Source organism: Magallana gigas, chromosome 4 (assembly GCF_963853765.1).
Source record: "Magallana gigas chromosome 4, xbMagGiga1.1, whole genome shotgun sequence".
In the NCBI taxonomy this organism is placed as follows: domain Eukaryota; kingdom Metazoa; phylum Mollusca; class Bivalvia; order Ostreida; family Ostreidae; genus Magallana; species Magallana gigas.
Genome location: NC_088856.1, coordinates 48,486,869 through 48,558,957, shown reverse-complemented (window position 1 = coordinate 48,558,957; position 72,089 = coordinate 48,486,869). Strand labels below are relative to the sequence as shown.

Below are 72,089 nucleotides of genomic sequence, written 5' to 3'. Positions count from 1 at the left end.
GTTAACGATCGCAACGCTTAATCACATTTTCACCTCGAGGCGCTAAATGGAAGTGGCATGGGGAGAAGCCCAAATTTCAAGGTGCTAATGAGAGATATTAAATAGCAATTAAAACTGAATTAATTAATCTATGTTTAGGCACTAATACCCGATAACCAAAAACCGTTTACCTGTGTAATTGTTTAAACAAACAGAACCGACAGCATCTGATATTAAATATTAAAATGAACTCTTCTATATACCCTTAAAAATGGACTGACGTTATTGTTTTGCAACTTGAAGAAATTTAATACATATGGAAAATTGTTGGCGCACTATTAATTTTAGCGCTCAGAGGCAATTGCGCAAAAGGCGCTCAAATTTGTAGTGCGCCATATTTTCTCGTTTTACAGTATATTCCTACATAAATAAGGAAAGCTGACAACGCAAAAATTGAAATTATCACATTTATCATTAAGTTTTGTTCTTAAGTTATCATTCAAGACTCCTTGAAGTAAAATATTTAAATAATAAAACTGGTAATCCAGACTCAATTATATCCTTAATTTCAATTACCCTTGGATACTTAAAGTGATATACAAATGGAAACACAGTTATAACTGTGGAATAATTAAAATTTGTGAGAGCAAATTTGTATGGATTATGTGATTTTTCCATATTGGTGCCAATGTAATTTCAATGATGTGTTATTTTTACTTTCATTGAGAAAACTAAACTCAATGACTTTCATAATTACTTTTCGTTGATGATATAAATTCATGGGTAACAAACACCCACAAATACCCAGAAATTGAGCAACGCAAATTTTAATATTCCACAGCAATTGATGTCATCAATATACCTAAATGTGAAATTCAAAGCCACAACAAGTCATTCTTTTTTGCAAAAAAGCCTTTCCATAAATCCTGCTTCATAAGGGTTATGCAATACTTTTAACAATTTTAATTTCAATTTCATATTAAATATCTTATCTATTGTTTCATTGTAGATTACAATTGAAGCAAAAGTAATGAACAAAATGGATCCAACTCTACAAGCTATTAAATCTGGTGAAGTAATCAGAAAGTCGTATATTACAGTAGCTGATGCAACTGACACAATTCAAGTCTGTGCTTGTAGCAAACACATTAGCCAGCTGGAAATTGTGAAATCTTACAAGAGGACATCTGTATCGCTTCGTAGTTTTGATGGCATCAAGTCAATCACAACTTGCCTAGACAGCATCATTGATAGAATGAAGGACATTGAATCTGTAAACACTGCAGAAACTGATGCGATCAGTGTTATTGATACATTAATAATCGATGCAGTATCATGTATCTCCTTCACACTATGCAGTGCTTGTAACAAAGCATTCGGAGTATTCAATACAGTAAAATGACCAACTTGTCAAATGAGACAAAAAACAAAAAATCATTTAAAATCCAGATCAATTGTAGATTTGAATCAAATGATCAGCCAAAGAAAATGACAATATCACATAATGTACTAACTAACTTCCGTGAAACAAGAGAGTTAAATTCTGACAACGAAATCGAAGATTACTTTCTGTCAAAGTCAAACTTCAAAGTTGAAGTTACTTCTTCACAATCTCAAATCTTGAGAATTTTGGAAGCAAATTGAAGATTTTGATGCAGCACTGATGTAAACTTTGTTAACAGTGAATTTTTTCAAATGTTAAAGCTACTGTACAGGTTTCATTTTCGAACAGATACGATGTGTATTTCTGTTAACTCAAGTTCCTTTTGCTACATTTTTTGAAAAATAACGCAGTTATTGTCCATTGGGTCAATAATAATTTTCTGTTTTCTTTTTTTTTAATTTACTAGTAGTTAGTATTATTTTTTTTTTACAATACTTTACTTTCGTGTCTGTGCCATGCTAGTGACAGAAATACTGATTTATTACAAGTCAATTAAAAGTTTTCCTCTCAACCACTTTAAATACGTTTATGGACGATAACTATTGTATCGTTATATTTTTTCTATTTAATTATGTATAAATTTACTGTTTTACTGTACACAATTTATCTTTTTAACTTTAAACATACTTTTTTTTCATTCAAATGGTCAAGATAATTGCAATATCGGATTTTCTTCTTTGTAACTTCTCTCAAACAAAAGAGTTAAATTCTCAAAACATTATAAAAAAGATTATTTTTTGACAAAGTCAAACTTCAAAGTTATATTTACTTCTTTACAATCTCAGATCTTGAGAATTTTGGAAGCAATTGAAGATTCTGATGCACCACTGATGTAAAGTTTGTTAACAGTAAAATTGTTTTCAAATGTTTAAACTACTGTACAGGTTTAATTTCTGAACAGATACAATGTTTATATCTGTTAACTTGAGTTCCTTTTGCTACATTTTGTGAAAAGTAACACAGTTATTGTCCATTGGGTCAATAATAATTTTTTTTCTTATGTAGGTAGTACTATTTATTTTTTTAGCTCACTTACCTTAGGCTTTTGTGCCGTGCTAGTGACAGAAGTACAGCAAGTAAATTGAAAGTTTTCCTTGACCAACTGCCATAAAATGTTTATGGACAATAGATATATTATTCTTATATTTTTTCTATTTAAATAATGTATAACTTGGCTGTTTTCCTATCAAAATTTACCTTTGTAACTTTAAACATACTTCTTTTTTATTCAAATGCTCAGCCCAAGAAAATCGCAATATCACATTTTGTTCCTGATAACTTCCGTCAAACGACAGAGTTCAAATCTGAAAACGATATCACACATTATTTTCTGTCAAATTGAACATCAAAGTTGAAGTAACTACTTATTCACAATCTCAAATCTTGAGAATTTTGGAAGTAAATTGAAGATTTTGATGCACCACTGATGTAAACTTTGTTAACAGTAAAATTGTTTTCAAATGGTTAAGCTACTGTCAAGTTTAATTGTTGAACAGATACAATGTTTATTATGTTAGCTTGAGTTCCTTTTGCTACATTTTGTGTAAAGTAATACAGTTATTGTCCATTTAGTCAATAATAATTTTCTCATTTTTTAATGTAGTTTGTAATGTTTTACGGTGCTACCGTTCTGGCGAGCGCAGCAAGAATTACACATACCTTGCATTATTGCCAACTTATAGTTTTATTTGGGTATCAACGAAATTCAAAGAATTTTTGAAAGAGTATCGCTCTACAATAAGTATGCCAAAGGTACTAAATTAATCATTGGCGTCGGAACCCCCGTCCCCCACTTTTTTGCAAAATTAGACCTAGCCCCCCCCCCCCACTTTTTCTCGCAGGAAATATAATTATTCCTAAAAAGGTTGAAATATGGAGAAGTTGGAGTCATAGGCATACTACCCCCCTCCCCCCTTGGATTAGGATTTTCGTGATTTTGGGAATTAGATTTTTTTTTTAATATTTCTGAGGATTAGTCAAGCCCCCCCCCCCCCACTTTCAATTTGCTTCCAACGCCAGTGAATTTTAATGGTTATGATAGATAGAGCGCAACCCAGGGGCGTAGCTTGAGATAATATTCTAGTGAGGCAAATTCATTGCGGCAGGGGTCTGAGGGCCGCCTGGGGCCCCCAGCGCCCCCCCCCCCCCGGCTCTCCTCTGGTGGGAGGTTCAGAGGGCGAAGCCCCCCTACGAAAAATGAATTTAGGAGTTTTAAAATGTGAAAAAAAACCATTGTCCGCAAGGAAGTTTTGTTATTTTACATTTTAGACCAGCATCTATTCACAGTATTGCCGTATACAAATTTTTGAATTATAAGAAATTAAAAAATTGAGAACACGATGTTCGTATACTCAATGTTTGAATTCTTTATAATTCAAAAATGTGTATACGACAGTATATAATAAAATAAAACTTTTAACATATTTTAGATGAATGAACAATTTTATTTGAAAAAAAAAAAATTAATCGTTGTTTTACTTCAAAATTTAATGGGCCGATTCGGTGGGGGTTTTTTTGGGGGGGGAGTTTGCAAATTTTGTGAGAATATTATCAACTGAGACCATTTGGTGCCTGTGAACAAAAAGTAAGGCAAGGCTAACCAGACGGTCCTCGGTTGACCTTCCCTAATGTTTCAAGCGTCTCATTGCGGAGAAAGATCTCTCTCAAGGGACTGAACCAACTGGATGGTGAGTAAAATGCGGAATATGACATGAAAATTGGGATTTGTTTAATTCTTAAATTTACAAAAGAAAGAATTTCTACTACGTGGGAGGGAAAATCCCATTGATGGTCAAAAAAATTCTAGTGAGGCAGTTGACTCATTGCCACAATGGAAGCTACGCCACTGCAACCCCTTACCCCAAGAGAGAGAGAGAGAGAGAGAGAGAGAGAGAGAGAGAGAGAGAGAGAGACCGGTACCTGTTTGTAGGTGTGTAGTTTCCCACTTTTAAATTTAATGGTCTGACTATATGCAATATCTACATAATTTTTTACCTGTTTATTTTTTCATTTTATTCCTTTTTATTTAGTTCAAAATGTCCAATTGTTCATTTCCTCTCTACTCCCTACGTATCTGCCTACCGTACATGCATGCACAATTAGCTTAAAAATGGATCGATGTGACAGTAAAGTATGGCTCTTGCTAGTATATAAAATATATATATATATATATATATATATATATATATATATATATATATATATATATATATATATAATCTCTATATGAAAAAAAGATTTAAAAAAATTATATGTCATTGAGGCAGGTATCGCAGTCTATACTGAAAAAGCCAGTACACTCATTACAGATGTTTGATCCACCTCTAAATTTATCGCGGGAAATATAGCACGCGTGCACTGTGACGTCATCCATGACTTTGTTCGTCTTTGTTTACGTTTCTCGACTCAATACGAAGGTATGGAAGCATGTAACAAATCTTTTGAGTCTCGCCAAAGCATATGCGGTACTCAAAACGTGTCTTCAAACTTTAAGTCACCGTAAATTACGAGTTGAAAGTCGGCCATTTTTGGCATAGCACCACGGGTGAAAACATTAGAGAGCATTATGGGACGTAGACAAAAAATTTTGTTTGATGAACTCTATAGGTTTAGCTCGTTCTTTTTCCTTCGCACACGGGTTCTTAGAGCTCGCTTCGCTCGCGCTGCGCGCCAGCGAGCTGCGCTCGCTATTACTTTTTTTTTTCTTTTTTTTTTTACAATACTTTCCTTTAGTTTCTATGTCGTGCTACATTGTAGTGACAGAAATTCTGTTCTATTACAAGTAAATTAAAAGTTTTCCTTCCAACACTTTAAATACGATTATGGACGATAACTATTGTTTCGTTACATTTTTTTCTATTTAAATAATCTATAATTTTACTGTTTTACTCTTCTTCTTTTTTTAATTCTAAAAATTCCAAAAACCTCTTCATCAAAATTTACTCTAATTTTCACATTGCTAGTGATCCTTGAATTACCATTACATATGCAAAATGTTTCTGCTGTGTTACCATTTATGCTATGTTTTAGAGTCTGACAATTACTAAACGTTTTTTGTGCACCTTTCTTAATCGCTTTTCTTGTCTTGGTTAATACATTAATTGTGTAATATCTTGTTTCGCCTTTTTCCAAAATTTATAAATATGTGTCCAACAAGTCAAGCATATTTGTATTTTTTTTTTCTCTCAAATATACTTCAATCAAAACAATATCTTGGTTTTGATGTGTGTTTGTAATAACATCATTTTGAACAGATTGAAAAATATCAAAAAAATTGTAAATCAATTTATCCTTGTTGCATGGTAACACTTTAATGACCACAAATTTCCATTTAATTAATTATTTATTTCCTTAGAATGTCTAACAGACAAACCATTTAACTGAAAATTAATTAGACCATTAAATAGTCATTAAAATCAACTTTACAAGTGCAAGGCATGGAAAAAAGAAAGTAAAATTTTCATTCTGTCACTTTTATTCCACATACAAAAAAGTGATTATATCTCGGAACGCTATTGGCTGTTTATCTAAATACAGTGTTACCTTTTAAATCCCTGAAAACATTTATTATTCAATCTTTAAACAAAGACCATGCAACAAAATGGTTGTTACACGGTTGCAGTTTGGAGATAAAAAAAATTAATATCTAAAAAATTCAATTCAGTAAGTTACAACAATTTATAAGGAACCGTTGTTCAGGTGAGCGATGTGGCCCATGGGCCGTTTGTCATATAATTACCACAAACATCTTGGTTAAAATATGTAAACACTTAGTTTGACATTTCCTTCTGCCCCTGTAGTACTTACATGTATACCAGCATTATACTATATCGAGAATGAATCCAGTTATGTTGATGGTTCCTTAGTATATGTGCGACAAGTCAAAAGTAGTTCTTTAACTGAATAAGTATGTTATAGTTGTGATCGAGATGCTTTAATACATTCTCTAAAGTCGGAATACCATGTCGAAATAACAACGGCAGACAATTTCTATGATACTTGACATCTGTTGATAATTTCAACAACTACGCGGATATTCTCTGACACAAACCTCCGTTTTTAGATTTCAACGAACATGTTCCTCTGAAGTTGGTTTGTAATTAAGTGGAAAGTTGAAGGTGAAAGAATGGTCTTAAATTGATTTTCCAAAACTTGTCAATTAGAGCGATATCACAACTTGCTAATCAAATACTGATGCTATGTTAATAAAACGATCCGGTATAGAAAGTGTGACGTCATAGATTAAGTTCAATGACAGCTACCATAGCGGCGGGAACTTTGAATTAATTGGTCGATTTTTCTGATTTATTCATTGTTCCGGGGTTTTAAGTGAAAAAAAAAATACAATTTATAATCTTGCATAGTAGAAAAAAATAAATTGATTTATTGTACATCATTTTTTTTAGCTTCCTTTCATTTAGTGTTTTACGCTACATGCAATAAACTATACAATAGCACGGGTTTGTTGATTTTCGAATAAGCAAGGCATGAATAAGCTTTACTTTTAGTAAGTTAATTATACTTCCGATAAATATTATTAAGCATATGTTATGAAAGGCGTGATTTGAATTATAATATTATTAACTGTATAAATGTTTAATTTTATGGAAAACAGATATTACATTTGTAAGAGTTACGTTTTAAGTTATCTACGTGTAATTAAATGATTAAATGAGTTGTCATCGCAAAGTGAGTCAAGAAGTGCAAGGCACAATGCGTGCACAACTAATAAAATTTGCCAGTTGCCTCCTATGGACAACACTGTGAACGGCCGATCACCACAAAACCAAACGTTATTTATTTGGGGACTTTTGTTTTCATTAGTTTGTGTTAATGGCTGAAAAAGCATGGTTGACGAGACCGTTTTCAATTATGTTTAATGAATATGGCATACAAGAGGAAGTGGTATATATATATATATATATATATATATATATATATATATATATATATATATATATATATATATATATATATATATATATATCCCTGCTTATTAGTTATGTTTGATGATTTCAGAAAAAATGCAGTTATTACACCTTATAAATGAATTGCATTCTTGAAGTACAAGCAATAGAAAGCTTAAGACTGATCAACAATTTTTATATTTTGGTTTTTATATTTCATTTTTATGTTATGGCGATATGAATGGTGTGAACACGAAGAAGTACAAACTAAAAATTATACAGTCATTGAAAGAACTTCAAATGTTAGTGGGGAAATCTAAGATTTTTTCATTGACACTTCAACCATCAACTTATGTACACGTACCCGGATAATTTAACATTATAGAAAGGAAATTCCTTAAGAAGATTTATAATGGGAAATGTTTACATATTTTCTCCATTTGAAAAACCTCGAACAATTTATCAGCGTTATAACTTGGGTGTTTCATGTCCGTTAAAAAGCAGACTTTCTATTTATTGGTCTTGTATTGAAACCTGAGGCGGTAGAGGGGCGTTTCAAAACAGATAATCTGGACTTCTCTCATTATAATTAAAAACGTAGTTTTAGCACAAAGATCATCGCAATATTAAGCAAGATGTGTTGAAGGCAGACACTTGGGACAGATTAGAATATCTTATAACAACATTATACACAATTTACCATATATCATTTCTCTATATAAAAAAAAAACAACAACAGATAAACATCTCGTTCTGAATATAAATGGACATACCCTTCAAGTTAATTTGTTAAAGTTTTAGTGCAAAATCATTGATCGATCAGCCATTTATTCTAAAATATATTTTTAAATCGAATTGATTGTTTTCGACATAGACCGTTAACTGGTTTTTTTTCGTTGAACTTTTACTGCTCACGTTTCCTCTGTATAGCCTTACGTCATTTCATCGGTATACGTCACATCCGTCGTGTTACAGTTTTCCCCCTTCCACCGATGCCATACCTTTCGTCCATTGATCTACATTATACAGCACATGTAGTTCCTGTATTGACTTATGACTTCGATGTCCAAGCATGTAAGACATTTATAACAACTGCTGCGATTTCATGTTTTTATCTTATTCGTCCCTGTCACCAGTGTTATTTTATTGATATGCTAAACAATATTTTCTCTAGCGTGATTGGATATCGTATAACCGAAAATGACAATATACGTATAATGCAAAAAAAACCACAACAACCTATATTCGGAGACCTTATCAACAGTTAGAGAATGTGTTACTGCGGAATTGGGATTCAACTGCAAAACTAATCGCTAAAATAAAGTAGTTCATTTTCCCTTAAAAGGGGCTTAGTATTTTTTTGAAATAAAAACCACTTAATTATATTTTATTTTTCTTGTTTCTACAGCAAATTATATTCAGAAGTTCAGTTTTAACTTTTTGACTGAGGCTTGCGTAAATCAATAAATCGATCGGTTTGCCTATTGCAAACGTTTGAAACATAAAAATTGATACTAAAGAATTCGCGTTTTTTAATCCGGCTAAGCTTTGGACAAAACTACCATAAACAATTGAAACTAAAATTGGACTCTCCTGAAGGAAAAAGGAAATACCCAAATAAATGTGTATTTTTATTAAAATTAAATATTTAACATTTCTTAAAGCTTTTAAGTTACTGATAGGGACTAAATAAGACATCTTTTTAATTTCCTTTCTTACTAGAAATATAAGGAAAACTGTACAAATAAAATGAATGCAAATTGGCAGAAAACTGAGGTATACAGTTTGAGCAAAGAAAGTAAAATTTTGTTCAAATATGTAAAACGATGCATCAGGAGTGACCATTCTTTGATCCAAGACGCATGCATCGATTTTTTTAAGTTTCATTCCAGATGTGTATTCTTGTATTGTAGGGAGACTTCGTATAGGGACTGTATATACCAAGGCACAATAAGAAACTACTACAATTATATGTAAAGAAAAAAAAGGAATAAAAAATAATTTGAAATTTACTAGTCTGAATTTAAAGGGAAATAGAAACATGGAAACCCGATGTAGAAGCAGAAGAGATTTGATCCAAAGCGAGGTAGCGTGAACAGCTGTTTGAAATCGAATGAACACCAACATGAACCTACAGAGTTTAAATTCGACAAAACCATAGTTCCAATTCATAAAATTAAAAACTGCATCCTTTAGACCTATAACCGTAGCGAAAAATACATCAATTGCCATTATTAAGATTAAACATTTCTGCATCTGCCCAAAAAGCTGTTGTTTTTTTAAAGTAACCACAAGTAAAATTGCTGCAATGAGAGGAATAGTCCATAGATATGGGTTAATATAGCGAACGCATGCCATTCCCCACTCTCCATAAAAGTCACGATATTTGAAGATTGCGTCCACCTCATATTTTGTCGACGCAAGGTTTTCCAAGAACTTTTTATACTTTTCAAAAACAGCACCTGGACCGGTTTGATTTTGCGACATACTGGTTGTTTCTCTTGTCCCTTTCTTCTGCTAATGATGCCTTGGTTTGGTTTTAAATACCAGAAGTTGTATTCTTGTTTCCTTCAATGGTATATTATCCAAATTGATATTTCGCCATGAAACATAATGAGTAATTTTTCTCCTAAAAAAAAATGTTAATTGTATGCTTCATTAAAGTAGAAAGAACAATAGAACAACTTATATCATTTTTAAACAACGTTTAGAATAATAAATGAACAAACGGATCATCAAATATGAATTAAGTGAGCTTCGTTGCTTTCTAAATGCAAGAAGTAAAAGAGACGATGCATAGCATTTTTCTGTAATTCATATGAACTTGTAAGTATGTATCCAATTATAATTAATAAATATGCTTATTATTAAATACACCCAAATACGATGAAAAAATATTGTATAAAAACGAGTAATTTTGCAGTTGAATAATGAAAAAAGCGAAATTATTTTAAAACAATACGTGTCATAATTTGTATCTTTACCCGATTAAAAAAAACAAATTATACTTATTTTAACGTTTACGATGATAATTGCACATGTATAATCAAGTTTTATCTAGTAAGCAAAACAGTCTTAGAAGTGCAATCAATCATTTGTAATCATTTGTAAGTGTAAAAGTTGAAAAAAAACCCGAATTTATATCTTACTCTTACCTGATTAGACTGCAATAGAAGACCACATGGTGCTGTAAAAAGACTTTAAATACGGTACATTTTCTCACGCAAAACTTGACACCCATTGCCTTTCCAATTTATATCTTCAAAAACTATTTTGCACGATTGCTTAAATAAATCTGATTATCTAAAAAAATATGTGACACTATTTCTGTGTGTGAAAAAAAAATCCATATAATTTTTCAGTAAAGCATAAAGGATTATTCGCGGTATGGTCAAATATCTGCCACCAATTTTTAAATAGTATTGAATACAAATCAAATCTTCATTAATCTTTATACAGTGGACGCCAATCACTCTAATCTTAACTTTATTCATCATTGCTTATTTGTTGTTTAGCATCAATTTTTCAAAATCAGGCAATCTTCATGACGTCATTTCTACATCATGACGTCACTGTTGTGATAACCTTTTACACTCTTATTTTCAATATGATTTTAACTATCTTCAACCTAATTCTTACAGCTCTTTATAAAACTTTAATTTTTGGGGGAAAATGATTAATACCGCAAATAGTCATTTGTTCTATATACAAGTACGAACAAAAGAAAGCAAGAATAAAAGCGTGTGAGCATGTACATGTATATGCATTAACCCTTTCGCTGCCACGTCAAAAAAGACGTTATTACGCTTCAGTGCCAAGCATGACGTTATCAAATTCATGTTTTACCGTAACAATCTAACACAACGCGCCGTACTATTTTTTTAGCGTTGCGGGATGCAGTTTTGTGTTTAATTGATAATTTCAAGTGTTATTATCGAAAACAATGGCTTTTTATCCTTTTCTTTGTCATTTTAAATAAAACGTTACGCCATTCTCTTTCTTCTTCCTTTTTTAACCGTCGCCAAACGAAAAAGAAATGTAAAGAAAACCACGTCTTTCAGAAAATTTGAATTACTTCATTAATGATGCATGTTCCCAAGCTACAAATACGTGCAGTTTTTTAAATAATCACTTTCTTATCCTGTCAATCCTTTATAATAATCCACGCATGCATGTGCATTTTTTATCATTGAAATTGTAATTAGTTCAATAAGGTCTAACGCATATATCTAATATTTCTTTGTTTGCATATATATGAGATATAAATTTCACGATAAAAAATCTATCTTATCCTGAGAGAGAGAGAAAGAGAGAGAGAAAGAGAGAGAGAGAGAGAGAGAGAGTTTGAGTAGGTTGACTTTAAAAAATTCATAAATTGTCGGAGTTTTTCCCCCGAATGATGTGGACATTTATTTTTAAAACATATTCATTCACTCTCGCACCGTATGGGATTAACTGACCATGTTCAAACCATATTACATCAACAGTAAACTATATCTGTAATTAAGCACAACATTAAATGTTTTAAGGCGATTTTATATAACCAACGTACATTGTTTTAGCTAATTCCTAGCTAAGAATTCGATTCTATATCTCGATTCGAGCTAAGGAGATTTTTTTTACCAACTTTGGGTCTTGTAGGTTTTTTTTTAGTGATTAAATCCGCTTCACCAACTGAGTTGTCTAAAATATAATAATGATAAAATTTTGTGATTAAATCATTGATATATTTTATATACTAAAAATTATACATAAACTGAAGGAATAAAAAGTATTTTCATAAAGTAAACAGGTAATAACCGTGCGTGAGAACAACCATCCATGTGAAAATGTCTTCGATGTGCAGTGTCCAATTTTAGAGACACGGTTGAAATTTAGTTTCAAGAAAGAATGTCTCTGTTGGAAATGCTCTGAAGAAGGAGGCAGAAGATACGAAAAAGGTATCAATATGACTTGAAACGCGCGGGGGGTGCACTGAGGTCTTGATCTCGAACACGGTCAGAAGCATCACCATTATCTCCAAATAAGTTATTACATGCAGTTCTTGTTTTTCTGTCCAAAGATTCAGTTTTGTTCTTTCACATGTATGAAAACTACCGTAAAATGTCACCAGATGGATTTTTTTAATGTTGATCATCTGACTAAAAAAATTTTCTGGGATCACATCAAAGTTATTTTTTCAGTGCCCTATCCCTCCTTATTTGGCATATCGCAGTTTATATTGCAGTTCATTAATTAATTCTGAATGAAAAAAAATATATATAAAGTACATGCTTCTTTTGGCGTTCTGTCAATATTTCAATTCTGAGTAAAAAAAAAAAGACACACGGTCTCAATCAAGCGACTCATATTCTCTCGATTTCGTGCATATTATACAATACCAGAGACCAATGCTGTCTGTAGTAGCTTTTTATAAGGAATAAGGAATCATTCTTTGAGTATTATGAGGTGATAATTTCGGTCGGGGCGTGGTCAAATCAAATAAAGCCCGAAGGGCTTTATGATAGATTTGACCACGCTCTGACCGAAATTATCACCTCATAATATTCAAAGAATGATTCCTTATTACTTATATTTATATTATTTCTAATGTGCAGGATTAAAGATCTAATAATTATAACATTTTTACCGTTGTTTTAATTCGTATAATTATGCAAACCCCACTGGCGCCCCAGGAATACGTCATTTGACACTTGCATCACACGTGTGTTGTATATGAAAACTCACAGACATGTATTGAAGAGTCAAATTTTCAAATTTATTAAGTCGATACAACAAAATATCAAATCAAATATCATTTGATTTTTTTAAAAAAAGGGTGTAGTTGCAAAATAGTAAATAACTAGAGTGTTTATTTCGTGATAGCGGAAGGTACTTTCCTCCTGCGCGGTAAGGCGGTCGATCTACACCTCAGTCGAGATTGTACTTGATGGTAATGGAACAGTTCTCAAAGCGGGAGTTATTCAAAACTCCAGATTTAATGCTCGAGTCGGACATGGTGGAACAATTAAGTTCATTTTTGACAGGTAAGTTGGAATTTTCAGAATTATAGGGAACGATTTGAAGATTCTGTGATTGTTGGCCGGAAATTACACATGAATCTTCAGATGGATCATTTATTTTGACACTTGCGGTGGTTATTGTAGATAAAGTTGCACTCGCACTTTTTTTTTGGGTAGAAGACAGTTCACGATTATAGCTACGTATGGAAGCTTCGTTGCGATGCCCGGAGAAGTACATGATGTGTCTTGCTTCAAATCCAGCGTCGTTCATGGCCTGAATTGCTGTCGCTCTTAGACAGTGAGCTGTGTAACGTTTGCACCCGGCGGCCTTGCAAATATCCGGAAGGAAATTAACATATGATCGCTTTTTCATGGGATCGGCTGTGTACCATATGTTGCAATCTTTCGGGTAAGAAATGGTATCTTTAACGCATTTATTGAAAAGATGAGACGCATTTGGGTCCGTTTTAGACAAGAAGAACTTCAACATCTTCACAGGACAAGTTTCGTTTCCAGTTTCATACATTCTTTTGTCGTTCAGTGCTTCAAGTTTGTGAATGCCAACTTGATAGTTTTTTTGTTTTGTTTCATGCTTCAAACAAGCATATTTGGAGCCTTCTTTGTCAACTTTGAAATCGAAGGAATCTACTCGAAGCTGATGATGGAATTCAAGACCACGAGACACAAAATGTATCGCGATGATGTACCACATTGCAAGTCGCAGATTGACTGGAGAAGAATATGCACTCTCCAGGTAAGCAGAAATATTCTGTAAATCTGATTTGTGAATGATCTCCTTATGAGTTGTAGGGCGAGAAGTTCCAGTGACCATTCTATGCTTCATGAGACCGGTCAAACTTTTATTTGCAGTTTTGAATGCTTTATCGTTTACAATGTCTATATTTCGACCGATGTCGGATAAATGCCTGTTTATGGCGGCTCTGATTGCTTTCATGGTATTTTTATGATATTCGGAGGTATGCTCCTTTTTCGGGTTTTGGGGTTTTGCTTCACAGTAAAAGCGACTGAGTTTTTTCGCCAGATCCTCCTCGCAAATCTCAGCCAGATCTAGAGGGACTCCAAACGTTTCAATATGCCAATCTGTAATAGAAAACGCACAATGATATCCATGTTTTGACAGTTATTTGAGAAAAAACTGTAACTGCATAATATGGGCTGTTTTTGTTTGCGTTTAATTGCTGCTTACTAATATTCACTTTTACAAAAAAAAGAAGCGTACCTGTAAGAATCTTTAAACCCCATTTGGTGCTTTGTTTTGTAGCCTTTGATTGTGTGAGTTCCTGAAATCCTTAAATTTCGTCGTCGGAAAGCTTGGCAAAACGAGTACTTGTTGGCGTTTCTGGGGCTGGCAACCCGGGATCATCGGATTTTTTCAAATCGGCAAATGCCTGTTGGGTTAATGTTATATCGAAGTCCGAAACGACCATTTCGGATAGAAAATTGTCAAAATCAGAATCAAAACCTTCTAGTTTTAATTCTGGCAGGAGGGCTTCATAATTATCCCCACTAAATACTTCAAAATCGCCATATTTTACCGCATCTGATATATCGTCGTTCATGGTGGCTGCATTCGATCGAAATTAAAAATGAAGTGATCAGCAGACGATCATTATAAGAAATCTATTCATCAGCAGACGAGCCGTTTATATAAAATATTTAAATTGCATATTAAGATATTTTTCTATAAATTTTATTTTAAATGGTAACCTTTACATGCTCATTTTAATTTTCATTCATTTTGTGTGCGAAAAGAAAACATTTCAAAACCACTACTTTTTTTTTAGCACATGCAATGTATTACTACGCGCGCCGTGCAGCCAATACCGTTTTTCGGTTTTGCTATAAGACACCCCCATTTTGTGTCACTCATATTTTTTGATGTTATTCGGTTTTAGGGTTCAAAATTGATTTGTAATGTTATCACAGACAAAGACAGTTGAAAATGTAAATATACCCGATTAATGTTTTAATTTTTTTTTTTTAAAAACGCATGGATATTACCGATGTGTTTTGTTTGATTTTTTCAACCTACACTAACGGCAGCATGAAAATCAAATGTCGCGCACATTCGAATTATACTTGGCCTTCGATGGTGGACCAAAGTATTAGCTCTCGCCATGCATGTTAAAAATGGACTTTAGACCCGTATTTTGACAGTTTTTAAGATTATCCTTAAGATATGACAATTTTTTGAGCTATGATGAGATCTTATGACAAATTTTGGTCTTAAGATAGATTTTAGTCAAAATCAGTTCTGTTAAACGAGCCCCAGGTTTACTCTATGACAGAGTAGGAAAAAGTAAGATTGGTCTTGCTCTTGTGGGGGAGGGGCATTTCATTTGGTCCAGGTTGTACATTAGGACAGACATTATTTTCGGTTCTGACTGAAAAGTCCTGGGGATCTATTCACAAAAACCATACGCCAGCCATGGTAAAACGTAGACAATGAGTTGCCGCTGTGTGATGTAGTGACGTTATTATTATGATGTCATTTTTTACGTTGTGACGTTATCCGCAGTACTCACTAAACACATAGAACTCTTAAACATTAATTTCTGTCAAATTAAACATCAAAGTTGAAGTTGCTACTTATTCACAATCTCAAATCTTGAGAATTTTGGAAGCAAATTGAAGATTTTGATGCACCACTGATGTAAACTTTGTTAACAGTAAAATTGTTTTCAAATGTTTAAGCTACTGTACAGGTTTAATTGTTGAACAGATACAATGTTTATTATTTTAACTTAAGTTCCTTTTGCTATATTTTGTGAAAAGTATCACAGTTGTTGTCCATTTAGTCAATAATAATTTTCTGTTTTCTTTTTTCTAATGTAGTTAGTACTATTTATTTTTTTAGCTCACTTACCTTAGGTTTTTGTGCCGTGCTAGTGACAGAAGTACAGCAAGTTAATTGAAAGTTTTCCTTGACCAACTGCCATAAATGTTTATGGACAATAGATATATTATTCTTATATTTTTTCTATTTAAATAATGTATAACTTGGCTGTTTTCCTATCAAAATTTATCTTTGTAACTTTTAACATGCTTCCTTTTTATTCAAATGCTCAGCCCAAGAAAATCGCAATATCACATTTTGTTCCTGATAACTTCCGTCAAACGACAGAGTTCAAATCTGAAAACGATATCAAACATTATTTTCTGTCAAATTGAACATCAAAGTTGAAGTTACTATTTATTCACAATCTCAAATCTTGAGAATTTTGGAAGCAAATTGAAGATTTTGATGCACCACTGAAGTAAACTTTGTTAACAGTAAAATTGTTTTCAAATGTTTAAGCTACTGTACTGGTACTGTACCAGTTATCGGCTAAACTGAGAGTTCGGGTTTATAGCACGCGACAATCCAAGATTTTTTAATTCAGTCGTCTTTTTCGAATAAAGAAAAGTAAGTTTGCTTGAAAACTTTCTTGAATTTGTTTTTTACATGAGCTTAAACGATCATTGTTTACCGCTGATTTTACATCTTTGCACTTTCAGCAGTGGGGGAAGTGACGTAATAAGTTAAAAATAGAATATTACCTCTTTGTGATACGTTATTTGATTTGACATACAAAATCAATACATTTAACATGTATAAACAAAAGGAACTCACGAATTTTCGAGAAATTCGTAGCGCAATTGAACGCCTGATTGCACAATTATGTATTGAATAGTATACGATTTGGTGTATTACCGTAGGATAATAAACGAATTATTTTATGAGTTTTGTTTATAATGTATCATGACCCCGAATACTTCAGTCTGACCTAGCAAAGGGGCATAATTCAAACTACATTTAGCAGAGTATAAAATCAACATGAACACGGATTTTTACTATGTTATTATCACGAAGCCGATAACTGGTACAGTAAATCGTAAAATCTCAGCAAATTCGGGGCGTGCTTAAAAGCACAAAACAAGTTGTTTTGGGTTCTAAATAATGATATAATCTAACAGATAGATAAATAAGGAGTTTACAACTCAAAGTATGAAAAGTTTTATACCAATATATCAAGAAATAAGGAAACACGAAAAGAACACGTTAAATTTTAGCCGATAACTGGTACAGTGCCAGTACAGGTTTAATTTCTGAACAGATACAATATTTATTATGTTAACTTGAGTTCCTTTTGTTACATTTTGTGAAAAGTAACACAGTAATTGTCCATTGGATCAATACTAGTTTTCTGTTTTCTCTTTTTTTTAATGTAGTTTGTATTTTTTTTTTACAGTACTTTCCTTTAGTTTCTATGTCGTGCTAGTGACAGAAATACTGTTTTATTACAAGTCAATTAAAAGTTTTCCTTGACCAACCACTTTAAATACGTTTATGGACGATAACTATTGTTATACATGTATTTTATTTTTTCTATTTAAGTAATCTATAATTTTACTGTTTTACTCTTCTTCTTTTTTTAATTCTAAAAATTCCAAAAACCTATTCAACAAAATTTACTCTAATTTTCACATTGCTAGTGATCCTTGAATAACCATTACATATGCAAAATTTTTCTGCTGTGTTACCATTTATGCTATGTTTTAGAGTCTGACAATTACTCTAGGTTTTTTTGTGCACCTTTCTTAATCGCTTTTCTTTTCTTGATTAATACATAAATTGTGTAATATCTTGTTTCGCCTTTTTCCAAAATTTATAAAGATGTGTCAAACAAGTCAAGCATATTTTTATTTTTCCTCTCTCAAATATACTTCAATCAAAACAATATCTTGGTTTTGTTGTGTGTTTTTAATAACATCATTTTGAACAAATTGAAAAATATCAAAAAAATTGTAAATCAATTTATCCTTGTCGCATGGTAACACTCTAATGACCACAAATTTCCATTTAATTAATTATTTAATTCCTTAGAATGTTTAACATACAAACCATTTAACTGAAAATTAATTAGACCATTTAATAGTCATTAAAATCAACTTTACAAGTGCAAGGAATGGAAAAAAGAAAGTAAAATTTTCATTCTGTCACTTTTATTCCACATACAAAAAAGTGATTATATCTCGGAACGCTGTTGGCTGTTTATCTAAATACGTGTAACCCTTTAAATCCCTGAAAACTTTTATTATTCAATCTATAAACAAAGACCATGCAACAAAATGGTTGTTACACGGTTGCAGTTTGGAGATAAAAAAATTAATATCTAAAAAATTCAATTTAGTAAGTTACAACAAATTATAAGCAACTGTTGTTCAGGTGAGCGATGTGGCCCATGGGCCTCTTGTTTGTCATAAAATTACCACAAAATGTTTAACACTTAGTTTGACATTTCCTTCCGCCCCTGTAGTACTTATACAAGCATTATTCTATATCAAGAGTGAATCCAGTTACGTTGATGGTTCCTTAGTATATGTGCGACAAGTCAAAAGTTCTTCTTTAACTGAATAAGTATGTTATAGTTGTGATCGAGATGCTTGAAATACATTCTCTAAAGTCGGAATACCATGTCGAAATAACAACGGCAGACAATTTCTATGATACTTGATATCTGTTGATAATTTCAACAACTACGCGGATATATCTCTGACATTAACCTCCGTTTTTAGATTCCAACGAACATGTCCCTTTTGACGTTGGTTTGTAATTAAGTGGAAAGTTGAAGGTAAAAGAATGGTCTCAAATTAATTTTCCAAAACTTGTCAATTAGAGCGATATCACAACTTGCTAAATCAAATACTGATGCTATGTTAATAAAACGATCCGGTATAGATAGTGTGACGTCATATATTAAATTCAATGACAGCTCCCATAGCGGCGGGAAATTTGAATTAATTGGTCGATTGTTCTGATTTATTCATTGTTCCGGGGTTTTAAGTGAAAAAAAAATACAATTTATAATCTTGCATAGTAGAAAATAATTAATTGATTTATTGTACATCATTTTTTTTAGCTTCCTTTCCCTTTAATGTATTACGGAAAATTACGCTACATGCAGTAAACTATATAATAGCACTGGTTGGTTGATTTCCGAATAAGCAAGGCATGAATAAGATTTACTTTTAGTAGGTTAATTATACTTCCGATAAGTGTTATTAAGCATATGTTATGAAAATCGTGATTTGAATTATAATGTTATTAACTGTATAATTTATGGAAAACGGATATGAGTAACGTTTTAAGTTATCTACGTGTAATTAAATGATTGAATGAGATGTCACCACATAGTAAATAAAGTAGTACAAGGCGCAATGCGTGCACTACTAATAAAATTTGCCGGCTGCCTCCTATGGACAAAACTGTGAATAGCCGATCACAAAAAAAAAACAAACGTTATTTATTTGGGGACTTTTGTTTTAGACTTTTTAGATCACCTGAGCCAAAGGCTCAAGTGAGCTTTTCTGATCACAATTTGTCCGTTGTCTGTCGTTGTCGTCGTCTTTGTAAACTTTTCACATTTTCATCTTCTTCAAGAACCACTCGGCCAATTTCAACCAAATTTGCCATAAAGTATCCTTAAGTGAAGGGGATTCAGGTTTGTTCAAATGTAGAGCCATGCCCTCTTTCAAGGGGAGATAAGTAGGAATTAATAAAGAAAGTAGTGGTGTATTTTAAAAATCTTCTTCTCAAGAACCACTTGGCCAGGAAAGATGAAACTCATAGTGAAGTATCCTCAGATGGTGTAGATTCAAGTTTGTTCAAATCATGACCCCTGGGGCAAGGGTGGGGCTATAATGGATGAGTAAATTTTACATGAGAATACATCAGAAATCCTTTAAAATTTAAAAATCTTCTTCTCCAGATCCCATAAGCAACAGAGCTGTGATTAGTTACATTTATATGCAAGCAACTTTATGTAGTGCGCATTCAATTTTGTCTAGTTAGTGGCCGTACGAAATGATATCAACAAATTAAGTTTACCTTTGAAATCCCCTCGCGCAACTTGTTGCGAAGGGGATAAAGCATCGCTACAATGCGTGTGTGTGTTCGTATGTGTGTATATGTGTATGTATGTGTGTATGTATGTATGTGTGTGTGTGCAACCCATTTTAATTTTCTAGTAAATTAATAAAAAACCTTCCAATAGAATTTCCTCAACCTTTGCACAAATATGCCTCATTGTAAAATATTAAAACAAATGCAATGTCATATTAATTGGTCAAATTTTTATGCTAAAACTTAGATAAAATTACACCATTGTAAAGGAGGGGGGGGGGGCATACATTATGACAAAATTCGTTCAAAACTAAAAAATATTTATCATAGATTGCACACTTCTGTAAAATAATGAATAAAAAATGCATGTGCCTTTCCAAAACATTAATACTATTACAAATTATTATTTCATTAAATCAATGTCTTAATCAATTTTGTATAGGCCTACGAGTTATCAATCGCAATTTCTGAGTAAGAGTTATCAATCTTCCGCTTCACTTCTTTGAAACCAAAGTGAAAGTAAGCAGTTCAAATCAACAAATTGATCTAGTACAGGTAAACAAAATGTGGTTTTTGCAGTAATGGAGGGCTAGTAGAATGTGGTCTTCTCATTAACATAACTATATATTGCTAAAAAATGCATCCCTACACACAATAACTCATGTCGCGAGGGGATGCTCCGCTTAGCTGTGCCCTTGTTTATTTTTTTTTTCGATCGGGCGCGGTGTACCAAATAAATGAAAACGAGGCTCAAGCCATTTTTGATGTAGACGATGAAGAAGTAACTGAAGTTTAGTGTTTACACGGATCTGAAACAAAAGTATTCATTGTTGATTGTTGTTTTCATTCGGTAAGGTTTGAAGAGTAAAGGATTTAGCTGAATAATTACAACCTTGCGTATATTTATTCATGCAGCATTAATTTGTTATTATGCAGTGTTTAGGCGCGATCAAACTGCGCAGTTGAAGTCTCTCGGAGAAAAGTCACACTGAGAAAAACACGTCTATTTAGATACTGTTACATTTTACTAGTGTTAAAGAAGATTGAGAAGATGCTCTATTTTTATAATTTATTTAGTAGAGAGAGGCGTAATAGTTTGTCATTGCACAATATAAAGATAAGCGAATTTTACGTTTCTAAGAGTTATCTCCCGTTGTCGGCGTAACGCTTCTTTTCCACTGTCTCTGTCCTTGTAAGTTACTTGTTAATATTTTTAATCTTCAAACGTTATCGGACAATATCGTTCTGTACTTGTATTGCCAGAGTATGGGGTAACATGTGAATTATGAACATATTCATACATATTTTATTACTAAGATACTGACCTATAAAGTTGGTAAGGTTATAGAGGGAAAACACTGCCTTGCGCCAGTTGACCCTGGATAGTCCCCACAAAGGGAAATAACTTTTGTAAATATGAAAGTCGTCTACAGGGACATACAGGTACACCTGTCATCAGAACATGTTTATAAAGCATAACTTATTATTAGTAAAAGTAGCAGTACAAAGTGTTTATTGAAGTTTGCAGAAAGGAAACTCCTACATAAATGGTGATTTGTGTCAATCGCGGAGATGAGGAATATCGGCTACACAGGTTCCTGACAATTGGCTAAAATAAAGCTTAGTAGTGTGTGTAAAATGATTTAAAAAAGACAACAGTAGAATAAAAAGATTATAGATTTACATGCAGTTTATTATAAAAAAAAAAAATTGTGTTATGGGCATTTTTTAATTAAAACAAAATAAATAGGAAGGTGTTATTTTCATGCCATATGATTTTACCATTCTGCATTTTATATTGCACTTGTTCTTTGTTTTATATTGTACTTATTTTTTACATGTAAAATACTTTAGGGTAATTACATAATTAGATAAGGTGCTATTTATAAAAGTAGAATAATAAGTATGTGTTTTATATAATTAGCAGTCTGATTCAAGTTCTAGTGATGGTAAATCAGACAAAAATTAGAATAAATTATATCAGTAATATTCGGCTGGGTATAATTGATTAGTAATAAATTATAATCGAAATTTTTAAACCGTTGTGGCGATCACAGTTTATTTTATTGTTATAATTATTTCAGAACTTTATACCTGACTACCTCTCGAAAATGTGCATATGGCGTTACACTATTGAGCCCGTGTTTAATGCATCTAATAAATTCAACTTTCTGAAAAATGATATTTATGACAAAATAGAAATGTTTTCTTCCTTTGTAGACATCCCTTGCATCAGAATTAAGATACCTAAATTCGGAAATTCCTGAGCCATATGCTGATATTGCCAAGTGGGAATTACGAAGTGCTGATAGACGTGCTGCACAGTCGGTACCAAATTTGTTTTTCAAATTGAAAAAAATTCAACTAAAACAGGTAACAGACAAATGCAATTTAGCCCTTAGGAAGTGCAAAACAAAGGGAAAAACCTTTACTGCAAATGAAATAAGAAATCCTGAACAAATCAGTGACATTGTTAGACACAATGAGAAATTTTGTTTTCAAACAATTGAGAAGTTCTCCTTCTTATCTTGAAACAAGAAAGAAAGATGTTTTTGAAATGATACGACAGCTTGGTCTACCAACTTGGTTTATGTCCTTTTCTGCTGCAGATACACGTTGGAATTATCTGATCAGAGCACTAGGAGTTTTAAACGATGGCAAACAGTACACAGATTCTGAAATTCAGAGCATGACAATGACTGAAAAGTCAAAGTTAGTTCAGAAAAACCCAATTACATGTACACGGTATTTTGATCATCGTTTTCGGACTTTCTTAAACACTGTGCTTAAGAGTGATCATCATCCTATTGGCAAGATAAAGGACTTTTTCTGTAGAGTTGAATTTCAACAATGGGGATCACCACATGTTCACATGATTGTCTGGATTGAAAATGCTCCAAAATACTTAGAAAATGATAACCAGGAAATTGTAGACAACTTGATAGAATGCAAGTTCATAAACACTCACAAACATGCAAAAAAATAGAAAGGCTGTTTGCAGATTTGGATTTCCACTTCCACCACTCCAAGCTACTATGATATTGGAACCTTTGGACAGTGACATTGAGAAATACAAGAAAATGTATAAGACTATGCAAGACAAAGTGAATGACTTTAAAAATGGTTGTGACATCAGCTGCACATTCCAAGACTTTTTGCAGAATATACTACAACTATCTGAAGACGATTATATAAAATGCATCAGAAGTTCTTTGAGAACACCCAAGGTATTTTTAAAACGTAAACCCTGTGACTTTAGAGTGTATGCTTACAACAGTACTCTTCTTCATGCATGGGCAGCAAACATCGATATTCAGTATGTTTTGGGTTCATATGCTTGTGCAATGTACATTGTCTCATACACAAGTACATCCCAAAGGGGCATGAGTGATCTGCTGAGTAGAGCTGCAAAAGAAGCAAGAGAGGGCAATCTTGACATTAAGAGACAAGTTAGACATATTGGAAATCAATTTCTTAACAGTGTTGAAGTTGGAGCACGAGAAGCAGCATACATAGTTTTGCAAATGCCCCTTACAAAAGCAGCGAAAAGTTGAATGCTAATTCCACAATCATAAAATACAGTAACATAGTGAAAAGATCTGCAAAACTACTTGAAAACTGGTGTTTAGCTGACTATGTGTCACAGTTAGATGTAGTTTTCCCAAAGGAAAGTATAATTGACCGGTCTGTCTGAAATGGAAACAAATGATGATGAGAGACACCAGTCAGAAAATGAAGTTAGTGGATCTGATACTGAGGATGAATTTAAAGACGACAGCACATTAGTTGTGTTGAGAAATGGAATTAAATTAAAGCGCAGAAAAACACCAAGAGTTATAGAATATGTGCGCTATAGCTTAAAGACAAACCCAGAAAATTACTATAGAGAAAAACTAATGCTGTTCACTCCATGGCGAAATGAAAGTTCTGACCTTCTGTGTGGACATCAGACTTTGAGCAATCATTTAACTAGAAACAGTTTTTCTTAGCTCAGAAAATCAAACAGTATGAACATAATGCTAATATGCTTGAGCAGGCAGAACAGATGGCGCAGGATGATTTGACAGAAGCATATGATGAATTAGCTCCTGGTGCTCAACAAACTGATGCAGATGATGAATATGAAGGAACTGTTGACTCTGAAACATTTGTTCACTTTAATCCAGAAAGGCCAGTTGAACAGAGAGAGTATGATATAGGAAGTGATGTTGGAATTCCATCAACAAGACAACTGAATGAGCAGAGTTCTTTTAGATTACCTGATGATGAGTATTTAAAGCTTGTATCCAGTTTAAATTTGAAGCAACGGGAATTCTTCAATCATGTTATGCAATGGATCAAGTCTAAACAGGAACCTATACATGCATATCTGTCAGGAGGTGCAGGAGTTGGAAAGGCAGTGTTAATCAGAGCGCGTTATCAAGCTTTACATCGGTATTTATGTGCTAAGGAGGGTGAGAATCCAGATGATATACGAATTCTTCTTTGTGCATACTCTGGTAAAGTTACATTTAACATTGGTGGTCAAACAATTGCTTCTGCATTTCACCAGAAAATTAACCAAAGGCAGCAAAACATGCATTTTGATGAACTCAACACATTTAGAACTAAGCATAGACATTTGTCAGTAGTCATCATAGATGAAATTTCAATGGTTGGCAATGCAAAGTTGGAATTTATAAATGACAGACTTCAGCTTCTTACTGGTTTGAAGAGGCCGTTACGAGACATTATTATTGCTGTTGGAGATTTCTTTCAACTTAAACCAATCATAGATGGCTGGAATTTTCAAGATTTATAACAAAATGCCCAAGCATTTGCATGTAATCTTTGGAAAGAAAACTTTACCTTATTTGAGTTAGATGAAGTAATGCGACAAAAGGATGATTTAGAATTTGCACAGCTTCACCTTATTTGAGGTAGATGAAGTAATGCGACAAAAGGATGATTTAGAATTTGCACAGCTTTTGAACAGTCTTCGTCACAATGAGACGACTTCTTCTGAGGACTTGAATATAATACACAGCACATCATTGCTGTAAATAGTCTAAATTATCCACACAATGCTCACCATCTTTTCACAATGAATACAAAAGTAGATGAATATAACAATAAACTTATAGAGCAACTTCCTGGTGAAAAAGTCATTATTAAAGCTTTTGACAGTGTCCTCCAAGACCACAGTAAGTATGTGAAAGACCGACTACTCAGATCATTGCAATATCAAGATGATGTAAGCAAAATTGTAAATCTCATGACAAGACTAACTCTAGCCATTAAAATGATATATGACATTACGGTTAATATTGATGTCACTGATGGCTTGACAAATGGTTCATCATTAACTGTATTTCTTGTTGGAAACAGATAACCTGGTGTATCAAGGCCAAGTGTTGTGTGGGTTAAGTTTTTAGATTCTGCAGTAGGAATAATTGCTCGACAGAAATACAGACATCTTTTGCATGATGATGTTATGGCTGATTGGACACCAAAATTTGACTGTCAGCGATCTTTTGTTTTCAATTCAACTACATATCAAAGAATACAATTTCCTTTAAGACCAGCTGCTGGTAAGACAATTCATAAGGCTCAGGGCTGCACTGTTGATGAAATTGTAGTAGAATTGTCTCAATCAAGGATAAGGAAAACACCCCACATTCTTTATGTAGCTCTTAGTAGAGTTAGATCTGTTGATAAGTTGCATATTCTGAATTTCAATGAACAAGCATTAACTGTTGATGAAAAAGTTGTAGAAGAAATGGAAAGAATGAGGAAGGAAGCACCTCTAAAACTGTGTTATCTTCCATTGTACAAAACAGAGCAGAACAAACTAAAAATTATGTTTAATAATGCAAGATGTCTTCACAAATATTTCAATGAAATTAAAAATGAACCCAATGTTTTAGCATAAAATGTTATTGGTTTTTCAGAAACAAGATTAACCATCAATGATTAACAGAATTTTATGATGGAAGGTTACTTGACTTTGTTTAATCATGAAAAGAGAAGTGACAGCTATCGTCCTCATCATGGAATAGCATTATACGTTAAAGAAGACCATTTGATGACATGTATCTCAAAATTCAGCAACACCTTGCTTGAATTCATCACAGCTTTAATACATTTCAGAGACCTTGGAGAAGTAAAGATAGTTGTTTTATACAAGTTCCCTGCATGTTCTTTTAAAGAATTTGAACGTGAAGTTATGTTGCATTTAAAACCTTTTGTAGACACAGAGAAGAAATTGATAATTCTTGGAGATTTCAATTTTGATTTGTTTACAGGTCACAAAGAATTTCTGAACTTTTTGAAGTTGAATTTAACATGCCCACAATTGGTAAAAAAGGTAACTCATGAGTCGGGTTCACAACTTGATCTGATTTTCACAAACTTTTCTCATTGTGAAACTGATGTGATTGAGGCATATTGCTCAGACCATAAAATGATTTACTGTGCATATACTTTATAAATCTGATATAAGGGACTCATGAGTATTTATTTGGGAGAGATACATCATCTTGTCCCCTCCCCCACCTACCAATGTGCCAGTGTCACTTAGTGATATTTGGTACATTGATTACGGTATACAGGGTTATATTCGCCCTAGCTGTGTTAATTATTTTCACACTTTCACGTAATTTTGCAACATTTAAAATTCTCCCACGTCGCAGTTTTATTGAAGAAATCATGCCATGTTCTTTTAATTTACCCCGTTTTAAATTTGTCTACCTCGAAGATGGATGATGGGGGAAAATAATATGGGGCGAATATTTACCTGTATACAGTATCTGATAGGCCCCAATTACTTGATGTAAAATCTTGGGTTTTTTTAGGCATATGTATACTTTAAACTATTTTATATGCAGGCATGGAATAGCTTAAAAAATGTGCAAACAACTCATTAATGATCACAAAGCAATTGTACTAAACAGGAATCATTTATTATGACTTTTTATTAATTTTGAACAGACAATTAATAAATGTACAAGGTAATTGAATAGTGTATGTAAAGAAAAATTCATGTTCCATCAATGACAATCATTCATGTCAAAAAAATAATGATCATTGTATTATGTGTTAATTAATATTTATAAATTATGAATATACTGTATTGATGTTTGTGAGTTAGTTTTACCCTTGCTATTTATATTCTTTTCTTTAATGATACATGAATATCATGAACTTGGTATTTTGAATATGCATGAAATTTTTTGAGATTACATGAATTGTTTACAAAGTTTAATTTCAAGAAATTAATGACTTCTGGTAAATAATGATTAGAGTTGTACTAGAAATATACACTTGCATCAAGTAATTGGTATCTTTGATATATGTTCAACACTGTATTCTATGGTTTTATGAAGTAAATTTTATTTACCTCATACCTTTACCGAATATTACCTCTTCGTGAAAAAATTGCTGTATAGAAATATTGTACGTTTATTAATGTTATTGTGTCTTGTGTCATTTAGTCCCTGCAAAACAATACTGGAGTACATGAGAGTACAAACTTTTACAGTGTATATGAATTCATATTTTTTCCAGAGCTAATATAATATCAATTTCAGTGTCAATATTCTTATCATACATGAAATTCAAGTCTTTATGTAATTAATTCGTATTCAACCTAATGCAGTATTGTATATATCACAATTGCTGAGGCTTTAAACAGGCTGTGTGGTCAACAAATTAACCAATAGATGCACCTGAAAATGAAATACATGATGTTAATCTCCTAAAGATTTGAATTTTCTGTAAATTTACTTCCATGAAATTTCTCAGCTTGAGATAACGGCACGTGTCAGACGACAAATAGCCCCAAGCGGTTCTGTCTTTCAATGACCCAATTAACTACACGCTAAGACCCGTGTTTTTACTGCAATTTTTAGATCCCTTTGTGCTCTGACTTATAATTGATAAAACTGATCAACTCATAATTTAAACTACATGTGAACCCATAAATTGACAGTTAACAAAGATCACAAGATGATTTTAGCCAGCGTCGGAACATCTTGACGGCTAACTAATGGCTACCGACCAGTGCACAACCGATAATTACTGTTCTCTGTGAACAGTTCTTACAATTTAAGTCCAAAGTTTGACAAATTCTAGGTAATAAAAATCGCTCAGAACTAAATTTAATAATAATTATTCAAATGATTTTTTTTTCATTCAAAGAATCCGCGTAAATGTTTACCCGCGGATTAAATTGATATTGTGATTCCGCGGAATTATGATCCCGTGGAAAAAAATACGTCTACAGTATATCATTTACATCATTTTATTTTGAAATAATGTTCATTGTATATATGAACTTATATGTTTAAAGTTATTGTATGTTTGTATTTCAAAACATTCAGAAATTCCTTTAAACATTTACCTTTACTTGCTTTGGTTACCTGTGTAGAATAGGAATGCAACCTGCTTAATCAGAGAGAAACCTGCAACTCATTCTAAGTTACTAATATATTGCTGATTTCAGTTAACTCTATATTAATTGATACTTAATTTTCTCCAGCATTGAGATATTAAAGACCAGTTCTCTGTAAAAATCAAACATATTCAAAATAGGGTGGCCACGTCATGTCTCAGAATTTCTTCAAACTTGTCATATGGTATCATTTTAGGTAATAACTAAAATATATGACATATTTTTTTTACTTAGCAACTCCCGTTACCATGGTAACAGGAATGCAAAATTTTTGACCAAATTGGCCGATTTTTGCATAGCTATTTGGTAAAATATGTGCTTTTTACACCATTTGTTTTACACCACTGCATCAAACTAAACCATGATTACTAATATTTTTTGAAACTACTATAACAACACTTTAAAATGACATATTTTATATTTTGCATGAATATTTTGAAACATTGTAATACAAAGTAATAAAATTGCAAAAACATAGTTTTTAAAAGTTTGAAAAAAATGAAAAATTGAATAAAGTTGGTTCAGAATAAAAGGAATATGCAGGATCATCAATGAATATCACTCATATCATCTAAAACTAAAGGCCACATATAATAAAAATCATTTAAAATATTTATGGGCAAATAATTACAAATGATGTTTGCACCCAATTGAAAAATCGTCAAATTGGCAATTTGCCAAATTTAAGTTTTCATGCTTGGATTATGAACATCATACAGAATCTTCGTATAAATGTAATTAAACCAATTCAAGCTTCACAACTGAACAAATATGACAGTGTTTGAAACACACATTGAAAAAATATTATCATAAATGAAGATAAAATAGAATTATTATGGAACAATCCAACTCCCCCCCCCCCATAGATTCGTCAATATGCCAAATACATTTAACAAATTTTTGTACATGTTTCATGTAGCGTGTCATATAGAATATTTCTATAACTAATTCAACAAGGTAAAGCTTCATATCTGAAAAATTATGACAGTGACTAAAACAATAATCATTGATAAAGGTATGATAAAATTATTCTGGAGCACCCCCCCCCCCCCACCTGAATTCACCAAAACGCTAAATAACAGTTTTCATACATGGATCATGTAATGCAGCATACCAAATCTTTTCACATCCAAACAGCTATGACAGTGTTAAAACAGAGACTGAAAAAATATAATCATAAATGCAGGTATAATAAAAATTTTCTAGAACACCCCCCCCCCCCCATCTGGATTCACTAATATGCCAAAAAACAGCTTTCATACATGGATCATGTAGCGCAGCACACAGAACCTTTCTATAACTTCATACCAGTAACTTGATAAACTACGACAGTATTTGATTCACAAATCGAAATAATATAATAATAAATAAGGGCATGGTAAAGTAATTTTGGTACACACCCAAACCTCAGTAGATCAATTTAGAACATATATGTATAATGACTATCGACAGGAATTTGTACTCTGAAATACAAATAACAATGGTACAAAAAAGCATATACTGATGGATTCAATAAAATAAACCATTTCTGCTCTGTAAAATCAGTTTTGTTATAAATCTGAGTCACAATTACAGTTGCATTGATATTTATAAGGAAAATATTTCTTCCTATATTAACAAAACTAGAGCAAGATGTTAATTTTTAGGCAAATTTTTGACTTGTCAAGACTTCATATTTATGATATCACAATAATCATTGTTAAAGCTCATGGTTGTGCCTATAGACTGTTGCATGAAATGGCTTTATTTATAATTTTGCATACTATGATAATTCCTCAAATATAAACATAGCTAATAAATGACAACTTTAAAAGTTCCTTAAGATGTGAATTGATCATACTGTAACAACCAAGTTTATATTCTATGAACTTTTCAATATAGCTGTTCAATTCTTAAAAAAGACATGAATATTATGAAAGGTCTTTCAAGATCTCATTTTTGAACAGAAATAATATTTCCTTTTCTGCTGCTGCTAATACATTGTCTCTGTCCATTTTTTTTCTCCTTAATTGTAATTCTGGAATAGAAACTGGAAATTTGCTGGCTTGTAAGTACTAGAGAAACATATTGGTTAGCTTTTGCATGGTATCTTCTCTGAGTTCTTTCACTTGAGTCCTGCATTCTATTCAACATACATTTCACCGGACTTACTCCACACACAGAAAGTCATTTAGTTTCTCAAATCTTTCTTCTGGTTGAACTGTTGAGTCCTCTGTTTCCTGGCTCCCTGTCAACTGTTGACTTGTCTGACTTGACTGACTTGATGCATAACTCACATTCTACAGAATAAATAATATCAAAGTGCTGAAAGTCTGTGAATGAGTTAATTTGTTAAGTAAACATGATTGACATTCTGAACATATATTTCATTGATATTTAAAATAGACATATGGCTTTTCATTTATTTCAGCTTAATACACAAGTATGAATTTGCATTTTACTACTATTTTAATATATCAGAGAGAGAGAGAGAGAGAGATAGAGAGAGAGAGAATTAGAGAGAGAGAAGAGAGTTTAGTTTTTTGAATTTAAATGTAACTCTGAACCCTTAGTTATTGCTTCTGGTAGCTATGCACTATAAGATCCAATGCTTAATTGGTTTTGTTTTTGGTCACATACAATTCAGCTTTGTTAACCAAGTATTAGATTCATAGTTTTCCGATGAGAATAACTTATCAGGCACTTGGCTAGCAAAGAAAGATACAAGTTATTGACAAAAACAGTATAACCATTAGAAAATTAAGAAAGAAAGCAGCTTTCCATTGAAATTCTTTGTATGTATTTGTTTTTCAGCCTAGTAGATAGATCTAATTAACAACTAGATCTTAACAAATTGATAGACAAATTGAATGACATTTAACCAATGCCCTAAAATAAAGTTATATATACATGTAACAGATATTACCTTGCTATTTATAGCTTACACTCAAGTATGCAATCATTGAGAACCATGTCAAATAGATATGTTTTTATTATACTCACTATCGTCATTAAACTTTTAGGTGGAATGCCATCTAAACTGCTTTCCTTTCTCTTAAGATCAGAGGTTGAGCACTCCAAATCCTGTAATGATTTATTTATGGTTAAAATATGTAGCAATAAACACCATTATATGTAATAGGTGAACAGCCAAAAGTGTTAAATGAGCAAAATTTATGCACCTATAATAACATTTGAAAATTTAATTCCTTATGTGAATTGATGTGATGGTTTCTTTAATGGTCATAAAGTCATATTCCCGGTTGTGATGTCAATCGCAACTTCTCGGACCTATCGTGCAGAGCTCGGAAAAACACCTTGAATGTATCAACCAGAGTTGGGGTCAATTACTTTGAAAAGTAATTAATTACTTTCAAATACATTGACAATTTTATCAATTACTTGCAATTACAATTACATTGATTTTTTAAAATGTAATTAATTACTCTCAATTACTTTGATAAATGTAATTAATTACATTTCAAATACTTTAGTTTTATTTTTATCTTGAGAACATATACATATATTAACAGCATTGATATACAGAACTTTATGTACGGTTATGTTTTTAAAGGTTGTATAGTTCAGTTCAGATCAGATTTCTTGAAAATTTCTCTTTAACATTAAATTCATTAAGTACAATTGAGTTCATTTTTGGTTCTGAATAATATTTTCTCTATAGTGAATTAATTTTTATTCACTTATTAAAACTATGTTTATTCAGAAAGTACAACTTTCGGAAGTGCAGCATATCAGTATATAAATAATAATTGCTATAATTTACAAGAATGAGATATTTTGACTCCCCTAAGTCTAAAATCAATGGGGGTTCTTGGGTATTAGAGGAGTTCACACCTCCACAAAATTAAATCTTTACCTATTACCCTGGGCAGTGTGTTATGATGTATAAACATATGAAACATTATGGGACATTTAATTATTGTAATACAAAAGTCCATGCCAAACATGTATAAGTTCTATTTATTATTATAAGACACCTCTTTTATATTTTAAACTTTGAAAAAAGTAATTGAGATGTAATTGAAAAGTAATTGAAAATACACAATATTTTTGGAATGTATTTAAATACATTCAATTACTTGTAATTGAAGACAGACTCAATTACAAATTACTTTCAAATACTTTGAAAAATGTAATTAATTACACTCAATTACAAATACTTTTTTCAATTACCCCATCCCTGGTATCAACATTAACATATGCAGATGTTAAATTTTCATACAAAATGGAGTCACTCCCAATCAATTAAGTATATTGACTAGTCAGTGGCGTCGGAAGCAAATTGAAAGTGTGGGGGGGGGGGGGGGGGTGCTAGACTGATCATCAGAAATCTTGACAAGCAAAAAAAAGGCTAATTCCCAAAATCATAATCATGAAATTCCTCATCTGTTTGGGGAGAGGGGGGGGGGGACTACTATACATATGTCTTCAATTTTCATTATCACTATTAATTTTTTTCAATGGTAAATTAATTAAATTTAGGAACAATTATGTTTGCTGCGAGAAAAAGTAGGGGGGCTGGCCCCTCCCCGATGCTATGTCTGTGATGCTTAGGTCTAACTTTGCAGGTCTAACTTTAAGCCCCCCGGTTCCGACGCCTATGGCTTTATATTAGCTTCTTCTGGGGTATAACTTAGAGTATACCATTGAATTTAATGAAATCGAGCTCGCATCTCAACAGCATGATCATAAAATGTGTTATATATATTTAGTTTTATAAAGGGGGGTTGTTATGAAGTCCTATATAATACATCTGAGGTGTTTTTTTTAGCTCTGCTGGAAAAGTCAGAAAAACTGCGATTATGATGTCATTGCAATGTGTGTTTATCTAATATACATGCATATATTTGTCCTGACAGAAAACAAAAACCAGATATTTTTTTTATCAAATAAACAATCAACATTATTCAAACTATAAATCAAAGGGAAGTCATTATACTTATAGTATGTATCAGTAAAAGACACATTCCTAGACCTACATATGCATGTACAGACAATGTCTTACTCTTTGGGGGTCATATTTTTTTTGCCTACAATACTTGCTTTTATTTCAATTTTGTCTATTTTGATTAATTTTTGTACCATCCTGTCTTACATTTTATTACATGTATCACAATTCATTATAAAAAATGGATTATCATGTTACACATGGTTACATAAGGGATTGCCTGGGAAACAAAATATTTAAAATAGAGTCTATATGTTTGCAATACTACAGTTAGAACCAGGATAATTGTGAATGTGTTCAAGAACAAGTAATTGTAAATGAAAATTACCTTCTTTCCTCATTGTGACTTCTTTTCATCAAGTAAACACCGCAACAGACGACAGGAGAAATGTCAAAATGTCAAAACACATTGTTTACAACTAAAATTTGCACCTCGAGACACTAAAGAGCTTGTACAGGGGAGTAACTAGGTATCAAGAAATGCGTCAATATTAAATGTTTATGAATATTTAGGTCTGTATATCTTTTACGTCTTTTATTTGCCCATCAATAATTTACATGTTTTATAATATTCACATATTGGTCTTTCATATCTAATTGTCACACTTTATTAAAACGGCTGCGAGTTTTTTGTTTTTTTGTCTTTAAATACTTAACAAAATTTACCCCATATGAGAAAATTTGGAATTAAAAATATGATATCTAATAGATTTGAAATTAAGATAATCAAAGCAATTTAATAATTTCCAATTTAAGTTGTAGAAAATAACTGTTTTGACATTTTTTAAATCTTGTAAATATATTTAAACACTTCATTTTATCCTAAATACACATTTTTCAAAATTGACAATATGGCGGAAGTTTGTTCTCCGTTTCCATAGCAACGAAGGACCAATATCAAAAACCAATTTTACATTTTACAATCATTGACCTATCTTTACAAAATTATGTCATAAAAAATTATATTTTTCTCTATGTGTGGCCAACCTATTTTGAAAGTTACAGAGAACTGGTCTTAATATGTGACCACCATTATATTATTCTCTTAATGAGAATCGACTATATATTAAACACTTATAGCCAGGTAAGTATTAAAAGAGGGGGTCAATGGACAGCCCGTAAAGGGTGGTAAACCTACCTTTTTTTTAACATTACAATTTTTCCTATAAAAGAGAGGAAAAAAAACGGTGGGTCACTATAATCTCTTATGACTGGTCTTTAAAATCAAAATTATTGATTGCAGAAAGATCTTAATCATTCCATTTTGGTATATTACCATCAAGTTTAGGTGATCTGATTCCTGCAGGTACTTCAATTAAATGTTACCTATTAAAAATTCTTTAAAATTACTATTTGATATTCAAAGTCAGAGTCTGTTGACACTCATATAATTATTTACTTTCAGTTGCAATCTTTACAGTTTTCGCTTTCGTTATGTATAGGAAAGATTTACTGTCAAGTGAACTTAAAAATACAGTGTATTTCATATCTTTCAAATCATTACTTTGATGTATTAATCTTTTCTCTAAACAAATGTTTGGATTAGGTATTCAATATATAACCACCATATTTTGTACCTAATAAATGATTGGTCCAATATTTTTAATCATGGTAGCATTTTGAAGATATTATCAAATAAAAATGCTCCACCAAAGGACTTTACAAAATTTTGATTATTGGCCGAATAATTTCAAATTGAATTTTGCATTGAAGTCTATGGGCAGTGCATGCTTTTATAAGAAATTGTAAAAAAATGATTTGAATTTCAAACAAATTTCTTGGTTGAAAATATGCATGAACACCCTCTTCATTAAAATATGAAAATAATGAATTTTATACCGCAGAAATTTTGAGAATTAACATTTTTCTACTTTTCATCAAGGGCGAAAACTCTTCAAAAACTTTTTAATGTGCAGAATGACCATCTCCTTTCATGTTGTGAGTCTTGTAAATTTGGTTAATTTCAATTTTATCGTTATCTAGCAATGTATTTTTAACTAGTTTAAAATTATTTAAAATCGTTCAAAACCCCTTCATTATACACTCAATGCCTTAACTGTTTACAAAGCATCTATGTTTACATGTAATGTTATTGTCAAGAAGTTTTGCATTTCTGTCACAAAATTGTTGCAATATTGCATATTTGATACTGTGTACATATATGTCTGTTTAAGTCATATTAAATTTAGATAGTTCATTGTTAGTTAATAATGCTTCTTAGTTTTTAAGCGCACGCAGTACGCAAAGCACTTATTGGCATTACAATTTGGGGATGACGCTTCTGATTAAACGCCATCTATATTCAGTAAAAATAGACTGATAACTCGATCTCTAATAATAGAACGCAGAGAAGTGGAGTAAACAAACAAGCATCACACAGTGCCACCATGCTTCCCGCTATGCATGCTTATTTTCAAGCTAAAATTCTTTCTCCAATTATTTTACATCTTAACAATAATTAGTTGATATAAAATTATATAAAATGATATAAAATGATGTAAAATTCACTATTTTGGTCAAAAATTATTTTTTCGATTTTAATGTTTACAATGCTTCAGTAAGGCATTTTTAATAAGCAACCAAAATTTGATTGTCATTTATTGAGTTATTAGCGAGTTACAGAGCTTACAATTCTTCGTTATGTAAACAAAGCCTTTGTTTAAATTTTGAATGTTGAAGTGAAAATTCCAGTTTTAGACCTCAGATGAATGTGTTAATTGTTATTTATGCTTAAAATGAATAAAAAGATAGACAAATCAGCTTGAAAGAGATTTTTTTACTGGTATATTGAACCCTTGTAAACAAAAACAGGGCACGAGCCTTGTTTACATGACGAAGAATTGTGAGCCCTGTATCTTGCTTAAAACTCATCGACTGGCACCTAAATTTCATTTGATTATTAGACATGAATTCCTAAAGCATTGTAAAAAAGAAAAACAGAAAAATAAAATTTGACCAAAATCGTGACCATGCCCCTTTAACTTCAGAATCGATCTCAGCAGGGGGCACACGAGATAAACGGTTAGAGGACTTAGCTTGTGCTTGATATATATTAAAACTGAGTTTATTTATCGGTAATAAAGGAATAAACAGATCAAAGTCAGTCTCACTTTTTGTTTTAATATGCATGTGCTTTTTCAACATCGCCGCCATATTATCGAATGTTTTGGATTTTATAAGATCTAAAAATAGCATAATGTTCACTCTTCAAATTAACTTTAACTCGACGCCATTGTGGCCCTTCATGCCTTTGATTTTTTTTATTGTTTGCATTTCTGTCTTCATATTGTTTTAGTTTGTCTCATATTTTTGGTGTATAAATACTGCAGCAACTGTTATTATATTTTTAAAAACGAAAATCCCGGTAATTATTCATTCCATACATTTGCTTTTTACCATATTATTCATCTTGTTAACACACAGAACTTAATACAATGTATGTCTATTAATTTTATATGCATTTCAATTAAAAACTTTATGTCTAACTACATTGTCTAACTTAATTTTCTACTTAAGTTCTAAAAACACATGACCTGCAGCTGTAGGCAGTGAGAATTAATGTAAATCAGAGACACGGGCATACACGGCTACCAATTTTTTTTTAGGAGTTCAAGCTTTGCTCGTCAGTCATTTTTAGTGACCTCGCAGATTTTACATACATGCGCCGCCCGTATTTATATGCACAAAAATAGTCTTTGCACATCAAGTTTATTTATGCAAACATAAGTTAACTTTTGTTTATGTATAATGATATATTTTTACATACAAATATGTAAAAAAATTAATAAATTTTGCATATTAATATAAAACAATTAAATTGAATAGGAATGAAAGCAGGAATACAATTTGCTTTAAGTAAATCCTCATCCATAGTTATCGACTACATTTCTATCTCTAGACCATGCTGGGTTTAAATATACACTGAAACTTGTTGCTTTGTTTATCTAAGTTGACAGAAGCTAACACTAGTATACTAACCAATTTTGATTAACAGTACAGTAATATTATGCAGATATAACAAAATTGATTCTGTCATATTACATCAAAGATTAGTATAATGAACGTGGAATAAAAATTAAAACGTGATATTTAGAAAATGCAAACATAATAACTAGAATTTAAAGAAAATGTCCTAGAAGGTTACTCATGGTTCTAATACACATACAAAGCTGCTACATTAAATTGTTTGTTTCAAACGAAAAGACGTATTTCATATGCATTTTCTTAAATGTTCAAGATAAAACAACAAGTGGACACAGTGTGCACTTATAATAAGCAGTAAGAAAGTAAGTAAGTGAGTAAGTTTAGTACTAATATAAAACAATTGTGAAACCAATTAATTATTATTGAATTCTTTAAAGTTCCAAATGCCTTTGCCTTTTAAAGACAAATAAAAACTTGCAGTCTATCATTTTCCCAACAATTTCATTGCTATCAACATCAAAATTGCAATTTAAATCAAATATTTCTTTAGGTTTACAATTAGAAATTATTTTTTTTTATCCAAGGTTAGCGCATTTCAGTACTCTCAGTACTTTGATTATTATATTATCTACATGTACTAATTGTCTGATAAATTTTCACAAAATCTGTTGAATTTTGTAAAGAAATAAAAGTAAAATCTTATTCACATTTTCTGTTTTTATTATAACTATTTTTACCTAATGTAACCCCCCCCCCCCCCCAAAAAAAAAAAAGGGGAGAAATATTATTGTTCAAAAAAGCATAATTTTACACTTCAGAGTTGACAGAACAAGTGCTATATTCTGCAGAAATACTGAGATTGACCTCTTTATGCCTAAATTGATAATGAGGTAGGCATTGTAAAAGCACTGGTTGGAAAGAAAGCCATTCTTGGCAATAGTATGCTTAGATCAAGCCAAATTAAAGAAAATGAATAAAAAGAGGAAGTTCATACTCTAACATCTACAGGCAAAATTTTTGCAAGTAAACGTCTTCCACTCAGGTGACCGATATGGCCCCTGGGCCTTTTTTTAAAAATGTAACGTACGACGTCATGTGACGTGAAGGTCTAGACACACCAAATCATAAATGTCACGTGCAGTTTGACAGGCCCGATCTTAATTATAACAAAATTATATCTGCGTTCGCCAAACCGGTCGCACTTTCAACATATTAAAGATTTTCAACCGAATATTTCTGCTATATTTTCTTAAACTTGCTAAGACAAAAACGAAAACTCACCGAGTCAACCTCTAATATGTGGCGGCCAACGGGAGGTAACTTTATCTATTATCATAATAAATTCATCACTAAATAGGTACCAACGATAACTTAAATCCACAGGCACCTGACGTTACTTATTTTTCTTTTAAAAAAATATATATACTAGGTATGGGTATACTTTATTATTAATTAAAAGAAAAATAAGTAATGTCGGGTGCCTGTGGTTAAATTATAATAGTGTATTTTCCATACTGTATTCTTTAAGTATATTAATATGAAGTTAAATATATTGTTTCATGAGATATATATTAATTGTACTTGTATTTAAAAGCTAATTTTTAATGTAAATCCTGCTGTATTCTATAATTTCTATTTGCCATTCCCGATTACAGTCTTCGGCCTATGCATTTTCTCTCCTTTGAGATTGGTAGAAATTGCATGATGAATTTTTTTTATTATTATTTCATTGGTTGAAATGCTGTAAAAAAAGGAAACGGAATAAGCCGAGAAATTTACGGAGAAGGCCGAGCGACAACCATGGTAGGACTAATACCTGTAAAAGCTTATTTAGAAATACAAAACCAAGAATAAAACGGTCTGATATTGTGTGATGGGAATAGATAGTTTACAGTGATTTAAAGATTGTTACTAAAGACGTTAAGATTTTTTTTTTAGAAATATCTATTTGTGCCATTTTTATATACTTGAAGCGACATGTAGACTTCAAATAACAAGAAAAAACATTGACGTCATGCAATTGTTTGGCGGGAGTGAAGAATTTTAGCGGGGAAAAATCTCGTACTTCTTTATATACTTTAATAAAAAAAAAAACAAAAAAAAAACTACGAAACAGCATAACGTCATCCTTTATTTTGGTTTTACACGAGTCAAAGATAATTTAAGAAGCTAAGATGACATCTTCAGAGAAAAAAAGGAAGATGGATGAAAATCCACCACCATCAGACAACCCTGTAACCATGGTGACTGGATTCATCCACTGCGTGTCCCCAGTAAAACTTTCGGCAAACGGGAGCAGATATTTTAATATGACAATATAACGAAAGGACGAATACACCGATGCCGTCTCCTTCAGTGCCTCCGCACATCAACAAATGCTAGAAATGTCAAAGAGCAAGTAAGTATTTGCTTTTTTCAATACCGTGAATTGAATGTATAGATTTTTTCATTGTAATTCCAAGTCCCTAGTTTTCTGAATTCTTATGACAACTTTAAATTTCTCCGAGTTATCTTCCTTGTACGCCATCTTGGAGGTAACTAGCTGCAATCTATAATGAAGCCCCCTTTTTGGGGGGAGAGGGTACAACTCCTTAGCATCTACATAATGGTGCAATGCGGCAGCGATTCACTACCGTACAGATTTCGGCTCAAATTGTCAGTAAACGGCTATTTCATAAATATGACAATAATATGTCTTACCTGGACTTCCAAAATGAAGTTATTCCAGACATAAATCGATCTAGAAATATAACAGAGCAATCCATGTGTCCATATTTTTGTGTATGTCAACATCACAACTTAAATTAATGCGCCACGTTTACTGACCTTGACAGATTTTATTTTGGGACAGACAATGATATAAAGGATCTATAGGGAGCAGAATTCTTTGGAATATTATACCTTATTTTAAGCATAAATATCACTGTTTACAAAAAAATAACTCATGGAATGATTTATTTATCGATGTTAGTGCTTCTATTCATCACAATTATTTTTAAACACTGATATTTGCTTTATTGAGTTATTCTAAATTTCAAGCGCAGGTCTCAGTACGTCCCGCGTAGACTGGCTGCTGAGTAAGGCACACAGATTTATTTTACCAGGGTACATGGTTTCAGCGTTTAACAGGCAATGATGTCGACCGTGAATAAAAATTTTGTCTTACTAAAAGTAAGTTGAATGTAAAAACAATTTATTCTGCATGCATTCGCCCATATTTAAATAAAATATTTTTGCACCGTTATGGAGATGCTGTGAAATTGTAGCCCTCTCCAGAAAACATCAGATAAAATCTATATACATCACAAGTCACATAGTGTGGAGGACCCTGAAGGCAGAAATACAAACAATATTTAGAAAAAAACAGAATTCGGTACTTTTCCAATTAATTCCCACATGGTCCAGTAGTAAAATTTGACAACTTCAGGAATGGTCCCCTGAAAAACATTCAATTTTTATGGCCTGTCATGAATATGGCCGGGGCATATAGTGTTTGTCATGTCCGTCCATTTATTCTTCCATCTGAATTTCATCACACTGCGTTTACCTCAGTTCCGTTGTGGCCCATGAGGCTTTTGTGAAATTTAATATGCTGATAAATTAAACTACATATTAAGTACGTACTTATACATAATTTTGTGAGAGTTTATCATCTATATCGAACTTTTTAGATTTAAATTTCAAAGTAACTTATATATAAAAGCAATTCTGATCAAATTTCATACACATAATACAATTTTTTTTTGGCATTACTAATTTACCCTTTGTGGACCATTCATGTCCTATTTACAATTTAGTGTTTTCCCTAAGAGCCGACTTCTAACCAAATTGACGGCTTCAATTGACAAAAATGCTTTGAAATACCATTTAAATTTGTTGTAAGATCCACAGAGTTTCTGTGTATAAACCTCAACCCCTGGCCTGTTACAATTGATCACTATATAACCCTTTACTTTGAGATAAAGGGAAAACACTGACAATTTCTAGGTTTATCTTCCAACAATTTAACAATATAATCATTATACTATAAAAACTAATTCTAATAAGAAAAATTATTAAAATCTCTTACAGTAGAAATATTTAGACTATTAGGTCTTGTTAAATGTGTACATAATTTTAGTTTTTGAACTGTTTGTAAAACTCTTTCTTGGTTACATTTCAGAACACCAGTGACACTTCCCAATGTACAAATGTCACCTAGTCTGAAATCAAGTGGAAAATTCGATGTCAAATATAACCATCGCTCAAATATGACCCCTGCAAGAAACTTGGACTTCGAGTTCCAGTTGCCAGAGCATTCGAAATATAGAACCATAAAAGAAGTAGAGGAAAACCTCAATGCTTTCCAGAAGGTAAAAATCGGATGTAAGCTGAATTTCTGAGAAACAAATGTTAAATATTTGTGGAATAAATGAAACTTAATTAGTTTTACAAATAATGTCTCAAGAGTATACAGTTAATCATACCCCCCTCAAACGAAGTATGGGGAGCATATAGGAATCAGCTTGTATGTAGAACCGGTCTCACTAAAAAGCGGCCGGGAGCGCCCGAGAAGCAAATATAGGCGCCTGGGATCCTAGATTCTTCTCAGATTGGTCTTAAAAACTTTTATATTCACAACTTTTTCATACTGAGAATTCTAAAAGCAGTACAATGTTGAATGCCTTTTCCGCGGCTTGTTCTTGTTGCATGAGTTCCAGAAGAAAAAACCTGAATACCCATAGGTGATTGTGTCATTTATTGACAAGATAAATGACAGAATTATAACTAAAGCACATGAAATGTAGAATTACAATTATCATATTAGCTAATGTAATAACTGGGATAAGGTCTTATGATAAATTAAGGATTTAAGCCTAGAAATGTTAAATTGCAAATTGTGCTTATCCCAGTTATTATTATATAATGAATATAACATGTTTTGCAACAAGAAGGTGGCGTTAATAAAAAAAAGGGCCACAAGGCATGCTAAATGCTTGCATGACGCATGCAGCGCCACCCAAGGAAAAGGTAATTTACCAAAAACATTTGATAAAGGAAAATAAAAGCTATTAGCTTAACAAAAAAATAATAAAAAAATTGACATTATGCGTACCCATATGATAAAATCAATAAATCTTTAGCAACTTGGTGAAGGTATAATACCTTATCATGTTGTTCATGACTAGATAAAACAATATGCTGCAATGAATAAAAAAAAAATAATAACAACTGAATTTCACTCATGGACACATAAAAACATTAGCATATCACACAACCCTTAAAGGTTTAGACCATTATGATATGTTCATGACGTGACTAGAAGAAACTCTGAAAAATTAGAATTAATTCACCCGGCAAGTTCAAAAAAATTGCATAAACCATGCACTAGTATGATGATGCTTTGACTATGTATTCATAAATTAGAGTAGACAAATTTTAAACTCATATCAATGTTCTCAACTGCACACATATAACTCCTTATACAAGTATGATGAGGTCATGACCATGTAATTACATGTAATCTAGACACACATTCTCAACTCATTTTAATGTTCTAATTGCACATAAAAAAAATCCATGTACAAGTATGATGTTGTCATGACTACCTATACAAGAATAACGCAGACAAATTCTACGCTCATTTCAAATGTTCTAAAATACACACATATAATTCCTTGTACCAGAATAATTAGATATGTTAAAGTCAGGACTTAATATAGAATAAGTAGAGCAGACAAATTCTGAACTCTTTTCAATGTTGCAACTGTGCATATCTAACACCTGAATACAAAATTGCTACCTAAAACAGTGGTTGCAGGAGCAGTTGCTTGTTGTCATATCTACTAGGTAGATTAAAAATAAACCATATATATAACTGGGTATGACTTGTTACTGAGGGGGCAGCCATATGCTAAACCCTTACCAATATGAGTCGGTGGCAGAAAAGGTTTAATGATTACTAGTATATGTAATGATAATAGCCTAACTAGGTTTTAAAATTGAAAGGAATTAATTCTAATGTAACGCTTGATCGCACTGGAATACCAACGACCAAGTTGCTGAATGACATTTTCGGCCAAACCACTCTTTGCAGCCTCTGTTGCAGCACGTGCACCAATACGAAAACTATGCACTCCATACTGTGATGTGTCCAAGCCAATGAATGATACAGCATGCTTTAATTGGGCTGTCACATAACTGTGAAGGACTGGACGCTCTGATTTAAATGTAAATAGTGGGCCAGAACTGTGTTTAAATTCAGTAGTGAATGTTTTCAAGGCTTGGACTGGGCAAAAGTTGTGGTTGAGGGCATTTGCAGACAGTGTTAATACTATTGGTTGACTGTTGGCAAAGTTTTTGGCATGCCTCAGGATAATCTGCACTGCATTATCATCCAAAAACTGAACATCTTGTCTCTGTATAACTTTGGCCTAAAAAGATATGTTCCGTGGAACCAATTCGCCTAGCCGCATGAAGGCATGGAAGGCAAGAAGAAAAACAGCTGACAATAAAACTCTTACGTCATGTTCTTGGACTGTATGTTGTAATGCAGAGAGCAACTTGATAAGAATAGATTTTGTAATTGGGAGTCTGGTGTCAACAGGTTTTGAAAGATTGTGGGAACCCTTAAGAATTTTTCTAACTATGAAGGAATGGGTTGGGTCGAAAACATTATACAATTTATGGACATAACTTATAGCCGAAACATGTGAAGTGATCGTGGCTGGGCCTAAGCCTTGTGTAAATAAGTCACCTACGAAGTTACAAATAATGATTACTGAAAAGGGAAAGGAGAAAGGTAGGTTATTAGAAACACAGAATTTGTGCAGTAGAGTCCAACTTCTGAGGTACAGTTGTTTCGCAGATGGGGACAAGGATGCCTGAAGGAGCTGTTGGCTTGACTGACTTAAATGTAGATCAGCTCGTTTGGCACTACTGTTGGCGTCGAGTCCAACCATGGGGCAATCTTCTTGGCTTCCTGAAAATAGCTGTTGAAGGTTGTTGAGTAGATTAGCATTATTCAAATCAATAGAACTATTGCTACTCGATGAAGCCTGCAGTTGTGTATCAGCAATAGGGGGGTTGCTTGAAGACGGCATTGCTTGCTGTTGTTGCCTGAGGATGGCTGCTGCCAACTGGTTATAGTCGATGAGTGGGTTGCTGGCACTGCTTACTGGTTGTGTGGTTGGATTCAAATCTGTATTGATTTGGCTAACAGGTTGTATGGACATACTCGGATCTGCAATGCTCTGACTAATAATTGTAGAAGCATGACGAGTGGATCTCTTTGATGTCTTTGCTGGTGGAGTGGGTTTAGGAGCTGAGGATTTTTCTTTTCTTTGGTGGCATTATGTTCTACAATAAGTGCATAGATGGTGTAGATGGTGTATTGACAAGACAATAAGCAACCCAGAATTTTATTATACATAGTGTGCAAGGTGCAAGAAGCCCAACTCTATATCTCATAATTAATCTGTTCTTGCCAATTTTTAACCAGCCATTGTCAGTAATATAAAACACGAAAATTATAAGTCATACAAGATAGACATGGCAGGCAATATTGGCTCAATAATTATATTTGTCATACTTCCTGACTCCCCAAAACAACCTTGAAGGCTTATTTATGGATAAACCTGTTGCCATCCAAGGTAAGATCATAAATCCAGATCAAGCACATTTGCAAGATCATAAAATTCTTCAGGCAACCATATTAACCCAGTTGGCATCTAATATTGATACAATAATACTTATCTAGGAGAATGCACAATAACCGCATTCCTTATGCTTTTCCAATATTTTTTCATTGGCGAGGGGGGATCCCCGGGCTTCAGGCTTCTCAGCGGAGGGTTGGCGAGGTGCACGCCATCTCTGCTTAAGTGGGACATATCTAACCAAAATCCCCTGTGTCTCCAGTAGAAGATGTTGCTCAATGTCTGTGTTTTTTGTGTTAGGAGATCATTAACTTCCGTCACACTCTCGATGTATCCCGGGGGATTCGCGGAAGGATCCCTTCGCAGAAGCTGACCGATGATCACCACTCTTGTCCTGAGGCCGTATACATGTATCAGGTACTCGGCGAAAGAAACAATGTTGGTTACAATTTGCTTATTTGGTATAAAACCAATGTCATTGCCACCTATTTGTATAAAAAACATATGAGGAGTCTCTGTAACGTCCCTTATCATTCGATGCAGGTCGTATGTTCGTAAACCTCCTCTGGCACAAACCGAGATATTATACCGGTCATCGTCTAGATTTAGGTTTTGCAAATTCGGGTTAACGGTCATAAATTCTGCCAGCCTTCTGATGTATGAGTGTCCGAGGAGACAGACGTGTGTTTTTGTTGATTCGGGATCCACCCCTGCCATGTTAATTGAAAATATCAGTAGACTTACTTTCTTATTTCACTGCATGCGTTAATTTTGCACCTCGTATTGAAAAAAAATTAATTAGAGCGGCAAAGGTTTTAGATTTCGAGAGTTCGATCCCGACCAAAATGAACTTGAAGATAATAGAAACAATACCCAGAAATCGGAAGATTTGAAAAATTAAATAGCTAATTAGCGAAGAAAGTTTGTATATAAAACATTTTATGGAACATAAAATTTTATTTATTGTTAACATGTATGTACATGTATACACTAGAATAAAAATCCGTGGAATTTTAATATTGCAGCAAACAAGAAAGACAACTCCAAATTATATACTTGTCTCTGAAAGTCATTATATTACATAATAAATAATAAGGATATGAAGTCAATTGATATTTATATGATTTTTCCACTTAAAGCATCATATATGTAAGTTTATGTTTAAGTTGTTTATAAAACCAATGTGTGTAAAATCGCGTGTCATAATCCAATTATTCACCTGACAGGTAGCAGTATCACAGCTGGGTCCGTTAGTTTTTTGTGGTGCGGACTAGCAGGGTACAGGATAAAGAAATACATAGAGCTGTCATATAACGTCCCATAGAACTGATGGAACAGCCATTGTTCAAGACAACAACATGTGTGGCTTGTTCAGTGTTGTTCATGCACCCGGCAATGGCTTTTCTTAAGAAATAAAAGAAAATACAATGGATGTAAATATTTACCATTCCTCTTACAATTTGGGGTGAAGAAATACAGGAAATCAAGTTTGGTGACTCCTACTCCATAACAAATGTCTCGGTCCGATCATTTGAGTGCAAAAGTTTGACAACTAGTCCAGACACTGTTGTAGTTAAGATTGACGACATTGGAAATTGTCTCTACACACCAACAGAAGAAGTGTGAAGAAATCAGAAACAACTAATCATTGATTCTGTGATTTGTGCCATCACTCATGTGTGTATTGCATGTCACAAGAGCATCGGATCGTTTAATACAGCAGCAACTTTTCTGAAATGTAGCAAATGTGGGATGAAGCAGAAAACGACAAACATTCAAAACTCAATTAAATGCCAAATTCTTTGTGGTAAGGAGAGATTTACAATCAACGATTCCGTCACTAAGGCAAACAGCATCCTTAAAAGTTTCACTGAAGCAGACAAACTCGAAAATCATCTCTTGTCCAATCCAAACATCACAGTGGAGGTAGCCATAAATGAACCAACAGTTCTCAAAATAATTAACATTGAGTGACTTCCTGCCATTGTCTTTCCTTTACTGTCACTAAACTTATAGTTATCACCATTAAAACTTTGGATCTTTGGCTTTACAGAAGCAATGTGACAGATAACATGGATAATGATGTCGCCTTTTATTGCTAATTCATGAACTGATGTCTTGTTTTAAATAGATGGTCTAGTAGAATAAGTAGATAACTTGTACATGGGCTATGTACTTGTAGGAATTTGGGCATACAATCTTTTCAAGTTTCAAGCTAGTTGCCATTTGTTTTTCACTATGTTGAACGGCTCTGGACACAATTTATTGCCAATTTCAATTTTGACATGATTATTTTAAAGATACATGTACTTCCAGTTTCATAAATTGAACTTTAATGTAAGTGCCTAAATTCAATGACAATAACATTTCTCATAACATCGAATGAAACATCAGTCTTTGTAAACATGGGCCTAGTTGTTTTTGTCTTTAATATAATAATGTTTTACCAGGTGTTCTCTATTTACGCACTCACAATGGTGATGTATTGGTTTTCCTGCCTTTCTTGCATTTTTACTCTATAGTCTAAGAACCCTCTCTACACTGCACACTAAAGAGTTCTGATTCTAAGGTATTTTTCCGCGGTTAGATTGATCTTCCCTTAAATTTGAATTCTAAAAAATAGAAATTTACAATAAAGTTCTCAATTCTTATTAATTCAAGTATTTTTAGCATTTTGAAAGGCCAAGATAAATTAACTGAACGTGTTATTAACATGTATTTTCTCTATTGAACTAATTAACAGTAATTTCTATTCACTTATACTTTGTTGTCTTTGAACATTTTCCTAGGGGTAAAAGCACACACCATATAGTGAAAATTAAATAAATAAACACAATATTAACTACTTTATACAATTTTTTTTAAATCCCCACCCCCCCCCCCCCCCAAAAAAATGCACTTGTTTTATTTCATCAAACTGCTAGGATGTATGTTGATAAAACACATCCCAAAATCCAATATTAATTATTTCCAGACAAAAAAAGTTTATAAACATTGCTTATATTTATATCGATACAAAATGTTCAAGAAAAGTTACTGAATTTTTTTTATTAACCTATTATGTCCAAGCCCCTTTAAAACAACTGATAGTGTATATCTTGGTTCATTTTGTCTTTATTTGATGAATCGGAGACCCTTACCTAATGAATCAAATCCTAAGAAGAAACAAATAAATTTAACAAGCATTCTAAGAATATTGCATATTCTCTAGTAAAATTTGAATCATGATCCCCGGGGATGGAATGGGGCTACTATGGATGATCAACCTTTCACGGTACATAGAAATACATGGATATTGTTAAGTTAAAAGCATCGGTAGGAAGTATAGATTTAAGTTTGTACAAACCCTCCCTTCCCTGCACTCACTTCAGTACTGAACTCATTTTGGCTAATACCTAGCAAGTTGCTCAGGTGAGCGATGTGGCCCCTAGGCCACTTGTTATAATTAGTTTGTGTTAATGGCTGAAAAAAGCATGATTTACGAGACTGTTTTCAATTATGTTTAATGAATATGGCATACAAGAGGAAGTGGTGTGTGTATATATATATATATATATATATATATATATATATATATATATATATATATATATATATATATATATATATAAAAGAAAACACGAAAAACGTTCAATATAGCTTACAGAACGAGTACGCACGCTTTCGCGCAGCGTTTCATTTGTATTGTGACGTCATCTTTCTGCTTGGTTGACGCCATGGCGTGATAGTTTCAACTGCAGATATTCAGCGAAAATTGTTGAAAATATCTCGTTTGATGCGTAAAAATAATGTTATATTGTGGAATAAACATAAATGTCTCGAAGTATAAGCTATATTTGGGCTCGGGTCGAAAACGTGAAGAGGGTTCAGCAAGCCTAGCCCTCTGTCACGTTTTCTTAACCCGCCTAAATGTAGCTTAATTCATATTTTTCAAGACAGTAACCATGTATTTTATAAAAATTTAATTCTGGTTGTAACGTGCTTTCTGATTGGCTATAAAATTATTTTATATCGTATAAAGAATGTTGCCTACGTCATAGTAAGATTAACGTCAAAAACATATCAATACGCCTGACATTACGTTTGAATTTTGTACAATTTTACGTCATTTTAAAGATCAAATGACTGTTTTTATTTACAATGAAGAGTAAAAATATTCGATTATAAACAATGAATTCAATATTTATTACTTTTATAAAGCGTAAACTGCCCCAAACCATTTTATATCGTATAAAACAAATAAATATTGAATTCATTACTTAATTAATGACCCTTAATATGTGATGTTATATATTTTTTTTATTACTTAAATATGTCTGAATGTTTTAATGATACTATATATAGTACTAATGATAAAACAACATAATTATATTTAGATTTATATATTTTTGACCAATGAATACCTTAAAAATAATTAAATTATAATTTGTTAATGCAATATTGTACTCTTAATTCTTTCTATACCCCTCATCTTTTGTCATATATCAACTGAGTAAAACTTTACATTAGTTTAACTTTTTGTCAATACTATTCATCCGTTCATTTCAAAAGAAGCCACTAAAGACACATTTTGTGCTTCTCAAGTCGGTTTTTACTTGATATCCTCTATTTCAGATATTCAGATGTAATTCAGATATTCATCACAGACACAAAAGTAAAATAATTCATGCAAGAAAATCGCTCCACTGAAAGACCCATGCTAAAAAGTTGACGAGGTGATTAAATGTCAAATCTTTTTTATGTTTCCCTGGTTTTAAATACCCGTTCTCTATTAGCAGTCAGTTGTAACCTAAACCTTTTAATTCTCTCATTTTCTTTCTCTTTACACAACACTGCGCAATAAGCAACATTACCTGCATATTGAGTAAATATAACACATAGTCTACAACATTACCTTACACAGCATTAACCCTACACACGTGCACAATACTAAAGCAGTACACAAGGTCACCTAGAGAGAATGTGCATGCTATTTTGTAATACTATTTCTGAGCCAGACCGTTCACAACAATACCTTACACATCATTAATTGTCCTAATTAGTATACTAATCACATAGAGACAACGTGTATATCATTCAATATTACTTTGACTGATTGAAGATGATGTCACTAATTCTTCCATATATGGGTAATATATAACAGCTGTTAGTATGAGATCAGTCCATTCTATCCATGTTGCTAAGTTACGATCAATCACAAAATAATCCAAAGTTTGATAAATACAGACTTACACGGACTGTCCTCAGACTTCCAACTAGTTATAGCAACCATGACAACCTTTATATATATATGGACGAATTGGGTATTCATTCTGTGCAGTGTGCTGATCAACAATAACAATCAATTTAACATGACCAGCAAAGGCGATTGAGAGTTATATATTTTTTCTTCAATGCTCACTGTCTTCCTACCCACATGACACATGAAAGCATTTCCTCTCAGTGGTAGATGGTTTTCCTAACTATGAGATGGTGTACTTTTATATAGCAGCGTAAAGTTAAGAGAACATTCTACCTCTGAGGAAAAAATGTTTGTAATGTCAAGAGCCTATGTTATTGATGTAATCAACCACACTTTATAATAATACAGTTTTCTTATCATTTATTATTTGTAAACACATATAAACAATATACATTGTTTTCAAATTTAACATATATTAAATATAGTAATATTACACATACAGTTTAATGGCACGCAATGTTTGGAGTATCAAATATGTAACATACTTGGTCTGTTGACCATCACACCCAATATATAGATACAGTTAGTTGACATCCAATACATCAAACAATCAGACAGTTGAAATACATTATGTAACCACAGTCAGTTATAGTTTATATGTAGTTTGTTCACATACAAGATGTAAAACAGCCAGTTTGTTGAACTGTAAACATGTTATCAAACAAATTTTATATATTTACATTTCACATTTAGCTGTTGTCAGTTGAGTTCTTTATTTAAATGTTATTTAATATCATGAACCGTTTGATTATTATAAAACATGGTTTGTTTCATTTGTAATATCGATTTCCTTCACCAATGTTACATGTCAATAAATGAACAAATAGTTTGATTAACATAAACACAATTTGTTTACATGTTATATTGTATTTTCTTCACTTTACCTGTTCTGTACTCAGCCACAAAGAGGTTGTCTCTGGTGTCCACACATAAACCCCATGGATCCTGTAAATGGCAGTTGTCAATGTAGCGGAGGAGCTGTCCGTCCTGATCCAGGATGTGGATACGGTGGTTGCAACAGTCTGCTGTCAGGATCCGACCTTGGCTGTCTGTTGTGATTCCATGTGGATCAAATGATCCCTCGGTAGTAGAGGGAGGACCAGTGTAGGTAAACCGGTGTTTCCCGGGCTGATTTACCACCACTACTGCATAGGCTCCCCAGTCTGACGCACAGATATTTAGGTTCCTGTTCTCACTGATGTATCCAACAGATGAATAGAGAGGTTGTCCTTTGTCGTCGTACTGAATACTTTGTTTCTCTGTGGAGCCAGAGTAACGCACAATTTTTGTTTGGTCATCACTGACCATGACAACTAGAAGGTCACCAGAGGAGTTACTACAGACACTGCAAGGTCTCCACCCACGTAGTCTGATCACTGTCTTTATCTTTTTATTTTTCACTATGTTCACAGTTCTATCATCATCAGTATAAACTAGATCCCCACTCCCTGTCACTGCTATGTCCCATGGATCGTTCCTTGACTTGGTTTGGAGCGACTTTACTAGATCCCCCCTCAGGTTGTACAGTCTCATGATTTTGTCATTACCACACGTCCACATCTCCTCATCACTCAGACAGGACACACTGCTTAATACTTCATACTTGGTGTTGATCTTTGTGATGATCTGTGGTACATCAATGAACAGTTTGTCCGGGGGAGAGGACTCAGCACCGGGAGATTCCACGGTGTAGCCATGTTCTTCTGTTTTGATAGATAAAGATGACAAAGAACCAAACTGTTGATAAAGTTGTTCTTTGTTGATCTTCTGAGGGGTGAAACTTGGTAAGGACACTAAGAGTTTAGGAGGCAATCTTCTGAATTCATCATTCCTGGATTTGTAGGCAGAGACCCGGCTGACATCATTGGAGTGCAGTAACGTCTTCAGTTCAGTAATGGTCTCTGTGATTTCAGAAATGGTGTGTTTAATTTCATATTTCTCTTTGTCTAAGACAGCCAGGTGTTTGGTGTCCATTTCCTCCACGTTAGATTTCATGTTTCTTATAATGGTGTTTATTTCTCTGTGCAAGTCTTCTCCATGTTTGTCGATTTCTGTTATTAATTTCACGGAATTCAGATTCAGATCAAATATTTGGACTGGGATAATGGATGCAATCTCTTGGTATTTGGGATAAATGGATTTCTCTAGTTCTTGTAAATCTATTTGAATGATTTCTTTCCTGCTATCAATGTTTTTAGTTATTTCAATAAATTTATGGCTGCGGTGTTTTTTAGAGGAAGCACATGTTGTACAAATAGGAATGTCACATTGTTCACAGTAATGTTCACATATTTTAAAGGAATGTTTTGGACATTTAAGATAAGATACTCTCTTTTCAAATGGCACCACTTTATGTTCTTTGGATAGATCCGAGATATGGTCCTCCTCACAGGCTTTACACAGATATTTGTTACAAATGACACAGAACATAGGGGGGCCCGGGGTCTCACAGAGATGACACCGTAACACATCCTGAAGGCTGTACTCAGGGTCCATGGTCAGACACTTTGATGGGATTTTAAAAAATATTCCGAACAAAAAAATCAATCACAAATACTGCTTTTAAAAAAAAAAAGAGTTTCTGATTAAGAAACAAACCTCTATAGTCTAATATGGCGATTACAGGATTTTTCTTCCTGTTCTTGTTGGCCTTTGTGATCGTCACGTGATTAACTTGTATATAGCAGGGGTGGTTTTATTTAGGTATCATTTTTGTGACATGAAAAATAATGTGTAAGATGTCTGACTTTCCCAGTTCCATATTAATGCGGGGGATGGGGTTGAAAAGGCCTGGGCTTGATTTTCAAGCACGTGTAACTTCGACGTAAACAAAGTCAGTTGTCTTGCAGGATGCACCTGTGTTTTGTTATTAAATTGTAAATGAAGTGTTGTTTAAAAAGATATTAACAAGATTTGTCTTAAACGTTCCTTTTGAATTTATACCCTGTATCTAAAGTTGCGCAATGTTAGTAAGAATTTATAGCGAAATTTGTAGTGACACCAGCCCCAATATACTTCCTCGCGTAATTAATACTAGTAATCAAATAAGACGCATAGTATAGATAGAATAATAACACGTAAATTGATATCAGTGTACTAAAAAGAAAATTAACCTTGGAAAAAAATATTTCTTAGACTTATTAAAATATTTTAAATTTTAACAAGTTAACACGTTTGTCAATAAAGTGAAAGTTAAATTAACAAAAAATTAATGTTGGTGCCGAAACATCCTAGAATTGGTTTCTCAACGTTTAGGGCGTAAAAGTCATATTAAAAAAAATCTATTCATTCCCTCACAACTTTCGAAAGTGAAGTGGTTTATTGCTGCCAGGTCTAGCATTCTCTAATTTTAGTATCAGTTATTCCTATTTCATATGTGTCATAAAAAACTACTATAAAATGTTACTAATATTTTTAAAACAGTTTGAGTATATCCGTGGCTAGGATGCTTCATTTAATTTAACACCCGCATCTCCAATTTAAAAATGAATTATTATGCCCATTTTCTCAGCTCCCCTTTATATTTCATGGTGCGTTACCTACTATACCTTTTAGCATTTTTATGTTTGGTTTCTTTTTTTATATAAAGCAACACTAACTCACGGAACAGTTTCAAGGAGCATCTAGTCACGATTTTGGTCAAATTCTTTTTTTCTGATTATTGTTTACAGTGCGTTAGGAATGCATTTTCATGATCGAATGAAATTTTAGAGTCAGTCATAGAGTTATAAGCAAGATCACAATTCTTTGTATCTAAAACTTGAATTTTCACTTCAATATGCAAAATCTAGACAAAAGCTTTGTTTACATAGAAAAGAATTGTAATTGTAAGCTCTGTAACTCACTTATAACTCAACGAAAGACCCTCAAATTTTTTGTTGCCGATTAAAAATGTCTTACTAAAGCATTGTAAACATTAAAATCGTCAAAGTTTTTTTTTCTCCAAAATCACGCCCCTTTAAACCACACACTTATCATGAATTGCTTAGGTTTTGTCATATCATTTTTTTACACCCCCACCCCCAGAAGATCAAAAACACATGCTTAAACATTGGAATAAATGCGATCTTAACGATACATAAACTGTGTTTCGTTCTTGATATCCATGAAAATCCTGCACTGTATATAAAAAGTTAGCAAAGGATTAATGTCAACACTAAGTTTTACCAGGGGATTGGGGAGGGGGTCTTTTTCCAATCAAGCCTTCTCCCTTTAGTTTTCCTTTTGAATTTTACAATTTGTTTCTTTTTACATTTTATACAGATACCCATGGCCACGCTAGAAGTCCGATGTTGCTACACCAGAATCGTTGCTTTTGTACATTATAAAGAATAAATTATCTATCGTGTCTTTATGTTTTATGTCTTGTTTTCACACAAACCACCCCCAAATTTTTAAAAACGATGTCTCTACAACTTGTAGCAAGTGTTTCAAATATCACGACTTTTAGTTTTATCATGGCATCGACTTACAAGACGGACAAGCCTTAAAAGGACATTTTTTGATGCCGCGCATTTCTTTAGATTCTTACGTACCATGCTACATGGTCAATCTTAATTTATATGTATAGTCGAAAACAAACAAATAAGCCTAACATAACAATCAAACCATAATTTATATACAAATTATATCGATATGCAATATCTACAAACATTTAAATGGTAATTGTTTGCATACAGTAATACATGTATAGTAGCTGAAAAAATTGTTATCAAAATTGTATCATTCAAATATGTTCAATATCAATATTTTATAGTTGTGATTTTACTTTCGGTAATAGCGTTTGAATTTAACTAAAGCCGAATTATATTTACTGTAACATGATTTGGATGCTTCCACATCCATGTTGCATATTCAAAGTTGTTCAAACAAAGTCTCCATCATTCAGCAAGTGCTTCGCAGTATTGATATATATAATGTAGACCAAATATTCATTAATTATTATACCCGTAATATGTTTTTTTTTCATCCACCAAGTATGATACCCTCTATTTCTTACGGAACGTTATAGCTCTGTAGAAACAAACAAGACTGAAATCATCACTATAGGTTTTAGGCATGACTCATGTCATAATATGGCAATTGCTAATAACATCATCCAATCAGAGATTAATTTTTATTATAAATTTACCAGTACAAATGATAAAACAATATCATTACATTTAGATTCACATTATTTTGACAGAATAATTAATCCCTTGTAAAAATTGATTATACATGTAAATAGTTAAATGCATTATTGAACACTGATGGCTTCACATACCCATTACATTTTGTCTAATATCAAGCCAAGTCAAAATTTACACCACGTTGTCTTTTTCAATGCAATTTGGGCGTAAAGAAAAGAAGCTTTAGAAGACGCATTTTTGTACTTTTCAAGTCTTTTTTTAATTGATATCCTCTATATCAGGTAATATAATCATCGCAGACACATTCGTAAAATAATTCAAGCAAGACAATCCGCTCTACTGAAATAAATATGCTAATCATTTGACGAGGTGTTTATATGTAAAAAAATTTTCTATGTTACCTTGGTTTTAAATACCCGTACTCTACCAGCAGTCAGGTGTAACCAAACATTTTAATTCTTTCCTTTTCTACAACACTACGACAGTAAGCAACAATACATATAGTAAAGTTCCACTTGTGTGTTATATGGAGTGTTGTGATACTTAATTTGATCCTCGGGATCTTATTTCCAATATGCCCACACCTGGCAGGTATAGCCAAGGTGTCACTGAAAAGTCTTCACGCATGGGGAGTAGCCACTTTCCAGATGACTACTCTTTTATTAAGATATGACATTTTAATATGAAATTTTAATAATAAATACTAATATTAATTACAATCAATATTATCAACAATAATATTCATTACAATAATCTCTGAAAGTATAATATTAGTTGAAACCCCTGCATCTCTTAACTTTACTTCTGAGAATGCGCAAACGTGTTTCTATTTATCTTATCTGTATAATAAAAAAGGAGGCAGAAAACAGCTTCCAGATAACTACTAAGCAGGGACATTGCGCTACAACATTCTCGTCCTAGTAAGTAAATGCGATCAAGTGCATACTGTCAGACGCACCGTGGTCAGTAGTAGGATTTTATTTATTTTTCTGTCCCGGCGTCGACAGGCTCGTTACTGGACTTATTTACACATTTCTCCATGAGCAAAATAATTACACGATATCAATATATCGCATGTACTTTAACCAATTTCTATACAATATCCGTTATGATAAACCCCCCTCCTAACAAAACGGCTTCTCCTCAAGATTAAAACTTTCAATATACATGTAGTTCAAATTTTATTTGGATCTTTGCTCTGATTCAGGTGGCTCGTACATGTTAATCTACAACGAGAAAAAGGGACCTAAAATTTTGCAAATATATATTCATAAAACTGTAACGCACAAAGGAAATAAATGATAAGGATTACAACACTCAATTAATTTTATCATTAGAAACACTCTATTGAAATATATTTAGATTATATCATGTGATCACATTATATGCATTACACCAATGCTATTCGCTTAACCCAATTACCATTGAGGTTCAAAAAATAAAAGTCCAACGCTTGTATATTGCATCCGCGGAAAATAGCACATTATCAATGTAAATATTTCTTATTTATTTATTGTCACACAATCTAAGATGTCATCAAGTACCCATGCTGACAAAAGTTAATCAATATCATAGATAAATAAGCTCAGTATGTACATGTTTGTCAGCAGCAACAATAGTTATATTAGCATCGCAATTGTAAGCTGAGAAGACAAGAGATTAAAGACAAAAATATGCTTTTAATGTTACAAAAATTGTGTTTGTACTTCTTTGTTATTTGTTTTTATTTATTATATCCGCACTTTGTAAAGAACTTTCAGGTCAATTGTTGTTACCCTGATCAATCGGTCCGTCTGTCTCGTTTACTTTCTCAAATTGCTCTTACATCTCATACATCAACAAATTGAACTCTTGAAGTTTGATTTGGGGGTCATGTTGTTTTGTATAAAGGTTTTAAAAATTCTTTGGTAGTCCTGGGGGTCAAACTATAGGTAATAAATGACGTGCTTCCTCGAACTCCACTTACATTTTCAACAGTAGATAAATGATCTCTTGGAAAATGTGTTGGTGTCCTATAGATGCGCAGGTTTTAGAAATTGTAATTATTTTCTGAGGGTCATTTAATGGCTGAAAAATGACTTCTCTTTTTCTTTTTAACAAAAGTCTGGTTTCAAAAAACGTCAATTATTTTTTTTTTTCAGGTGGGGGGGGGGGGGGGGGTCGGTGGGCAACAAAAAGATGGGGGTTTTCACCAAAAAAAAAATGGTTCCCAGAACTCCTTTTACAATTGATGCAGTAGCTATGTCATCTCTTAGATATGATAGGGATATGTATGGTGGCATACTTCTAACCCCTGTGTGCAAGTTATTTTTCTGTCAAATATGTCGACATGCAAGATTAATATGTTGACATGCAAGATAAATATGTTGACATGCAAGATAGTTTTGTCAAAAGGTAACATTACTATGTTGACGTGCAAGAAAATTGCAATCAAATAAGAATTATAAAAAATCTCAAATATTGCCCACATGTGCCATCCTAGATGCTAGATGTTACTTATTTATGACGACATGCAACTTATTTATGTTAACATTCCATGCCCTTTATGCCATTTTATGCATCATAATACAAGAAACAAGAATATATATGATTTGATGGTCAGATCTCAACAGTTTTTAAGATATTTGGTAATTTCCTGTTTTATGGGGGTCAGAACAATTCCATAGGGTCATGACGTACATAACATGTACCATAATAAATTAGGACCAACACATATTTACAGTCAAGTCCATTATGAAAAATTGTAATATTACTCCAATAAATTATATTACTGAAATATAATTACAAATTTGTGTAATATAGATCTTATATAACGAATTTTCGTAATAAAGTTAAATAACAAGAACTTGTAAGATAGCAAGACTATATTACAGAATATCTTAATACATTACTAAACAAAATTCGAGTTTGCAAGACTGTTGATGCTGATACTGATAACGCAGGGTCAGTTCTGTCAGTCACCCCTGCGAATGTGTTCGGAATGTTTTCTTTATCGTTGCTAAGTATGTAATAAATCCAGAGGTGCTCGAATGAAAGTTCACGAGACTTCACCGAGATTTATTCAGTTCCTGTGAAATTTCGAGCGGAAGTATAAGTGTTCGGATAATATTCTCAAAATACGTAAGTGCTGGTCGATTTTCATATAATATTCTACTTTGATTTATGTTAAGACATTAACACCTTTTAAGATGTATGTCTTATTTCACCATCTAGTGGTTTCTTAAATTAAACGTTGATATTCAGAACAGAGTTATCGTTCGTGTTCAACCACGTGTGGAGAGGTTGATAATATAAACATTGGGTTACTTAATAAAATCATAGCCATGTTTGATGCTTGTGGTGTGCAATACCATTTTTTAAAAAAAATAATGGGTGAATATTAAAAGCTCAGTGTATCGAGCCATTTTCAAGGAACATTCTGCATAAAATAGTACAGTCTGTTTCACTATTGATGTTATTACTAGGTCAGGCGCGGATCGAAATTTAATTCTTAGGGTGGGATCTCTACTACGCATGTTAATTGTCGCAACAGAAGAAAAAACTATTTTTTGTATTGTCACATCTATTTCTAGAACACATTTTATTCACCAATTAATGAAGATAAAGTTTAAAATCAATAAACCTCTAGAATTTATATTTGCCTAGATTCTCTAAAATAGACTATAAACACGAGGCACGATTTTTACTGCGGAACTGAAAGGGTCAAATAAAACCACGTGGTCTAAAATTTAAATGACAATAACATTCGCAGGGGTGTCAGTGGCGCCAACCAGAAATCATGGAGACGCGAGAAGAAAGTATCGTCAGCGAAGGGTAAGTGGACATTTTTATCAATTACTCGTTTTAAGAATTTTCATTGAGATAAGAATAATTTTCTACAAAACTTCAAAGTATCCTTAAGTGTTATATATTTCTCCTTTTACCCCGAAATGTACAGTAAAGATCGGACCCCATTCCACATCACAAGATGTTAAGGGAGATATTTTATACATCTCTGATTGATCGCTATGTGATGCGCTGATCTCTGTAAATTATGGAAATAATATTAATGATTTGTTTATCTGCAAAAGAAACACAGGATAACATACTTTTAAAAAACCACGAGCAAAATATTTAAAGATTGAAATGAGTGACTCAATGACTCGCATCTATTGATAAATTAATTACTGCAGGAATAGTTTGTCATAGAAATTCCAGCTCGAAAGAAGAATATTTTATTCACACGCAGAAGAGGTTGGGTCGATAACAACATCCAAATAAATGCACGCAACGAAAACGTTAATCCATCTAGCTGTTCAAGGAAGTTAGTTTTCTGTCGAATACAAAGACTTCCGCACCTGCGTATGGTCTTCAGACATCCGATGCGTAGCGTAAGTTATATAGGTCAAATTATATCGTTAGAATGGTGATGTCTGAATAGAGAATTTCTGACACTATAAATCCCAAATTCAATTTTCTGTAAAACATTTTGAATGGTTGATATGAAACAAATTCCAGTATGTTTTTTAAATTGTTTGTATTAGTAATATTATCGATGAATCACTAAAGCACAAATACTAGTAGTAGATGGTGGGGTGGGGATCATCATTTGCATAATTCTCTGGCAGTATGATGAAAGTCAGTCCACCACTATAGGTTCTATATCTGAATGAAAAGCTCGACTAACTTAAATACGGCAGCATTGTTATAAATTTTAAGTTGTTAATAATCAAAAGATAAGTAATTCAACATTGCACTTCTTTGTTTGAAGACAACAGTATTTAGAATTTTCAATAAACCAATTTGTCTATCGAAAATATGTTAACGTCTTGGAGGGACAATTCATTTACGATGACATATCAGAGTAGGTTAAAAGAACCATATAGTTAAAATCAACACAAATTGGGAGTGTTCTGCGGTGTTCTGCGGGTATGACAACACTATTTCTCTGATTTATTTTAAGTTTATATATACTTGTAAATCTATATATAGGCAACTTATACATGGTTACGCATATTTCCAATGGTTATATTTTTAGGCTTTCTAATATATGCTATCCAGTTCGCGTTTGTATCTCCCTTTCCCGTGCATTTTAATGTTATGAATTTCAGCGATTTGTAAGTTATTGGTATTAGATACAAATATAACTAAAAGAAACAGTATATATTTCAAAACATATAGTTCGTAATTTCAACGAAACATTGTCCTTTATTGAATTTGGCTCGTCACATGAGTATCTCCTATGAATCCCACAGGAATTCTCAGAAGATTTGATCACATACCAACCAAGTTCATATCCCTGTGAACTTTTTTTCATTGACATTTATATCTGATATTTTCATTTGAAAAGGTTTCTAGATATATGGTGTAGAATTATTAGCATACATTATGTAATACCTTATGTGAAATAAAAAGCCCCAAAAGTACATGTCTTAACTATTTACTTTTATCACTAGAGTCTCCAGAAGATGCATACCCCCTTCGTCGATCACATGATTTCAACCCAAATCATTATTTGGCCCATATTAAAAAAATATCAAAGTAAAACAAAGTTTCAAATGTTTTAATTTATCATTTAATATGTAAGAAAGTAATAACAAGTGTTACTATCATCATTAAACACCATTTTTAAACTTTAAAATATTAGATTTATGTCTACTGCAACTAAAAAGCAAAAAAATATAGTACTTCACATGCTTCTTTTTTTCTACGGCCTTTAGATCACATATACCCCCTTATCAAATGCAGCTAAAAAAAATTGTCACAAACACAATTTTACATTATATCAGAAAACAGCACATTTTTTTCATTGTTTGCTTTGATAAACACTAAAAGTTTTAAAACTACATGTATTGAGTACAAATTAATTTTTTGGATAAACAGTACCTTTCCTCTGCATATATAAACACAAGAGTACTAAAATCTCAGTACAAAATTTCACGATTTCCAACTATTAGACTCATTGAAGATCAAAACCTTTATATACTGGTAGACATTATTTACACTTGACTGCTTCTATCAAATTCAGAATTATCAATTAAACTAGACATAAAAATAATTATATTATCTAAAATGATCATTGTAAATGTATAATGCAGTACAGTCTATGCAGTACAGTGTACTGTTCTTCAAAATTACAAGATGTTGATATAGCAGTACTGAAGATCATATATCCTGTTTACATGTACATTATTTGTATATGTATATACATTCACAAAGAATTCAAAAATTCTACAACTTTGTCAATAACATTTTTTGACTTAGAAATACGTGCCCTCTTGGAGTCAGATACTGACTCAATGAAAACATTTCGAATACAATTATGGGGGTCTCGTGTATGAATAAGTTTCAACTTATTCAAACTGAGCGAACATGAAACAAGTCTCTGGCATGAAATAACTTTCTTGCGAACAAGTGGTTCAAGTGATGATTTGTCACTGTAGTAAGCTATGCTAAAAACATCAGTATCTCCACAATGTCTGGCTAACTTTTTTCATAAAGAAGCCTCAAACTAGTAACGTGAGACATTGCATTGTGTGCATCATAATTATGCCAATAAAGGTTTTTACTAGTGTTTCTTGCTTAAAATTGGCTACACCTGACTTTTCAAACACTTTCTTTGAAAGTTTATATGTGTCACTAAATATGTAAACCTCATTCTGAAAACTATTTACAAGATTATATTTTTGTAAATTGTGTATCATAATCGGAACATAAAAAGTTTTGAATGTTATGTCCAATCAAAAATGGTTTGGAGGATGATGCAAGGAACATGACAAACTGCTTTAGTCCTTCATCAGCACTACCGACACCATAGGCTGCCCAAGCCGCTTCAGAATGCCATTCTTGTATGTCAGTCCAGTTACCTTCCATGCACCCTCACTGGTTCTACCGTTTGGCTTCAAATGGATGTTGATCGATTTTTCCCCACAAACAGCAGCAATCTGCACAATATCTGAGGTTCGTTCTAAAATAAAAGTGAAAGAAATGACCTTTGTGTGAATTCAGTGTTCCAATATTATAAAATACATAAAAAGTTTGACTAAGTGTAGATATTTCAAACTAACACTTCACGTCATTTTAATGGGTTTAATAACACCTACGGAATCCTGCTCTCAGGTGATGGCTTTAATGGTACAATGGTGATATCCTCCAAATCAGCAGCATCATCATCCATGCCTTTTTTGGACCTGTATGTAACACCTGTAAAATAATATTAGGATAATCACTCAGAAATGGCATTGTGAACATTTTCATTATATTCACAGCTTATCCAATAATGAGCAGTAATACTACATGTTTAACATACCCTCTAAAATTGACTGAGAAGCATCTTTTGAAAGTCTTTCTGCCTTAAGCTCCAAGCGTCTTCTTTTCATGGATTGCTGGATTTGTTGTAAGCGCTTCCGTTTCAGCTTGTTGGCTAATCTGACTGTGTGCTGCCTATGTTGTGAAGAGTCCCGGTGAGAGAGCCAACTTCTTATTGAGCTGTTTGAAGAAAGTATTTTTATTTACAAATCATCACAAACACATTATTTTGATATATGCAAATACATGTATCAATCAAATTAGCAAAGTTCATCATGCTGAAAAACGATATTATCAGGAATGCAAAGAACATATGGAAAAACATATCAACATAAATATGCAACTAAACTACGTAAATGTTAAAAAAGGTAACAATAATAAAACGAATTCAACTTCAACTACAAACATGTTTCTACCTCTGTTACATAACTATAACCATCATTCTTTTGGCATACAGTTGCCGAAACACGCGAGTACAAGCTCTCTGAGCCTCCAAAATATCTGTATTATGAATCATGATACTGCATGTACATCGTACCCAAGCAACTTTTCAAGTCAGCTTTTAAAATTGGATATTCAGAAAATATCAAAAATATTAATAGTTAGACTTGTTCACTAAGTAAATAAAAACTGACAAAGTTAACTAACAACCTCTTTGGTGCTTTACTGGAGACCATTAAGTTGAAATTCTCATTTAGCTGTGTGGATCCTATGTGTGAGAGTTCATTGGCTTTTTTTGAATACTTCTCAAACAGGTCCTCTAAAGCAGTACAGGATAAAGGTTTACCATATGGCAGGTGTTTGGGTTTGTAACCTGTTTTTTGACTCTTGCACCATTGACCACAAGACTGATGCTCTCCTATAAAAAATACATATATATGTAGAATTGTTAAGAATTTTAATGAAAGAAATTAATCAATGTATAAAAGTTACATTTGTAGTAAAATTCTACAACCATATAAGTGTGGAACAATATTTCTAAGATCAGTCTCAAGTTAAGAGGGTTGCCCTTATTCTGCTGAATGCAGTACATGAAGCATCGTTCCATGTGCCCCCTGACTTTGACATTTCTTAAAACTTTGTGGGCACTACTTAGCTCCACCAAAGCACCAGTGAATCCCTTCTTAGTGTGATTACGATCGGAACGTTTGGATATGTTTGGATTGACTTGTGCCTTTACTCTGGCAATTGTTGTAGAGTCATTTTCCATTATCAAAGTATCTACCTAAAATGAGATGCAATATGCCCTACACATGAAGCAAAATGTTAATAAAACTGTAAAATAAAATTCTCTGTTTTCATTCTGTTTATTTTACGTCTGCTTTTAATAAATTGATAGAAATATTTTGCAATTACGTTTCCCCCTGAGGTCTCTACCTTCTCGAGCATCTCATATGCCATGGCCGGTGTAATGAAGTATAATGACCCCCGTAGAATAATGACCGGGGGTCATTTTTCTACGTAGAATAATGACCCCCCTAGCTGAAGAATAATTGGATTTTTCTGAAGAAAAAAGACCCAGGGGTTATTTTTCTTCATGTTAAACATGAAGAAAAATGACCCCCATAAAAAAATGACGCCCCCCCCCCGTAAACATGAATAGAAATTGGTTACCCCGTATCCAAGATATGACTTTGAAATTACTTTATTGTTCACTCTGTTCAACTGATTTTGAAGTTATGAACACCGATCTTGTAAAAAAAACACTGTATATAGTTTTTCCTATCCGTAGCAAGCACACGCAAAACATTTGTTGTAATGGTGATCATGGATAGACTTTATTCTTTTAGAGCAAATTTGTGAAGAGTACCTGACTATAGTAAATCTTAATAGATAATAAACACTGATCGATTATAATAAGAAAAGATTGCATGTTTCTAAAAGCGTTGATAAGAGGTTAGGACCCATGTTAGGGGTTTATATCCTGCTTGATTTTGATCACACGATCTTTATTGTATTCAACATTACCAATGCTTATACAAACTATTGATGCATTAATCATCTTGATATTAACTAAACTTACTAAAGTATGCCGAAGATAAAGTAAAATATATTTTCTGTAGGAGTACTCTCAGTACTTTGACGATTTTCCTTATTGGCCGTTAACCTTTACTGGCGTAATGGCTCTAACTTCAGCTTGGTTATAATGCCTAACAGTAGAGTAAACTTTTCATAATTTTGGTTAAATCATTAATTCTGGGTGATGCACTTGTATACCGGGTAACCCAGCAGTTTGTATTGCGGAAATCTTCAATGCAAGTATAATTCATGAACAATATGAAGAATATAGAAGATGCGATGGCGAAGCGCGAAGATGCGAAGACGAAAGTGCTAAGTTGCGAAAGCGAAGAAGTGATACTACTATCGCTTCTTTGCCTTTGCAACTTCGCACCCTCGCCTTCGAATCTTCGCGCTTTCGCCTTTTTAGCTCACCGAGACGAAGTCAATGGGAGCATATGCTACACTCCCGTAGGCGTTCGGAGCTGGTTAAAGTTTTAGTTGCAGCCCCTGTGTCTAAGCTATTACTTGTCCTCTCTCTATACCAAAGTTACATGGAGGATGCATCTGGACCTACTGAATCTGGTTCCTAACTTTCAGATGCTGGAGGAGGTTAAGGTTTTTGGAGCAGGTAACGTTTTTGTTGCAGGTGCCTTAAATAGCAATATCTAAGTTACTGCTGGTCCGTACTTCACCAAACTTGCATGGATGATGTGTCTTATGATACTGATACACCAGACAGGCTTGAGTGCTGAATCTGAGCTATAGGTTTCGGATGCAGGAGGAGGTAAAGGTTTTTGGAGCTGGTTAAAGTTTCTGTTGCAGGTGCCCTCTAATGATAATATCTTAGTTACTACTGGTCCTAACTTCATTAAACTTGTATGGATGATGCGTCTTATTATAGTGATGCACCTGACAGGCTTAAATGCTGAATCTGAGCCACCGGTTTCGAATGCCTGAGGAGGTTTAGATTTTAAGAGCTGGTTAAAGTTTTTGAAACAGGTGCCCTCTGATGACGATATCTTAGTTATTACTGGTCCTAACTTCACCAATCTTGCATTGATATAGTCTTATGATACTGATGCACCTGACAGGCTTGAATGCTGAATCAGAGCCATAGGTTTATGATTCTTGATGAGGTTTAGTTTTTTGGAACAAGTCACATGTTTTATAGCTAGATAGATAGCTTGCATAGTTGCTTTAACTAAATGAAACGCAGAGGTTGCTTCAGATCCAGAGCCTGATCTCCATTATCAAGGATGCTAAAGAAATCTCCTACCTCACTCAAACCTGCTTGATAGATAGATGTAGTTGTTGTTAAATGATGTAACATTATCCCTATGATATTGTAATATTATAAAATATCGTATCATACGATATCGTATAATATGATATTGGTTTATATGATATATTATCATATCACATGAAATTGTATTTTATGATATTTTAATATACATGTATATTATTGTTTCATATGATACAATGTGTATAGTATGATTGTATTATTATAATATTTTAATTTATCACATGATATTGTTTCATTTGATATGATACAATGTTTATCAAATTATATTGTATTATATAATACAATATCATATTATGTATCAAATATGATACAGTACCAAGAGTAAAATCATTAAATTACAGAAAGAAAAATAAAATTGTGTTATTAGAATTTTAAACGCTGCGTACTATTTTTGTCAGCATATTGTGGCTGTTCCAGTGGCCATTAATTTCGCATTACTTGTTGAATAAGACATAGCCTTTAAAAAAATCATATTTGCGGGAAGGAAATACATGTTTAAAAAACGTAAATATAAGCATTGAATAATTATTTTTTGAAAAATGTGGTCTCATAACTGCAGCAATGAGTGTAAACAAATTTTCATAATGCGTATGTATGCACAAACCGTTGCAGTTATGAGACCACATCTTTCAAACAATAATGATTCAATGCTTAATTATACAATATAATATCATATGTTTCAATGTTATGATGTATTAAAATTGCAGTTTGATATTGTTTCATATAATACTATATTGTATTATGTTTTATGATATTGTATTGTTTGATCAAATACAATAATGTATAACACAATACAATGTCATATCATAGGTTACAATATCAAATCTCACAATTTTTACGGTATTTTATGGTATTATATGATATATATTGTAATTATGATAGGATGCAATTTTAATTTTATATTATTGTATTGATTGACATATAAACATATGATTAACATACAATTTTTTAACAGATGATATACGATATTGTTTCAAAACAGAATCCATGAATATCCAAGATAATAAAGGATGGTTTTCATATAAATTATATGAAAACCATCCTTTATGATATAATATGATAAAGGTGGTGTCATAAAGGTGATGCCTCGTCTCGGTGAGCTTTGTAATCTGTGATTACCTATGTTTTATAATTGCGGAGCTCTCCATCGTTCAAAGGGTTCCGAGGCATATTTTGGAAATTTTATTTTTATAAAATAAAATTTTCCAGGGGGATGGGGTCCGGACTCCCTCTCCCCTTTTACTGCGTGAAATTATTAATATTGAATTTTCCGGGGGGGGGGGGACCCTATCCCCCTCTAGATCCATGCATGAGCAAGGAGTGTCGCATAATGAGATTACATTGTTACTGTGTTTGGTCCACGGTAAAGAGACGGCTGGAAAGTGACAGGAGTCTGGAAGTGCATATGACATTGTACACATTATGGCGGACATTTAATTTTGTGTGGAGTAGATAATGATTACGCATAGCCAGCACTGGTAAACATATATGTTACATGTACACATTAAAACATTCATAGTAAGCGCGATGGCTTAGCGCATGCATACCAATAAAAGCATGGATTAATCGAAAAACCATGGCTAGTACGGTGCCTGTATTAAATTCTATGTAATCGACCGAGACTTGCTGAATGCAATCCAAAAAGGCGAAGGCGAAGGCCAGACTGCAAAGTTGGGAAGGAGCGATAGAAGTATCGCTCCTTCGCCTTCGCACCTTTGCACTTTAGGCATCACATCTTCACGCTTCGTCGTCGCATCTTCGCACTTTTGCTCTTTCGCCTTCGCACTATCGCCTTTACAACTTCGCATCTTCGCACTAAGGTCGAAGTGGCCCTATCGGAACACCATAGATATATGTAAATGTAATTGTTAAGATGACAACCATACCCCGATGCAATACGTCAATATCTTGTTATAACGGAAGGATTTTTATTAAGATATACCCCTTCTTTCACTTTAAGTTTATTGGAATATGAATTATAATTTCTGTTACTTTTTGTAAACTTCAGCAGTAAAAATTACAATAATGTTAAGACTATTTCACAAAAATTAAAAAAAATATACTGAAAAACTTTAATCTACAAGGGGGTCATTATTCTACAGGGGTCACTTTTCTTCATGTGGAGTGTGCTCATTTTTATGAAAATGACACTTATTCTTCAGGCAAAGGGGTCATTTTTCTACGTAGAATACTGACCGGGGGGTCATTTTTCTGCGTAGAATAATGACCGGGGGGTCATTTTTCTACGTAGAAAAATGACCCCCGGTCAATATTCTACGGGGGTCATTATTCTTCATTACACCGGCTCCATTGCCTTCGCTCATCCGGTCCAATTTTTACAGCACTGATTTACACGGGGAGGATTACCTTTGGATTTGGCAGCAGCACATATTCTGCATTCTTTCCCTTTTACAGAGAAACTTATGATTTTCTTTGACTTTTCTCCAAACAGAGATGCATGCCCTACATTTGAAACAAACATGGGCAATGTACATCACACACAAGAACACTTTGAACAAGATACACGTTATTGTCTTTATATACCATAAGTTATATTCATATATCTTAATGCACAATGCAGAACTCACCGGTTAGACTATTATAGGCTCGTCCAGTAACCCGTTTTTGCCAGGCACCATCAAAGCTGGCTGATAGACTCCCTTCACTCGTAAATTAATAGTATTTGGAATTTTAATTTTAAAGTTTCAAGTTGTGAATAAACTAAATCAAAGTATACATTCTTTTAGTAAAAATAATTTATGATATATTACAATCTGATTTCCTCTTGCAGACTTTTTTGGCATGTTTCTTCTGCCATTTCTCCAAGTTGTTGTCCAACCTCCCTCTCTGTATTCTTCAGTCTTCTGCGACACCCATGGTATATTCAAGGCAGCCAGGAGGGTATTTACATGGGTTTCACCATATCCTCCATTAACCATACCTATTAATTAGAATTATATATTCTAATATATATATTAAAATTACAACCAAAATTTAAAAGTATCTAAGACAAATTTTTAGTCCTTGACTTTGTATAATTTCTTTGATACATTTACAATGAACAGTGATATTCCAAATTAGAAATAGTCTGAAGATTAAAAACTGAATCAGTGCCTGATGTGTAGTGGGTTAGGTGTAAGGGTTGTGGTGTTGTGAAGGGAAGGACCTTTTCATAAAATTTGATAACTTTTTTTTTTATGACTTCTTATTTAAAAAAAACAAACAAACAAAAACAAGCACCCCAATTTAAATGTATATGTTATTAATTTTGATAAATTTTTTACATGTTTTATTAATGGATCCATGAAGACTAATGCCTGTCCACATCTTTAAGAGAATAGAAACTAATACTGTGTAAAACATGATATTTATATAGGCATATCTGTTCATATGTGAATAAAAATGTTAACAAAATTACAAAATAAACACATTACCTGCTGCTAATTTTGTATTGACATTCGACACAGTTCAACCATTGTCTTAAAGTACAATACTTTTTAGGCCCTAGTAAATCAAGAAAGATAAGTTTTCTACCCTGACTTTTTTAATTAGAAATTTTAAAAATATTCTTTTTAATTTTATCTCTTACAGTTATTGTTGTGAACGTGTACTTTTTATTTATATATTTTGTACGAATCTCATCAACAGTTTTTAAGATATTATAATTGTATATTTTTCATTTTTTTACAGATTTATTAACAAATGTTTGTGAGAAAACAATCTTTGTGTCTTGTAAAAAATGGTTCCTTTAATAGTTTATTAAATGACACTTATTCTTTAGTATAGTTATTAAAAGTTATATATTGAATACTGTAAAACGAGAAAATATGGCGCACTATAAATTTTGGCGCATTTGGCGCAACTGCCTCTGAGCGCTAAAATAAATAGTGCGCCAACGATTTTCCATATGTATTTAATTTCTTCAAGTTGCAAAACAATGACGTCAGTCCATTTTAAGGCTATATATAAGTGTTCATTTAAATATCAGATGCTCTCGGTTCTGTTTGTTTAAACAATTACACAGGTAAACGGTATGGGTTATCGGGTATAAGTGCCTAAACATGGATTAATTAATTCAGTTTTAATTGCTTTTTAATATCTCCCATTAGCACCTTGAAAATTGGGCTTCTCCCCATGCCACTTCCATTTAGCGCCTGGAGGTGAAAATGTGATTAAGCGTGCGGCGATCGTTAACGCTCACAATACATGATTGATCATAATTTCTTTGATCTCTGATTAGTGGATATAAAGATAACAAGACAATACCTATTTTTGTGTTTTTTAAATGTAAAATTACTGTGAAAAAGATTCTCTCATGGTGATCGAAACTCATGGTAAATGTAGCATTCGATTTCACTTTTAGTTTCGGGACTCTTCTAGTGTTATCCAAGTCGACACGTTAAATTCAAAGTCCGATAACTCAAATTTGTTTACCAACAAAAATTACATATCATCGCCATAAATGAAGTTTTCATATATATCTACTGACGATTTACACGAAAGTAAGTTCTCAACGACAGTTTACCGTGCATGCGAGATAGAAATCAAAGTCGTTGTGTTCACGTGCTTGAGTGAACACAGAACTAAATTTTGGGCGTGATCGTTTATCAAACAACAACATTTTTTGTATTCCTTTTTTAAAGAAAAGATGCATGCGCTAAAATATAATTGCGCTAATGTACTGGCACTTGCGTTTGCGCTAAAATACGTATGCGCCAAATTTTCTCGTTTTACAGTATGTTAGTTTTATCATATATGACACTTATACGTAAAAAATAGAAAATTATGAAAATGAAAAGTAATAAGTAAGCAGTGTTAATTTGAATCGTGTAAAACAAAAGAAAAAGAAGAAAAACCCCAATGTTCTGACTTGGGAAACATTTACTACTGGGTCCTATAAATAATAAAGGACATATTTTTTATACGAATGAAATTAATCAAAACGGTTTTATCTTTAGATATTCATCATTGGATGAAGTAGTATCTAAAGTCTGAAGCTGAGTTGTGTTACTGTAGATTCCTAATTAAAAGTGGGAAATAAATATCCACGTAAAATCGAGAAAAGTAATCGTCTCGGATTTTTAATAGTTTTCAGAATGTTTGAACTATATAAAATGATAAAAAAAAATTGCTCCTCGCGGTTTTATATTTTCGGCATTTGATGTAAAACAGCAAAATCGCGTATTTAGATACTCGTGTAAAATAAGGATATCACAGCATAAGTATTCCAACCAATTATATATGGACGCCCTTAACCTTAGTACGTACGACTTATAAATATATCTCTTTCTCTATATTCTATCTAAGGCTACTGCTTCTCTCACTTTATGTTAAATTTTAATTTAAAAAAAGCACATACATATCAAAGAAGTACAATTGAAATCGATATTAGTGGGGAAATCTAAGATTACTTCATTGACACTTCATCCATTAATTTATGTACACGCACCCGGACAATTTAACATTATAGAAAGGAAATTCCTTAAGAAGATTTATAATGGGAAACGTTTACATATTTTCTTCATTTGAAAAACCTCGAAACACCTCGCACAATTTTTCAGCGTTATAACTTGGGTGTTTCATGTCCGCTAAAAAGCAAACTCCCAAAAGACTTTCTATTTATTGGTCTGAAACCTATCGTTGAAACCTGAAGAGATAGAGGGGGCGTTTCAAAAACAGATAATCTGGACTTCTCTCATTATAATTATAAACGTAGTTTTAGCACAAAGATCATCCCAATATTAAGCAAGATGTGTTGGAAGCAGACACTTGGGACAGAGTAGAATATCGTATAACAAAATGATACACAATTAACTATATATCATTTATTTATAAATTAAAAAACAACAACAATAACAACAACAAATAAACATCTCGTGCTGAATATAAATGGACATACCCTTCAAGTTAATTTGTTAAAGTTTAGTGCAAAATCATAGAGCGATCAGCCAT

The 72,089-nt window shown here is 32.8% G+C and overlaps 1 protein-coding gene and 1 long non-coding RNA gene across 2 annotated transcripts; both read right to left on the bottom strand.

The window, feature by feature from the left end:
• Positions 1-13,383: 13,383 nt before the first annotated feature.
• Positions 13,384-15,125, bottom strand: LOC117681239 (uncharacterized). The gene is made up of 2 exons (XR_010713323.1): positions 14,572-15,125; positions 13,384-14,432 (listed from the first exon to the last, which is right to left on the bottom strand). It is a non-coding gene; the product is annotated as an uncharacterized lncRNA (long non-coding RNA).
• A 36,144-nt stretch (positions 15,126-51,269) lies between these two features.
• Positions 51,270-52,913, bottom strand: LOC136275098 (E3 ubiquitin-protein ligase TRIM71-like). The gene has a single exon (XM_066083407.1). The coding sequence runs from the start codon at positions 52,911-52,913 to the stop codon at positions 51,270-51,272; it is 1,644 nt and encodes a 547-aa protein (XP_065939479.1).
• Positions 52,914-72,089: the final 19,176 nt, after the last annotated feature.

Bases quoted from the DNA above. Each gene is read 5' to 3' on its own strand.
- LOC136275098 (XM_066083407.1), bottom strand. From the start codon at position 52,913: ATGGACCCTGAGTACAGCCTTCAGGATGTGTTACGGTGTCATCTCTGT.